General features: G+C 38.7%; 2 long non-coding RNA genes across 2 annotated transcripts; both read left to right on the forward strand.

Moving 5' to 3' along the window:
* The first annotated feature begins 263 nt into the window (after positions 1-263).
* Positions 264-25,942, forward strand: LOC148214965 (uncharacterized). The gene is made up of 4 exons (XR_015796893.1): positions 264-406; positions 15,934-16,091; positions 24,137-24,209; positions 25,441-25,942. It is a non-coding gene; the product is annotated as an uncharacterized LOC148214965 (long non-coding RNA).
* Positions 25,943-26,990: 1,048 nt separating this feature from the next.
* Positions 26,991-51,857, forward strand: LOC148214966 (uncharacterized). The gene is made up of 3 exons (XR_015796894.1): positions 26,991-27,824; positions 29,365-29,425; positions 48,859-51,857. It is a non-coding gene; the product is annotated as an uncharacterized LOC148214966 (long non-coding RNA).
* The last annotated feature ends 20,232 nt before the right edge of the window (positions 51,858-72,089 follow it).

Here is a 72,089-nt window from a genome sequence, read left to right on the forward strand (position 1 = left end):
AAATGAATACACATTATTGTTATAAAAATGTTCTCAATAATCAGCTTCATAATTCTGGCAGTGAAGTGAAAATCCTTCAGGGATTTATATTTTTTCTTTCTTTCAGACAATATTTGGGCTGCATAGGGGGAACTAGAAGTAACATCATTCTAATAAAGAGGAAGCACATTGCTACAGAGGAAGTAGGGATGGAAGCAGAAGGAACTAGATAATGTAGAAGAAAGATTTCTACCCATGAGAATTTGATGAGCAGGAACAAAGTACTGCACTATCTGTTAGTTATTGTTCCTCCCACCTGCACAAATATTTTACTTTCATGTTTGGAAATCTTGAAAGGAAGGCCTTTGGATTCTATTGATTTTTACTAAGAGGTTAGAAGTCTCCTGGTGACCATGACTGAATACAGGTAGGAAACTGAAATAGGTCTTGTTCTGCAGGGCTAACTCCAGAGGTGATGACAGTAAACAGTAAACTTTACTGTTTACTGTATTTCTCTATTGTTTTTGCAGAAAACTAATGAAACTTTTCAGTGGTTACAAAAAATGACAAAAAGATTCAGGTAATCAGCTGTCTTATGGAGCCTTTGAAAAATTGTTAAAATCTGTTTGTATATTTTCTGGATGAAATTGCTTGCATGCACCCTGATTTGGACAGTGTTCATTTTGACAGCGCTAGGACACCAGCTGCTTGGTTACTGAAATTTTGTATAAATGTCAGTTTATGTACAACGTAAGGATGTGAAACAAGCTGTTTGGGAGACCTATCTGTGATCCTTGTCATGCCAAAATTTTGGAATCTGCCATAAGTGGGTTCGATGGACAGATTTTAAAAATGTAGAATGCTTTCTTGAGGGAAGGAGAAGGTTAACACCTATTACCTTTAAAAGGCAGTGGCAAGATCTGTGTCAGACAGAAAAAGTTATTGTGGATAACTAAGGCCCAGAATCAAACATTCCAAGCATCTACAAAGTGGCAGAGAGGATGCTACTGTCTTAACTTCTAGGATTCTTGAGTAGAACTGATAATTCAAACCCTATCTGCAGCCCCTTGGGTTTCAAAAAAATTCAGCTGATAGAGCTATAGGGAGTCTAGTTTGCTTTTTCGACTGGCCAATTGATTAGCAGACCAGCAGAAAATGAATCCCCAGATGGCAAGGTCTGGTGGCTTCCACTGTTAATATGAACAGGCAACCAAGGATCTGGAGTGGGAGAGAGGATGAAGAGAGGGGAGATGTGGGCAGATTTGGGTCTACATCTAAAAGAGTGTGTACATTTATGGTTCAGATGCCCAAGTTGGCAACCTATGCAGCTTTGGGGGCCAAAAGGTTGCCCATCCACGACTTAAATCTATTTCAAACTGATTTCTGGACCAATTATCAGTTTTGGTTGCCTAGATCAATGACTTACACTAGATAATGGATCAGAAAAATGTAACCCATTGATTTTAGAGCCAGTGTCACCATGGTTGATGATACTGCTTTGAATAAACTTCTGGAGTGGTTTTAGCTGCCCGGTTTACAGTCAACTTCTCTTCCTCCTAACAGAAAGGGTTGTCACTAGTACTAGGAGACCTTTTTTCTTTTCTCATGGCATTTGACTTTTGAGATACCGTAGCATTCTGTCCTGCCCTCATAATTCCTTAATGTCATCACAGAACCATGGAGGAAGTCAAAATCGAACTGTGATACTGCTATTTGAACCCTAGGTGGCACTGTATTGAAACAGAGGCATTCAGCCATGCTGCTGGTATGTTCTCTGCAATAGAGTGTTGCAGTTGTTGGACATCCATTGGGGACTGGCTTTTTTTCTCAAGTTAATGAATGTGCTCTCAGAAATCAAAGCTTATGCCTTTAAGATTTGTTCATCATGGCCATTGTCAGCCTCAGAAAGATTCTTCTTGCTGTAGATCCTCAGAATTCCTTGAAGAGGCATAGAGGAGGAAGAGGAAGAAGGGAAGGAGGGGCAAGCAAGAGAAAAATCCTCAAGCCCGTGCAAAAGTGCAGGTGGGGAGGTATTCCAAGGGGCCATCTAATGCCCCTCAGTACAACTTCTTTAGTGGGGTGCTGAAGGAGCAGCGTGTTGGGTAATGTGGATTTGTTTCTTTATAACATGATTCTTGGCAAGATTTGAGGAATTGTTTTTCTGCATGTTATCTCTGGCAATTATATTTCTGGCTGGGAAATAATTTTCTTTGACTTTAGTTGGGTGCTGTCAAGTGTGAATTACTTCCTCTATGGTTTAGTTTCTTGGCTTAATCTAACCATATGTAGGATTAGAATACTATGGACAACCTTGCTGGGTTGGTCTGAAAGCAAAATGTAATAGGAATGCTCCTAACTTGGATTAAAAAAAAAAAAACCTCTACATTTCCCCCCCCCCCTTTTGATTTGGATCATTTCTGTCTTTCTCAGTATTTCTAATTTATTTGCTCCCAATACCCAGCAATGGTAATGGAATACAAATAACCTGCCCTGTGCTAGAAGACTGGAGTAAAGTGTCTGGTGGGCCTTTCAAAGGTGGCAAACGTAAGACTTTATGCAGCAAAATGGACCAGATTCATGCCCCCCCCCAACTCTTGTGCAGCACGCTTAGAGGTAGTCAGCACCCTGGGAATATGAAATGGAAGTAGAAAAGGATTTAGGAATGGAAGCAGTCACTGTAAATAGAAGAGAAACACCTTTTAGACCACCCAGTATTTCAAATACTGGCCTTAGTTAAACCCTCTGAGCTATTATTTTGGACAACTTGCATGTAACTGACCCTTGCCTTACCTCTGCTTCAAAGAGGGTCAGTTAGGATAAGGGGTATTTGGGGGGGGAGGGCAACCTTCTTTAGAGGTGAATAGTTTAGGGTCAGTTGTAGGATAACCTCTGGCAAAAGGTTATTCTAGGCTTAGTGTTTCATATGAACTAGTCTTCAGCCATCCAGCTTTAGAAAATGCCCCTATATTTGCCATAAATCATGGGGGAAATTTGCATGGGGCTCCAGTTTGCTTAAAAATACTGTCAAGGCTCCTCAGTCTTTAAGACGATGTCTCACAGCCAGGTGAATTTCAAGCAGAGGTTTTATACAATTGCAATAATGGCTGAGCAAGGAAACATTTGGAAGATGAAAGTGTATGCAGTGGAAACATTACATGAGCAGAGCATGGCCATATGAGGAAATGTAAAGGCCTTAGTTACAAGCTCTGTGATGGAAAGGATCTGAAGCTTGGATCCCAAGACAGGCCTATTTATTTATCTATTTTAACTCTGACATTCTTGTTAAAGAAGGCAAAAATGCAAAACTGATACAGTACAGCTCTTTTTCAAAGTGGGGGGCTGGCTGTGGTTGCATAATAGCAGTGTCCTATCATCTCCTTCCAAACGTGTGGGTGCCTCTTAGGTTTCCTCAAATACTTCATGGACTGTTTTCAAAGATTTCTATAAAATCAAGCCAGCAGTGTCTGTATCCTCTACCACATCAGTGAAAAATTACACCATGTTTCAAAGTCATGTAAAATCCACTTTATGGGAAGCATTTATATTTGACAAAGTATAAATTTAGCAGACTGGTCCCCTGAGGTAAGCATACTACTGGTGAAACTCTGCAAACGTCATAAGATTACACCAGGAATTCATTTGTCCTACTGGCAAGCGGAGAGCATTTGGCTGATGCTATCCTCACATGCACCAGAGAGTGGACTCAGATGGCTATTTATTCTCCAGTGTGTGGAATCATCTACCTTTAAACATGTGGTTGAAATGTGAAAGCTTGCTTTTATTCATGTCTCATCAAACCATCAACCATTATAGAGATATCATTGCTGAAGCTCAGTCTTGGCTTGGTATGCTTATTCACATCATAGTTTGCTGCATGGTCTTTTATGATAAACTGTGGTTTGATCATGAAATACACTACGTAGCACATATGGAGAAGAGGGGGACTACAAGCATGGTTTGGAGAAATGGAGAATGTGATATCTAAGTGCAATCAACCTGTGGGAATGCTTCGTAGACTTCATCAGTGGAACATACAATGACTGGTTCTGCATATAGGTAGTACTATCATGTGATTTCTTAATAAACAGCTACCGCACAGAAAATAATTAATGGCTACCATCCCCTGTCACTATAGGATGTAAAAACTAACTTGAATCCCTCGAAAGAAAGATTAAGTACCATCTGTAATGGAATGGAATTATGAAGGCCAGGCTCAGGGAGATAAGCATTTTCTTAGCTCGCCGCAGGAGCGTGGGAACTACAAGAAGATGAGACTGGCACCTCCCTGAGGAATTCACAGTGTTGTGGCTGGCTGACTTGGGACCTGGGGTTTCAGTCTGGGAAGATTGATGTCAGGCCTAGCCCAAGGAACTCCACGAGGCAATGCAAAATCAGTTCAGCTATGTTTATTAGCTACAACCTCTAGCAAGACTCTTCCCAGACTGAAACCCCAGGTCCCAAGTCAGCCAGCCACAACAGTGTGAATTCTTCAGGGAGGTGCCAGTCTCATCCTCTTGTAGTTCCCACGCTCCTGCGCGAGCTAAGAAAATGCTTATCTCTCTGAGCCTGGCCTTCATAATTCCATTCCATCACACATCCCTTTCATCAGGAAGGTGTGGAGATAAATGTTCACAACACAGAAGATCTGAGTATAATATTCTTGAGGAGTAGCAGGATAAAATGGAACCAAATGCCAAGAGCTGGTACGTAGCAGAAGAAAAGAACAGCCATCAACATCTTTCTCACAGTGATGTGCTTCCTACAAGGGGGGAAATGTCTGTCAGTTTTAATATCCCAGGTCTCAATATTCAGCAGCTGCTTCTACACTATACTACCACATGCATAAAGAAAAACCACAACAGGTGGCCTCCTGATATTGGCATTTCCTGCTCTAATGATTCAAGAAGAGTCTATTCCTTCTTCAATCTACCTTACAATCAATGTTGCTGCCATGTACCCAGACCTCTACATTTAGCAAATTATCTTCATCAAGATACTGTGCAAGGTTTACACAATGATCTATGTACACTGTCCCATATTTCCCATTTCTCTACACCTTTTTCCCGTACTGCTAAGTTAAATCAATGGCCAAATCATTTGAGACGTATATTCCAGTGTGAACCCCTTTCCGATGTGTGTGTTTTATGAAGCAGTTGGGCTGTTCCGTAACTGTGTAATGAAGTTTCTGTTACATGTTTGTAGTCTGTCCGTTTTACCAGCTGTGTGTATGTGTGTGTGCGCACATTGACTGGAATGTGTGGTGAAATGTAAATGCATTTATGGATATTAACTCAATACTCAGAACCCTCTTTCTGGAAGGACTGTAGTTGTACTGTATCTTGCCTGATCCACTAGTCTAGTGGAAATGTAGGATATAAGGTATTCATTATTGCCAGAAGGGCATGAGAAGAAGACATAGGCAAGATCTTCTTGGTTCCTTGTTAACCTTAGCCAAAGTCTCAGTCCATCTATCAGTAAAGGAAGAACACATTAGGTTGCTGTTGGAAAAGTGTTAAGAGCCATTTACAGTTTGCTATCTTAATCGGTTATCAAAGAAAATTAACTCGGAACTCTTGTGCTTGATGCTATGTCGGCTCTGTAGTCCTGTCAGAGTTATCTTTTTTGGGTGTATGAGATCATCCAGAGCTGAAATAGGACCAGTTTTATCTAGACTACATAAAACAAGGACAAAAAATAATAGCCCCTAGTGCACTGAAACTCCAGTTTTATTCTGTTGTTTTCGATACTTGGAATGACTTGGTGGGGTTTAGTCTTTAATTGTTAGTGAATCTGCATCATATGAACCAATCATACATATTATGAGTGTTCAGGAGAGGGGTGAATTGTTTCAGAGTTTGCATTGTCAATTGGAAGGAAAGCAAAAATGCTTTCAATTATATATGTTAAATCTACCCTTTCTGGAACAACTTTTATGTTCCACAAGCTTCATACTTTTCTCAGCTTCATGAGCCTCAGATAGATCTATAATTTCTCATCCTTGCCAGACAGTTGCCTATGATGAATGAAAACAAATTTAATCAATTTTTGGTTCCTTAAAATTATTATGCATTATAACAGGAATTGATATTTTTATATCACATGTTTCCCTAACATACATTTGATAAACTAGGCATCTGATTTATTTTTATTCACATTTCTAAAAAGATATTTAGATATGATTAGTTGAGAATTAGTTTAGTTGCTGATTATTTTTAATTGGATTTTAACTGCTTTATAGCATTGTATGTACAGGGGCCTGTGTTTGTTTGTTTGTTTGTTTGTTTCTTTCTTTCTTTCTTTCTTTCTTTCTTTCTTTCTTTCTTTCTTTCTTTCTTTCTTTCTTTCTTTCTTTCTTTTTCTTTGTTATGCTAAGTGCTTTGAGTGTCCTAGAAGTGCAAAGAGAAGTATGTAACAAAATAATCAATAAAATAAAGCATTGCACCAAAATAAAAGTACTACATTGTAATGCAGTAGTACATGTAATCCGTAAAGGGCACACAATGTATTCAACATAATAGATACCCTTCAAGCTGATGGGCTGTTACAACAACCACAGCTAAGAAATCTCCAATATGTCTCTTTATGTATTTATTATTAATAATAATTAAATTATGCCAGGCATTATTCATAATTAAAAATATCTGGGTAGTTACAGAGTTACTAAATATACTCAAACACATAAAATAATAAAATCATTTTAATAAAATGAAAAAAAAGCACAGAAAAGATATAAATCGGATAAAAACCAATCTTCTCAATATTTTGCAGGTGCTTAAAATTAAATAATTTCTCTTATGAATGGATAGGATAGAGAATTTCCTGAACATTTTTAAAGGGCAGCATGGCTTACATGAAACACATGAAATTCTTTTTATTTTCTGGCAAATACATTTTGCATTCAAATGACATCAGTTAAAACATTTAGATGGTTCAACATTACTATTTCTATATCAACCAGAGCAAGAAGAATAGTTTTTAAACATAGCAGGAAATTTTTTTTTTAAAAAGAGAAGAAATGGATTTTCTTCTTTTATTTTCCTAAAATCCATTAAATTTCATTTTTTCCCCAGTTATCTCATTCTTTTCCGACATATACTGTAAGCATCTGTAAACGAAATCTGTAAAGTATACTCAGTGGGGAAAGAGTTTTATGAACAGCTGATGTGAGGCTTAAAAAGAGGCAACATATTAAATGGTGCTGGAAGAGGGGGAAAATGCCTGCATTCCAGGACAAGAACATCTGGTTTATTGCACCAAAAACTACTGTAATTATATCAGTGCTGTCTGCTGGAAGAACTGCCCTAGGTTAGGCTGTGTTTGTGGGTTTTCATAATGCATACAGTTCTGAAGAAGCAGGAGGAGGCATTGGTAGCATATCTTGGCATATTAGACCATAACTGAACAAAATTATGACTTGGGGCAAAAGGAACTGAAAAATCTAAAAAACCCAAAAGGACAGTCTTCCTGGCAATTAATTTTTTCAGATGTTTAGGCCAAACTTATTGCCATTGGTCTATACACTTCAGTGCAATATTTATTCTTTGCTGCATTTCAGCTTTGGCAATATTTTCTTTATTATAAATAATCCTATATTTACTGAAGATGCACTTTTCCCCCTTGATAATAGATGCTAGTTTTATTTCACTAATAAGTCTGTCTTTGTAATGCTAATATTTATGCTTTAGAGAGGACAGAAATGAAGAGATATTGATTACGATTCAGAGAACTGCTTTAAATTAAAATCAAGTAATAAGAGCAGAATCTAGGTCTTATACTTTCTGCTAGAGAGGGGGAAAGTACTGTTGTAGAATCTGTGCCACAAACAACATGTTTCTTAATGTTTTGGCTCTGAAGATATGCCCCCACCATATTTTTGATAGTACATTTGCATTGTTAATGTTGATTACATTTAAATTAATCTAAATAAAAATTAGTTTATGTCCTGGCCTCGTTTACTTTTTGGAATGCAGTTTCTGACTTAGGACACAAAATCCAGGTCTGGTCATTAGTTAAGAAAAGGTTATACACTCTCACTGTAGATTACCTCAATATGATCCTTCATGGACAAAGTTCCAATTAACGCCAAGCACACTCAGACAATCATGATACACACATCAAAGTTACCAGAGGTGTCAACCACCATAAATGGCTATTCTGTGATTTTTCAACACAAGAAGGCTTCTCTTCAGAGAGAAAAGCTTCTTAGCTGTTTGATCTAGTTGCTTGACTTTTCTTGTCCAGTTGATAGCCTACCAGAAGTGGGAAGAGACATGTTAATTATAGGCAATACCTCTATTGTTTTTTCTTCTATGGAGCACAAAATATATTCTGTAAAGAATAGTATTTAAGGGTTGATTTTAGTTGTTTTAGATACTGATAACTCCCGTTCTAAGATGTGAATTGGGACCTGAAGGTCTATCCTGCTATATTTGTATCTGGTGATGATAAGATTTTTGCCATTGCCTTCTTCTAGGATGGTTTCTTAACTTCTTAGCCCAGTCTATAACTGTATCTCCAAGTCAAGTTTAGTTGAAATTCATGATGACTGTTATATGAAGGCTGTCTGTAATAAACTTCTTATTGACATGATCTGCAGCTCTAAGCAGCAAAGCATGTATGCACTAACTTCAAAAATGCAGAAGTGTGTTGTAGCAGTATATAGTATACTTCTGAATAATAATCACATACCATAGTAACACAACTTTAAACATTCTTTTTAAAAATAAAATGCTGCAGCAATGAAACAACTTGTATATTTGCATTACGTACTTCATTTTAATAATTCCTCTTGAACCAGACTCTCCCTGATGATGTTGTTGATGATGATGAACATAGCAGCTGACAGAACTGGTCGATTATCACATCTGGTTCAACTGCTTTGTTTAACTGAGGTTAGCTGAAAAAGAAACAATTTTCTTTCATCCTGGAAATAAGTTTGGGCTTTTAATATGGAACTGAAATATGATAAACCTTTGAGAAAGCCTAAGACATTCTTCTCAGTTTTTAGTTTTCTATCTTTTGTTTCTCTTTTTAGAGTGTTTCATTTATAACCTCTAGACAGCAAAAAAAAAAAAAATTGCTTGTGGCTGACTGACTTCCTCCCTTGGTACTCATAAGTCATCACTGATTGGTCTCACTGCCTTTCATCTATATGAAGCTCAAATCAGACTCACTCTCAGAATATGTTCATTTCCAGTTTGGGAGGCCCAGTTTGCAATAGGTAGATAAAGCTATTTACTAATGCTGGTTATACTGTAACCAAGATCTCTAAGAGGACCCAGTTACCTATCTGTATATTATTTCAGCTCTTTCTCTTGAGATTTTGCATTGCTCATTCATTTTTAGAGGGACATATTTGTAGATAATTTGAAAAGGAACATTGATTTCTTTACAGACGTATAGGAAACACAGACGGAAGCAATTGACTCTGGTGGAAGGCACATACTCTGAAATATAGTCTTACATTTTACATCTTGCTTCTCCTGGGATATATACTTGGAGCAGTCACTGAATTGTTTCAATTCCTTACAGCAAGTAAGACAGCTTAAATCTCTGTCAGAAAAATCATTATGCCACTATATATTTTAGGGAACCACAGGGATTTTGTATTAACCTTTGGAAATTAAGGAGCATAGGAAGCTGTTTTCTATTGCATCTCTCCCAATATTGTTAAGAAGCAGAGGTTTTTCCAGCATTACCTGGAGATTCCAGGAATTGAATCTGAGACCTCCTGATGCAAAGCAGAAACTGTAGCATTAAGCCCTGACACCATCAGACTTTCCATGTTGTCGATCCTTAATCACATTTTGAGGTCTCTTTCACTGTTCACTTTTGGTAGTGGTACTTCCTGAAAACTTCTTTTCATATTAAATTCTCTGCTGAAGACTTTACGTAGGGTTATTTTGGAATGCCATAGCATTTCAGAGGATTTTAAAAACCAGAAAGAGCTGTCCATAAATATATACTCCACATACGTGGAATTCCGACCAAGGTTGTTGAGTCTTGCCATTGCTCCAGTTGAAATGCAGTAGCATTTGGAGAAGCATGGGACACTTTTCTGCCACCGTTTTCACTCCCCAAACCATCAGAAGCTGTTTAAAGAAGATCCAGAATAGTCTTCACTTCTTCAGCCCTTGAAATGCTGAGAATGAAGATTAAAAATCACTATCTCAAGCAGTTGCAAGTCTGCACCAATAAAAATCTCCTCCCCGACATCCCTACTTCACGGAAAAGAGAAAAAAGAAGAAAGTAGCATTCTGTTTATCAATTGCTCTTGCCAATTTCAAGGGGGAGGTGTGAAAAAGTCAAACTAGCACTTCCATTATTGGACCTGAAATTCAGGAACTAGAAATAAAAATTTCCTCCAGGGGGGAAATAGAACCACAATGTTTGTACATGCAGTGAAACAAAAAGCCCTAGCTTTGCATTCATTTCAACTGTACTACAGCTGAGCTGGAAATAAGTCGGCTCAATTTTCCAACACGGCAAACATGGATACCCAGAGGTATCTCTTGTTCTGCTAAAATGATTCCACGTGGAATATGTAATTGTAAACTACACTGAGATTTATTTTAATGGGTAGTGTGGAGAAATATATTAAAATAAATAATAAGAGGTGGATTGAACAGACAAACGCTAGTGTTCTAGATATTTCACTAATGCACGATTGACTACTGGGTGGTGCCTTTGATGCACGCTGAGCAATTTGCACATAATAAACCAGTTTTTACCATGGGCAACAAGAACAGAAAAAGACAGCTGCCAGCTGGATGAAGGTGAAACACCTTGGAATGCAGAGCCTGTCTCCGGGATCTCATGCACCATGCCAGAATGCTGGTTTGCCTCCACGCACGCTCTGCATTTATTCATTAATAAAGCAAACATCAATGACATAATAAGTTTTCAGTGCTCTCATATCCAAAGGAAACTAAGCCTAAATTCTTGTTTCTGGAACAAAGTGGGCCTATGTAGCACTATATCCCACACCATTTGTGAATCCCTTTCCCATGCATGTTAATAGGGAAGTACTACTACCAAGAAGTGATTATGCCCCCAATGAGCTTGTGAAAGAGCTCTCTCATCGTTAGTGAATTCTTCACTTCAGAGAACTTTTAGCAAGGTCTCTGTCAGCCCATTGAGGTAGACAAGATCAGGAAACAGAGGATGCATGAACTACTGGAACTCTACTTTATTGTTGTAGAGTGTAATAACAGAATCTTGAAAGCCTGACGCAGATTCTCTTCCTTCTTATATTGAAGAAAATCAAGGCAGGGCAATCTTGAGTTTTTTCATCACCCCTTCCTGTCTATCTGGGCTAAGTTAATACTTACATATTGGTAATTGAATTACTTCTTCAAGGTCATCTCCATACTCCTCTAAGGTCTCCTCCAATGGTTCTTCTGCTACTAAAGCTGCCATTGCCCCAAGATGCCTCCTTTACAAAAAGTCCCTCTTTACAGAGTGATTAGTTTGTCTCCCTCTAGCAGAAACCTCAGAGCTGGTTTCCTATCTTAATGCTGAATATTTGTTTTTTTTAATATTTGGAGGGGGTAAAAATACTGTATGTATGGGTATCAGCAGTACTAATAATGAGCACAACCACATATTTCCATATGTTGTATGCCTATATGAGCCTTGTGTTCTGCAGAGAAGGTCTTGCTGATTTCATCAAAACCTGTTGGAATGGAGGAGGATGTTCTTTGTCCTGGTACCCATTTCTCTCTCTCTTAGGAGAGAGATTAGGTGAGTTCTCAGAGTACTGAGTTCCACCATGAGTTGAAGAACTTTTTTGTTGTTCCAGACAGGCAAATGAAGTAATGCACATGCTATAAAGAACATAGAGAAACAGAAAAATGACGTACAGAATTAAGTAGTAGGACATTGAAACAAAGAAAAATAGTAACTTTTAATCCTAGTATTTTGAAAAACATTATTATCAGACAAACTATGCAACTGATTTATATAGGGGAAGTAATCAACAGCATGTTTAGAGTCACGAACTCATTTATGTTCTGCCTATTTTAAATAAATAATTTTGGGAGGACTGAAAGAAATGAAGGCTGCTGAAATGTTGAATTTCCAGCATTTTTTTTTTTTGCTTCCAGCTGATAGAAAAATCACTGGCATGAACCATGCCATTTACCAAGCTATATTAACAGTGCAGTTCAAATAAGCACAGCAGATCCATAGAGTTACAAGATTTTAAATAGATAAGTTCTGTAATCAGTTGGCACTCTTCTGTTGCCCGCAGATTGCATTCATAATATTGTAACAGTTTACAGTACTGTTAACTGGACTTTTGCAAGTATTAAATGTGTAAAAGTCTATTTTAATAAATGAGAAATGTCTTCTTCCTTTGATTTCTTAGAAAAACATGTATAGTATGAGAAAGTTTAGGACAGTTTCTCCTAGTGACATGTGATACATCTAAAACAAACCCCTAAGATGTTGGAAATGACATAACTATCTCTCATTTCTTTTGTGGTTCACCACAGAAAATGTTGAATTATGGGTGTAGTGTTAGATATAGATTAAATATTTTGGTAATTTCCATAACTCCAGATATTTCATTTTATTTTGTTGTTTTCAGCATAGATGCAAATACTGATTCTATATAATCACTGTTACAGAATTTCTATTTTCTTTTCTCCTGCCCTGATGGACTTCTATACAGACTTCAGCTGGGAAGATAATGGATTGGTGTTGCAATGCTTTTTAGGCATTGTATTTAAGGATGCATTAGAGTTAAGAAAAGAAATACAAACAGGCCCCAGACTTTGGAAGAGGTTTAAGAACTAGCTGAACAATATATCTGAAACATGTAAATTATACAGAATGTGTAAAAATTCCTTACATATGTGCAAGGTGTGTGCTTCAAATTATCAGTGGAGCATGACATCTCTAAGTCAAATCATGTTACCAACACATACAATTTAGGGAATCATCTGTGAAATATTAGCTGAAGAGCCATAGAATGCAGCAGACCATCCTGTCCACTCCTGTCAGCCTTGCGAGGTAGTTCAGATAAGAAGCACACTCAGAAGTACTAGTTCTAACTTTATTATAAGGTTACATTAATAGAATCTTGCAAGTCTGAAAGTACATCTTTTCCTCCCCCCGCCTTGCCTTTATAGTCCTAGGGAGGGTGCCTTCTGAGACATTTGCCATGTCCCCATTCCTTCTGCGGACTCAGCTGCCACTTGTCTAACCATAATCTAGTCTGCAGCTCTTCCACCTGTTTCCCAGGGTCATTCCCACATACCATTACAACTCCTGGAGATCCTTCACCACAAGTCTTCCAAATACGGTGACAAACAGATTTGGTGTTACATAAGGGATATGGTCAGGGCTGGCTGTTTTAGGAGCAGTTGAGGCATTCTGTAGATCTGTCTAAATCCCCTTTGGTCATTTAGCACATCCCCCAAACAACCATTGTGATTCATTCTGAGGAAAAAGCACACATTCTGTAATGGTTTGTTGAGAACGTCCTTGAGAGACAGGAGGAGGAGCAGCAAACTAGGCCATGGTCAAATAAGAAGCAGCTTAAGGTAGCATTAGGACTCGTGGCTGGTGTTTCTTGTCTGGACTACCACAGAGGGCTGACATCAATCTTGCAAGCTGCCTCTTCTCTGATCATTGCCTAGACTGTGTCTCCTCCTCCTCCTCCTCCATTACACATTCTCACCCAAAAGAAAGCCCACTTCCAGATCAGTAAAAGAAGAAAAGGTGTATGGTGGTATTAGCAATTTATTTTATTTTCCTTTCAGGAGGGTTTTTTTTCCTTTACATCTAAGACTGTTGATAACTTAGAGTATGGCATGGATTAAGTGACTTTTTTACATTCTTCAATTTGTCAGCTGGAAGAAATACTGATTGGCTTTATTGGTCTCTGAATATTCTCTGGATTAATGATGTCAACAGAAGTGAATACAGCTGCAGGTTAGCTTCAGACTGTGCTGTGAGAAATTGGTGGCTGGAAATTATGATATATGGAAGTATCCTTAAAGATGCCAGAGGCAAAGTGGGAAAATAAGGCCACAGAATTATTGACGAGACTGCTGGAAATTTTTATTCTAGAGCTCTAAACCTGGGACTGTCTCTTCAGAGGATGGAGCAAAGTTTTCCAAAAAGATGGACTGTCACAGCTGTGGAGGTCCCCAGACACACATCTGTACTCTGTCCACGTGCCTACTTGTCATGGCACACAGGCTCAACAAATGAAGCATCTCCCAGCTGTTGATGCAGGAGCAGGTATCTGATCAGTCCCCTCTGGCTCAAAGATTAACACATGGTATTGTGGAGGTGTGACTGCTGCCCTCCTCTGTAATTAGACAACCAGCCAACCATACTGGAAATCAGAATGAGCTAATTGTAACATCCATAATTCCTATGCATTCTTCTATATAGCTGTGACATCCTATTCCCCCCAGCCAGCTGATGGGGGGAATCTCAATTAACCTTGAGCTCTACAGTAGATTGAAAAGCAGTATGGAGCAGTCTTGAACAAAATGCCAGTCTATTGGTGGATTGTATGCCCATGCTTCTGAATTACGGGTGCAAGAGGCTCTCTGGCAAGTCAAAACCCCTCACCGCCCCCCACAAACCAAAACAGGGGAAACCACCTGGAGGCAGCTTGTTTAAGTCAAGCTTCTAAAACTCACACTACAATTGCAGTGCTTTGCTCCCCATCCTAATCTTTTCTCTAGGGTAGTGTTTCTCAATCTTGGGAACTTTAAGATGTGTGGACATCAACTCCCAGAATTCCCCACCCAGCTGGCGGGGAATTCTGGGAGTTGACATCCACACATCTTAAAGTTCCCAAGGTTGAGATACACTGCTCTAGGGTCTCCCAACTGTCAGCAGAGCTTCTCCAGAGGGTTTCAGTGGGGAAGAACAGTGAGGCATTAAGCTAGGTAAAGGGCATCTTTTTTTTGTTGTTTTAACCTAACATGAAAGCCTGAATGACTGATAAAAACAAATTCTTTAACAAATAGCTTTGAAGTTATGGTTTCAACATTCTCCTACAGTGCCTGGAATGCAAATATTGCACAAGACTATGGCACGCAGAAAATGAAACTGCTCAGAAACAAAAGTGAAACTTTGTAGCATTCAGAAGTACAACTACAGGGTGGGAAAAGTAAATTAAATATTTGATTTACATGGAAAATAATGTTGGCAAATAACCTGTTCATGTTGACAGAAAATTGTATAAGTTAAATGTTTATAAGATATTTATAGATATAAAATATTAAATTGGTCATTGGCATTGAAAATACTGTGTATATGTGTATGTATGTGTGTGTGTACATATATATTTATAAGATATATATAGATATAGATATAGATATCACATACACACACATGTGTGCATGTATACTTTTAAATGATGAGATAAACCTTTATTGAGTGAATGCATCCCGAACTAGATGATTTGAAGCTGAAAATATCTCTCCTGTTTCACATACTACCTCCTGTTAACATTCTGGGTGCTCTCTCTAACTGCTTGGGGAGGAAGTCAGTGCTAGTACCATATATCTTTACTGGAGGGTAGAAACATAGTAGCATCTGCCTTGTTAGAGATGTTCAAATGAGCACCTGTTACCCATTAAAGAGGGGAATGGAGTTCTGTTCTCTGAGCCCTGTTCTTTACCTTCTCCAATGTTTATGCTACCATGTGCGCTACCTGTAGTATATTCATTTATCTGTAGTGTATTTATGCTAGCCATGTGCCATACTGTAGTGTATTTGATAAGCCCGAAAAAGGGCTTTTTTGTCAGCCCTTCGAGGTAGGTAGCAGAAATCCTGACAGAGTTTCTCTCTACCACATCTTACACCAAGCAAAATCAAGGCTGGGTTATTCTGAGTTTCCTTCTCATGCTTTCTTCTTTCCCAGGAGTGAGTAACAATTTCTGAAACTGCTCCCTTAAAGGTTCATTCATCTCTTCCCCTTTGCAGGGCCGGGGCTACATTTCATCACACATTCACATGTAGCAGGCCTTCCGTTATCAAGGTCCTCTCTTGACTGTGGAACTCTATTCGTCTAGGACTTCTTCTTATTGAACGAGACTGGCAGAAAGCATAGCCATTGTCCACATTAGTGGTGGGGCTGAACAGTAAGTAGCTCTTCTCTCTTTTCACACTGGCGTGGGAGCAGGGTGGTTTAATTTTCCTAGCATACTATGAGATCTAACATATAGTTTTCTATGAAGTTAGAAATGGCACATGGGGGTGTTTTAAGAAAAAAGTATTCAATAGATCAAGACTTCCCAGCTGTGGCATGCAGGGTACTGCCTGGGGATCATAATGAAAGCAATACAATAGATTGAACAAATATATATGTATTTACAATATGTATATGTATATATATATAGTATATATGTATACTATACAATAATACTATATTATACATTCATATACAGTAAATACAAATATATATGTATTTACAATACAAATATATATGTATATATATATGTATGTATGTATGTGTATGTGTGTGTATGTATGTATGTATATATATATATATATATATATATATATATATATATATATATATATATATATAGTATAAAGTTAGCTCAAGGTTTTCTCCTCTTTCTCCATTAGAAATAATTTTTCAACAGGCTATAGACAATATGGAAGAAAATGATGGCTTTCTTCAACTTTGAGAGAAAAATTATAATAATACTAAAGAAAAGAAAACTATTAAGTAATTTAACATTTACTATGTAAGCCCATAAATGATAGATATTTAGTCAAATGTGATTTTCCAAAAAAGATTTGATGAAATAAACTGATTTAGGAAGACATGGGTCATAATTTATCTATCTTATGAAGAGGTACAGATAGTCCTCACTTACTGACAGTAATTGGGACCAGGAACTCTGTCACTAAGTGATGCAGTCATAAGGTGCAACATCCTGTCACCATGCTGACTTACGACGGCACTTCTGGCAGTCCCAGTTGCCATTGTTAGGTGAATCTCAGTGTCCCGTGGTCATGCAATTGCCATTTGTGACCTCCTACTGGTTTCCCCATTGACTTTGCTTGTCGGAAGCCAACTATGTAGGCTGCAAATGGTGATCACATGATTGTGGGATGCTGCAACATGATAATTGCAAGCCAGTTGCCAAGTGCCCGTATTGCAATCACGTGACTGTAGGGATGCTGCAACAGCCAAAACTATGAGGACCCATTGTAAATCCCCCTCATTCAGCACTGTCATAACTTCGAATAATCGCTGGACAAGTGGATGTTAAGCGAGGACTACCTGTACTTCATTTATATATGATTCTACACAGAAGCTATCAGATTGGACCAAGTCCCTGGAGAGCTGAGCTTTACCTACAGTAGCTAAACTAGATGCCACATTTCAGTGTATCAGTTTTAGATAACTGTCACGGATCAAATACCTTTAAATTGTGCAGCAAAGTGGAGATAGAAGATATTCTGAATGGTGCATCCATACATGCTTAGATTTGCTGTTTTTCTTAGATGACTTTCCCTCATTCAAAGACTGCCAGAATTCTACTACATGCTAAACCATGATGTTTATTTTTTGTTTTGACTTAGCATGTTATATGAAGCCAGCTATTGCAGTTAATAAACCATGGTTTTTGGCTTAGCATAATGTGTAAATCCAGTATTTGTGGATTATTAAACAAACCATGGTAAAACAAGCCATGGCTTGGCTTGATGTCTGAGCCAGGTCCTAGCATATCTGCTCAGTGTAGTTGCCATTTCTTAGTGCTGGGCTCTTTTAATAGCTCTTTAAAGAAACTCAACTGCTAAAACATTTCTCAGACTACCATATCATTTTCATATCATTCTAGATTCATTTCTGGAATAATGTGTTTCCACACCATTTTCTGTGCACAGCATTTGAGCTGATTGATGTTTAGCTCTGCTACAGGATATCTAAAATCACAAAAGAACAATCTCTTTGTATACAAGTACAAATCTCTATAGAACTTATGGACGGTCCATTTTCTCCTTTCACAGCACCTCTAGCTTCACCTTTCTTCCCACTGTTTGGGCTTCAGCACCCAACAGAATATCACATTCTGCTTATAGTTTCTTAAAGGAGAGAGATAGTTTGACACCTTCACAAGTTTCCTTCATAGCAACTGCTCAGATTTTATGTGTGTATATGAACAAGACAACATACATGCACACCATGCTGCTTATTTCATTATAAACCTCAGCTAGGATTTTATCTGAACTGCTTTTGCTCTTTGTAGAGTTTTGCGGCTCATGGTGTGTGAAGAGTAGTCTAGACAAATGGAACAGGAATATAATTGTTTGAGTTTTGTTTGTTTCCCCCTTCTCTTTGATAAATGACAAGCTGGCTTTGTTCCTTAACAGTAAGTGGACAGCCATACAAATTGAAGACACATAAGCAAACAAACAAATAAATAAATACCATAGCAACAGGAAACCAACACATCTCCTCCTCAGCCTATGAAAAAGAGACAGTGAAGTTGTCCTTAGCTGTACCAGTTTCAAAGTACCATTTCCCCCTTATTCCACCAGTTCCCAAGGTGTATAAGAGCTGTGAGCTTTGTTACCCATGGCCTTGGAGGGATGTCAGGTGACTGCCATGACATGAATTAGGCAAGTCAACAGTGGGGAATGGCCCTCTTAAATGAAAAGGCAACGGTTGCCAAACATTTTCAGAAACTGAATTCCTGTTAGTAGGTTAACCTGGTTGTCTAGTCAAACAAAACTGTTTCTTTCTTACTAGCACTGACTTCCTGCTTGTTCTTCTTGCAATCCAGTTCCTTACAGACCTCAGACATTACGGAATATCTCACCTTGTGGGCATGGAACTACCCACGCCCATTAGTGGTCTTAAAAAAAGGCAGCTTCTGTTTAAACATTACAAAGTATGCTTTCCTATTGCTAAGGAAATTAATCTCTGTCAGAAAAGAGCATATTCAAAATAGTCTAAACTTGTTCTTTTGCACTATCTCTTCAGGCCAATCTGGGTTAATACATGTGCAATTATATGAAATTTAATATGCAAAAAAAACAAACAAACCCAGAATTCAGGATAATCCCAGACCCTGAACAGGATTGTCTTCCTAACAGAACAACTCATTAAGCAATCATTTGTACAACAAGCACTAAATGTGGAAATTCTATGCACTGAAGGAATATGAAAATGCAGACTGCATTTGAACACAGGGTTCAACCTTCTCAGATCTCATTTTCCAAACTATTTCTTGCAAACTGACAAAGCAGATAAGGAAGATGAATATGAATGGAATGTTGAAGGAGCTTGAAGGAGAATTCCCCATTATGCTGAAATGGTTGTTTGCTAAGCCCTTTCTCTGTAAACGTTTATTACAGCACATAGCTCTTGAGTCAGTCTCTGCAGCATGGGTCAAAGCACTGCCAGAGCAAAAGTCAATAATAGGGGCATTTGGAAACTGCTGAGTTTTCTTTATGGCATTGTAGATAATATCCCTGGGATATCATGCTTTGGAATAGGAACACTTCTACCTAGTTGATTGAACATTCAGTGAATGCAACCTGCATGTGCCTTCAGATGGTTACTGCAAATGGGTCCATGACCAATGTCTAGTTCTTGCACATGTTGGAATACTGGTGGTCTGGTTGGAGTGTGAGGGGAGAGCCTACCAAAATATTCTACTTTCAAATCTGTACTTAAGGTCTTTCCATACTAGCGCTGGGTCCCCATGATGTGAACTTCCTTGGAGGGAAGTCAGGTGGCTGCCAGTGTTCTGAAATGGGCAATAGAGGCAGGACAGAGATTGGGAATGGGACAGCAGATTTCATGCCCGTATTGCTTTCTGCTGATTCAAGGATGGTGAACAACAAGGGTTGTGAACGGCCCGGAGTTTACTTTAAGATGGGCAGCCATATACAGTACATGTTTTAAACAAATAAACATTTTAACACAGTAGCGGGGAAAGGTCTTACAGCCACCAAGTCTGTTTTTAAAGGCTTCTGGATTGTTAGCTGAAGACAGTGGTGGTGCTCTTGGCAATGGATGCACCACTATTGACTCTAGAACCAGAATTCTGTAGTCAGAAAAGTTTAGAAGATGACGACTTACAGTCTGCACTGTGCAGAAGAATTAAATTTAACATGGATGATTTTTTCAGTGCATTTTGTTCATGTCATCCAGCCCACTTGACAATGGCAGCTATCATTATATCTCATATTACTAGTTAGTTCTTGCAACTTAGAGGCGTTCTTTATCTCATGACAACCAGTCCAGAAGAACTCAAAGGATAGGACTGGATCTCCTTGCAGCTTCTTGTAACTATGTGCACATTCCTGCCATATTCTCTTGAAGAATCATCCCTGCAGGGATTTTTTTTTTTCAACAGCCAGTTGAAGTTAAGCACTGTGGCAGGCTCATTGGACATACCTAAAGTGACGCAGCATATAGTATTATCTAATTAAATAATGGCTAACAACTTTTCCAGCGTGGGTGATGTTTCAGCACTCCTGAAACCTCCTCCTATCACTGCCAGGCAGAACAATTACATTGTATCTCAAAGGGAGATCTCTCTTAGACAGCACCTCATAAAATCAACATGTAGGATGCTGTTCTGCAATAGAGGCCAACTCTGATTCCTGTCTTGGCAGGTATGGTATTCCTATCTTGGCAAGACAAGCCTTCAAGAACTTGCTTGTTGAAGGAACAAAAGCATTTATTAGTTAAAATATTCTCTTCTCCAGGCTCGTTGCTTGCCTTAAGCTCAGGATTTCAAAGAATTTCCCAGCTCAGCTTGGTATGGTTGCATCATGCCTCATGACACCTAGTAATCCAATGGGATGTACATCATTTCTATCCAGCTTCAACCCCAATTATATTGATTTCCTCCCCCCTCCCCCAAATCCCAGCACCTGAGTTTATCAGCTTCTATATAAGCATTGAAAAAGAAGTAAATGAAGATTTGCCTGGAAGGGAAGATAGTTCCATTGAAGGTGATAGTAAGAGGAGCCAATTCTGATGTGATATTTTTTTCCACAGAAGGCTGTGATTATTTTGCAATTAATCTTGTGGTGGAATGCACAAGGAAGAAGAACATTTGCCTGAAACTGTAAATCCATATGAATTTTACCAGAGAGCTTAATAAGCTGGAGCCAACATGAACCAATTGCTTTTCTCCCAGTTCCTTCCTGCAAAATCCACATGGATTTTCAATTCTGACGTCATGTTTTCCACGTGTAGTTCTCTATAGGAATCAGTCCAAAAGCACCACAATCAGTCCTCCATGTCGGTGGAGTCAGTGATCTCACTTAAAAGAGGCCCCCAATCTTTCTTTCTGTCTCTGTTTTTATGGTAGATGGTTTGACTGAATCCGGCAGACAGACTGGAGGGGTGGGGGTGGGGGGTTGAAAGCAATATGCTCCAGGAAACCTATAATATCCATGCTCATTGATATATGGTTTGAAAATTATGACGACCATGCTTAGAATAAAAAATGAGGTAAGAGTTATTTATATGATTGACATTCTGCTTCAGTGTTTTCACACAAAGGCCCCTCTTTCTCCGTGATATGCAGACTCCACATTCCCCACACATTCTTGCAGCCTACACCACATCCCTGAACAATAGAGACCCTTCTTTCATTTTCCTGCCTAGTTTCTGTGAACAGGACTCTGTTGACAACAGAGTCTGTTCTCACTCCTGAAGAATTCCAAAAATTGAACAATCTAAGGACGGCCTGTGACTTTCAGGAGGCATCCTTAGAAGCATTTTAAGAGTATAGCTAACTGTGTCCCTTTCTCTCTTGTGGTGATTGCGCTAAGGAAATCCTACAAAAATGCAGTGGCTCTACAAATCAGGCTGTGCACCCGAGAGGGCTGTTCTTGACATGGCACCACTAGTGACAGCAATAAAATGTAAACACACAAGATGCTCCCATTCTTTTGCTGCCACAAATACATTCCTTTCCCTTTTCACCCTGGTTATGTGGGTGGGATGAATTTTATTTCCCATGGAAACTAGTACATTTGCCTCAGCCAGGTGGCAGCACCTAACTGACCATGTCTGACCTTGGAGGGTCAGGCCTGGTTGCATCTGGATGGGGAACCACCTGGAAATTCCCAGGCTGTAGGCTAGACTGAAAAGTTGGAAAATATTCTGGAAGAAGGCAATGGCAAACTGCTTCTATTCTGTTGCCAAGAAAACTGCATAGATACACCTGGGAGCAAAACTGAAAGTAGACTCTAATCTTCCTTCCTTCCTTCCTTCCTTCCTTCCTTCCTTCCTTCCTTCCTTCCTTCCTTCCTTCCTTCCTTCCTTCCTTCCTTCCTTCCTTCCTTCCCCAGATATAGTTCCACAATTTGCATTCTAAAAGAAATTTGGAAGAACTCAAACAAAGCTGTCATATAAAATGGAGACACATGGGAACAAGAGGCAACATATTCTGTCTTTATCTCACACCCTCCAGTACTGCCATGGAATACTAGTCTATTGGCCTATAATGCAATTTCCATGCAGGCCTGATTTCCTTTTTTTAATGCAGGTTAAGTGCATAAAGGTTAAGGTATTGAATTGACTCTGAGGACACCCAGGTTCTGGTCTGCCCTCAGCCGTGGGAGCTCATTGGGTGACTTTGGACCAGCCTCTCTCTCTCAGCTGAATCTACAGTACCTCACAGAATTGTTTTGTGGAAAAATTGGAGGAGGGAATTCTTTATATATTACCTTGAGCTCCTGAAGGAAAGAAGGCTAACAAACAAACACATAAATAAATTGGCAATAAATGAAAAACAGACATTTCCAGATGATGGTGATAGCAACTATACTGATTTGGTGTAAATAGTTTTGGCTGCATATCAGGAATAAAGTAGCCTACCTCAGCCTGACAATCAACACATATTTTGAGATATGGCTGGGAATTCAGAGAGTTAATAATACAACATCTAGCTGGATAAGCTTGTCTTAGTTAGAGGGAAGTAGCTGACTCAGGCAATAGGTTTGGGCTGTCAGTTTGCTATTGCAATAAAAAACTGGCCCTCCATTCAGTGGACATCCTCCTTTGCACTCCAACCCCCAGCCATGGACAAAATCTGTTGCATCCAAAGCAGCCCAGAAAATTAGCAAAATTTACAGTATTTGCATATCTATATAACTGACATTTTGCTTCATTTGTTTGCCGAAATAACATAAATTGATGCATGTGATGTAAAATGTCAAGCATGCAATTACACAATTTCAGTTGCCTTAAGGCAGTCCAACCACCAATGACAAAAATGTAGCTATCAGAATCCTTTGGGAAGCCTAAGATCTGCAAACCCTTAAGAAGGATCCCTTCCCTCAAGACAGAGCGTGTCACATTTAATGTGTTACTCTTGTGTGCATGGGAGGAGGGGGTGAAATGGGGAAGTAGGAATGGAATAGATGGGATATTTGATATGAATTCAGTAATGGCTAGAATTGTGATTGTAGTTAGGCTTATTATTTTTTAAGTTAATATGAGATTTTTATCATGGACATTTTAATGTTGGATGTTATACATATGGGTAATTTATGTTGAATATGTTCACTATAGACATTTCATGTTATATTCCTTACCATGCATATTTTATATATGCCGCTATTATGAAATAGCAGGTCTGTGGCTTGTGGATCTTCCTGGACTTATGGCTTCTGCTGAAGGGGCACATGGAGGCAGCCCAGGAGTGCCATTATGCAGGTGAAGTTGATATGCCAACCTCACAAGAAGTGGATTCATGGACCTTGCAACAGTGACTCATGCCCTTATCACTGTATGTCTAGATTACCACAGTGTGCTCTACATGGGGTTGCCTTTACGGGTTACTTGGAAGCTCCACATGATACAGAATGCTGCAACCTGTTTACTGGCAGGTATTAATTGTCAAGAGCACATTGTGCTTGTAGTTAAGGCTCTCTATTGGTTACCAACAGTCTTTCAAGTAAGTTTCAAATGCTGCTTTTGAGCTATAAACCCTATGTGGCTTAGCACCAAGGTGTCTTCGGACCTACCTTCTTCAGCCAGAATCAACCTGTCTGGTATGGTTAATCAGGGAGAGGCTTCTGGTTGCCCCACACTTTCATGACATCAAGGGGGCTGAAATGAGGATATGGTGTTTCTCTGTAATGGCACTAACTTTATGGAATAACCTTCATTTAGACATTACGTTGTATCCTACAGTACAGGCCTTCCAGAAAGCACTGAAGACAGAACTGTTCTAGAGGAACTTTGGTGATAAACCATGCAAACAAAGGTAAGTCTCCATTCTGTTGCATTACTTGACACCATTACTGCCATCTCTCAATGGAAGATTTTGCTTTGAATGTGAATTTTAGATGTGATGGTACATATGGTTACAAACACTTGAGAACTTATAGAACAGAGGTCAGCTAAATCCCAGACCATCCCGAATGTGCAAATGTTTTTATTAATGACCAAAGTCAGGTCTCTGTGGTGGCCCCAACACTTTGGATCTCTTTAACCTCAGAGGTCCCTAAAGCTCCCTCCCTCATGGTTTATAGAATATCTTTAAATACTGTTTTGTTTTACCAGACAGTCAACTGTACCTAAATTTTATTGGCATCCCTCTTGAGTGAGAGTTGATTTACTGCCACTCTTTTTATCATTTTGATTTATTTCTATTGTTGCTTCTATAATGGTAATGTGTCATAACCTGCCCAGAGTCTTTTGAGTTGGGCAGAGTATACAAATGGTGAAATAAATAAATAAAAATTCAAAGCAGTTTTAACTCTTCCATCCGTATTTCCTCAAACATTAGTATGACATTTTAAAGATACTTGGGGGATATTCAGGTAATTTCCCACAGAGAGAAGACTAGATCATGCAGAGAGGTTTCCTCAGTTTTGTGAAAGTACTCACAAAAGGAGCCTGCCCCGATTTGAAATGTTCACCTCTCTCAATGTCCACCTTGTTTATTTAAAGAAGCCTTCAGGACATTTTTTTGCAAAGCAGAACTAGGAAGGAGTGTAGTTGCAGTTGAAAGCAGCAATCCAACACCTCTCCCCTAGCAACATAGAGTAAAACAATAGACAAACAGCGATATGATGTCACTGGCTAGAGCAGCCACCCAGTCTTCAGAGTAGGGCTACCATATATGGACTGAAAAACTCTGGTTTGCCACTAGGTGGCAGCAAAGGCTTAGCGTTCTTGCCATTTCTTTGCAGCCCTCTAGGCATTGTTGGATTTCCCCAGCTCCTGTGAGAAATTTGCCTTGGGGCCCAGAAAGCACTGCTCATACCTGTTACTCACCTGACTACACCTGATCTGAGCTAAAAGGCCTAACCCCTTCCAATTTTCTAAGAGTTTTGTAAAAGGGCTTTTGTTGTTTTATCTTATTAAAGGCTGTGAGATATTTGTTTTGCTTTGTTGTGCTTATTTTATGGTCAAGATGTGTTTTTTCTATTACACCTCTTTCCATCATTCTTCAACTTTCCTTGGCTGCCCAACTTTCTGATTTGAAAAAGCCTTATAGGTGGAGTTTCATCATGACAAGAAGCCAGGGAGTCTGCTGGCCAGTGGAGAGATTATTGTACGAGGAAAGACACAGCTTTCAAACACATCTGTTGGCCATGTTATTTCTAAGGTACATGAAAGACACATAACCACTAGTGAAAACTTCACTTTTTGTTCATCAAAGTGCAAGACAACTGTAAAAAGAAAAAGAAAAAAAAAGTGGGGGGCGGGAGAGAGAATAAGTATTTGGTGGAGTACTCTCAATAGACATGGGTGCAGCGTCTGTTCACCCAACTGGGGACTTTGCATACTTTACTGAGAGATTCAATGAACCTGTTAAAATTAGGAGCAGGGACAAGGGGTCCCTCCAATGTGTACCATGGACATGTCAAAGAATTTTCCCCTTAATAACCCTCACACTTTGCAAGGGGGTGAAAATTGGGATTGAGATACCCAACACAGTGTTCTTTGTAGCCCTTCTAAAAGTCACAGTTAATGGTTTAATAGATGGAATGTGCACGCTGAACTTTCAAGGGATGTCTTTTTTTTTTTTTAATCCCAACTTTGTCTTGGCACTTTCCTTTTCTGGGTGTTTCCAAATCTAGGCTGAAATGTAACATCAGTCAAGCTGCTGACGCAGTTTTTTTAAAAAATAAAACAATTGGAAAATGACAATCAAAGGAAGGTGAAAGATCTAGTCACAGGGTTTCCTTTTTCAGATGAATAGTTTATAAAAAAGGCTACAGAGATTATCTATGGTAAATAGATAACACTTGGGGCAGAATGTATGATTCCTGTTCAGTGTCTGAAATAGTTGCAGATTATGATCTCATACTAAAAACAGTAGAGCTAACATATATGAGCTGCAAGAATCCAGATGTCCACTAGATGGTGGCAAGAATTTGGTGATTTTTGTATCTATTTGTTGCCTTCTACTAATTGTCCAGACCTTTGCAGCCTAAATATGGTAACCTAGAAAGCAGAATGGCTGAATGGACAATAGAAAATGAGGTAAGAAATGGAAACCTGAAGGTTGAACTGCATCTCACATTAGGGGTTGGCAACAAGGTGCCCATGGACATCAAAAAAACCAACAGCATCACTAGTTGGTATCTTTAAATAGTTTTAAAAACCCCAAATCTCATATGATAGCTAGATCTCACAACACCTTTGTGTTCTGTCCTGAGATCTAATGAGATTTTGGCAAGTTATAGTTTAGAAAATGCCACTTTTAAAATAAAAAAAATAAAAATATTGTGCTCACCTCCTTATTCTGGTTTTTATTTTATCCATACTGGATGTAGAAATTTTATTCTTCCTTCTCCAACCATGGTCCTCTAGCATTCTTCCTGCATGTGTTAAAAATGTTGATGCCAATAATTTTTAAAAAGGATAGTTTCAGTAATTGTATATGCATGGAAAAGACAATTTGGATATTATGCGACTGAGAAAGAATTATCCATCTTCTCTAGTGTGCTGCACACTCCTTCTAACTGAACTTACACTCTGCGGTTACTTAGAATTTTTAAAGCCTTATCAGCAACATACTTTTTTAAAACAATCAGGTTTGCAACCTGGAGTCATTCCCTGGATCCAATACAGCTCACAAGTAACTGAGCTTTAATTAGGAATGTCTTCAAATTCTATCAGCTATCTGACAAAGCTGGTTTCAGGCATCCATTCCCTAATTCCTTCCAGGTTAGTTTACTGTGATGTCCTCTTCATGGGTTTCCCTTGAAGATGACTTAGAATGCAGTTAGACTTTATTTCACCTGCCTTAATTCGTTTGTTTCCAGGCTCAGTTCAACTCAGTTAATTGGTGGGATATGGAGTACTTTTAGAATTTTCTTCTCCTGTTGGAAACTTACCAGCTTATTGGGATATTATTGCCAAGAACATGACATGGACGTGACCATGAAATCACCAGACCCTGAACTTGTTGCAAGGAAGGCTTTATCATGTTTAGCAATGGCCCAACTTCAGCTCACTATCTGGCAGACAGCAAGGATCCTTTAATTTTAGTAAGATCTTTTCTAAATGTTATTTTAATGATGTATGTATTCTGGTGCTATCGTGACACTTCAGTAATAATTGCTGTGTATCTTTTGCTGGATTACAGTTAGTACTCCTACTCATGGAGTTTTGTTTACTCTTTTATCTGCTGTGAGTTTCATTAGACAAAGGTGAGAAATAAATAAATCAACAAATAAATAAATAAGAGTTGCATGTACAGTGGCTGGGATTCACCTTGATGAAGAACTTCACACCATCTTATCCACCAGTGAAGGCTTCTGCTCACTCATAGGACCTGTGAGAACGTCACTTCCACTTGAACTGCTAGAAGAAGCCTCAGAAGGAAGGCAAAGGAAAGTAACGTGCTGCTTCACTCGAAGAGGTAAGGAGACTATAGAGCTTTGTGGGGTTTCACCGGAGCTTATATCACAGCAAAACAACACTTTGAAAGTCAGCCCAGCTCGCTCACTCACTCGTGCGCTCGCTCTCTCTCTCTCCCCCCACCCCAGTGGTACAGGTCCCTATAACATTTACTTCCAATCTAGAACTCACTCTTTACAGAAATATGAAGCTAATATTAGCTGCAGTTGTTCTTTACAATTTAGTCCTACAGTATATTCAGAAATCCATGAATACACCTGTATAGTTCAATGCAGTTTGCTTCATTGGGTACAAAACTGCAACCCTAATGTGCGAGTGATTAGCAAAATACATTCTAGTTTGGCCTTGCAACAGCCCTGTAAGGTTGATCATTAATAGTAAATATTGTCATTGGGGACCTATCAGAATGACTCACTCATAGACATCTGATAAGTTTATGTTGAGCTGATAGCTGCCACTGAGTTGGGTTTAACTCCTGGTAACTGCATGGATAAATTCTGGCCCTCTCAATCTGTCCCATGCATTAATCCATGTTCTTCTGGGCACATTAATGGCAGCATACTATAGCTATCCTGTACTTCACCTAATTCATCTTGGCTTTCATAATCAGTCTGTCTGTCTGCCTTGCCAAGCATGATCTACCATTTCTATTCATGATGGATTTCCCAGTGATTGTAATTAAATTATTTCCAATCCGCCACTGGTTCCAAATGATGCACAAGACAAAGGACTTGCGAGATAGTACAACAGCTGTCAGACTCTCCAATAGCCTTCTGAAAAGTGGCCATACTCAGTGTTGTCCTCATCTAACCCATTTGGTTAGTACTTTGTCTTTGTAGTCTACAAGGATAGCAAAATGGTTTCAGTTCATCTGAAGTAATTAATATGGGTTCCAAATGTGTTTACAGATAGTCCTTGTTTAGTGACTGCCTTGTTTAGTGACTATTCGCACTTACAACAGTGATGAAAAAGTAACTTTGTGACCAATCCTCACATTTATGACCTTTGCAGGTCTGCAAAGCAAAGGAAAGCTGAATTAAGATCATAAGCACAGTCGCAGTTTCACTCAGCGACTGCTTCGCTTAACAACTAACTTGCTGGTCCCAGTTGTGGTTGCTAAACTAGGACTATCCATATTCCCTGTTGAGGACACAGCTACTTTTGCAGGGAATGAAATATTTCTCATATTAAATGCTGAAGTTTTCTTGGGACCTAATGAATTATTTGAAATCCTAGGCTTTGGATATTGCTTAGCTTCATTCTGCTCGTATTAGGCTTAGCCATTGATGCAGGTTTACAATTTGTTTCTGATAGTATTTTTAATAAAAGGCTATAATTACTTTACCTCAATGTGGGGAAATCATGTAGCTTAAAAAAAAAAAAAATTATGGGGATGGATGGATTTAGATCCAGTCTTTCCTCCAGGAGTCCAGGAGCCTGCCCAATTTCCATGTCTGAGGGTGGACTTGAACAGGGGATTCCCTAGTCCTAGTAGAAGTCCTTTCTCATTACTCCTTTCTCATTATTTCTTCCTGAAATAGACCAACTGTTAGGACATTGGAAACCTCTTTTTGCTGCTGAGCAGAAGAGACTATATCTAAAGTAAGTAAGGCTACAATAAGATTGCACTTATTAATTCAGAAAAATGATGAGGATACAATTTTCATCTTTTCCAGTTCTAAGTTGTTGTGTTTGCTATTTTTAGCACACAATACTGCCCTGCAGTTTCAAAAATCCACCAGTATGCATTCCCCACTCACTGTTGTTACTTTTATGGAAACAAGTAACAGGCACCTCATCGCTCCTCTTCAAACACAACTCAGTGAATTTCAGTGTTTTGGAAATGGGTAGCAACATGCTTTGTTATAATTTTAAATTATGACCTGATTCCAGAAAAGGAACCCTCTTTTAGTTTCGTCTGCATGGGAAAGGATTGTTTTCCCACTACATTTTTAGGGTGGTACACAAAACTAAATGAAGAAGACCATCTGTGAACTGCAGTGACTCCCTTTCTTGTGTCTAAGTTGGCCCGCATTTCTAAATATTGCACACTCTGAACAGATGCACAGATGGTATCTGTCTAACTTTAAAAAATACCTATGTTGTTCTTGCAGAAGGCCCTTTTGCTGGAAAGGCCATATAAACCGAATGGGCTCAGAATCTGCAGCTTGCCGAGGCAAACGCTATGCCTGTTACAGAAAGAAGGCAACAATATGTTATTGTCTTTTCACAATTCCACTCTAAACAATTTATAAAATGTATTCTTATGCGTGCTGTATAATTGCATACTTCATATGAATGCATCATCAGCCAGCTGTTGTACTGGCTGTCCCCTTAATAGAAACTGTGTAGTTTCCCACTGTAGCAATTGCTATTCTTAACATACACTGGCCCTTCACTGGCTAAAAATACTAGTGTCCAATTACTTGTGGGAAAATTACACTGCGGAATTTCTATTAAAAAGTGGAACACTGGGCCCTTACACGATTTCTCATATTGTAGATGCCACTCACATCTAGCTTCTTTCTTCTCTTGCAGAAGTTACAAGTATTTCAGTGAAAAGGGTGGTGCATGCTTCAGAAAGGATGGTGCAGACTATCCTAATTCATTTTAATACTTAATATGATTGATGAGATCAACAGGAATACTATTTTAAAATGAATCAGAGTAATATAACAAATAATTTTATTATGGATTAAAGGCTGTGGAGTTATGATAAATTATAGTTTAAGGTAGCAAATGATATACCTGGGTTTAGGCCTTTGTCTAGGGTGTCTTTTCTGAAAGACAAAAATGACTATCTGTCATGTTTTTAACAAATAGTTGTCTTTGTATGAATCAAGCTAGATGTAGTATCTCATCCAAAAGCTGTGTAAGATTAAAACTCAGAGAGAAAAATTCATACTAACAGTCCCTTATCTCTTCTTTCAACTTCATTTTGACTAATTGTTGTAAGCCTTCTGAACAATGCTTCTAGTATTGATTGAAACAGGGGAAGGATGAGTATTATGGAGAAGAAAGGATATTGATTTTACAAATTTGGTAAAGGACTAATGGTCAATAGCACATATATCTTATAGATATAAATGAAAAAGAAATATAGCTAAATATAGTTTATGCTAACCCCATTTATTTTACCTCTCCATATTTTTCTTCCCTTGCAAACCATGTCTTTGCAATGTATCACTTCATACTTTGCCTTTTGCTCTTTAATCTTTTCACCTCTGTTTTTGAGGATCTAATCAACTCCATCCAGCCATGACTTTCTCAATCTTTCCTTTCCTCTTGTCCCATTCACTTTTGCTTTATTTGTTTTCCAATTCTATTCTGATTCTGATTTTCATTCTCATCATTCCCATTCCCATTCTCATTCTTTCTGTATGACCAAACCATTACAATGTACTTCTTTTGTGCTGGTCACTAACTTTTGTATTCAAATCACTTTCATTCATCACCCATTTATACTTGACACTATCTCCTCTTGTTTACCACACACACTTCTTCAGTAACCACCTCTCAATGCATCCAATTTACTTTTATGTTATTCCTGACATACCCATCTCTCATTCCATAGAACAAAGTGGCCAGAAGCATGCTTGCTCTTATACACATACAATTTTGCTTCATTCTTCACAAGAGACCACATACCACCCGCTACTTTTGAACATGAGACAGGCATTTGCATGTCTCAAAATTTCTTCCTCTGTTACTCCATCCTTAGTAAACATTCTATCATCATACAAACATTGATCTACTTGCTAATTTTTCATCATTTATGTACGTATAACTTGTATTTATATATAATTGTAACTGTGCACTCCATTTTCTTTTCATTACAACTATCTTGGCCTTTGATACTTTAATTTTCTTATTCCAACTCTTCATTGCATCATATAATTTGTCGAAAATTCACTGCAAATCATCCAGGTTCTTAGCCAACAACATGACATTGAATGCAGAAAAAAGAATACATACATTTATGTGCCTGACAAATGGACCTCTAATGTTACCAGAAACTTTCAACATCCATTTATCCACAATCTATATTAAGCATCCAAGGGGACATGAAGCATCCTTGTCTTTTTTTTTTTTATCTGCGCTCAGTCGTTACCAACTCTGCAGTGACTGCTTGGACGAGTCCTTGCAGTTTTCAAGGCAATTGTTTCAGAAGTGGTTTGCCAGAGCCTCCTTCCTAGGGCAGAGCCCAGCTGGCGAGCACAGGAGGTGGGGTTTCCGTTGCTTCGTGCCCTTTTCGGGTTTACTTACCTTGTCTTACTTCCTGCTTAATATTGTACCATAAATGGAACAAGTATTCCATTTATTCTTGCACATTTTACAACCAGCAGATATCGCTGTTATCACATTCAGCAATCAACCATTAGCTCCATAATTGCACAAAACATTCCACAATTTAAACACATTAACATGTACTTCTTCTAAATAAAGAGATCAGTAAACTTCCTTTCTCACATTCATACATTTTTCAGTGGTCTGAAGAGTGAAAATATGCATACCCCACCATTGACATAAAGATGCACTATACTTTCTAAATTTTGCTCACTGTGACTTCTTGTACCCTTTCAATCAGAATTCTGCCAAACATCTTCTCAGACACACCTATCAAACTAATCTCCTGCAGTTTTTGCATTCCATTGTGTTACCTTTCTTCTGTATAGGGGAAAAGAATGTTATTTTTCCAGTTGTCAGGAACAGATACAATCTTCACACATATATTAAGTAAACCTCAGAGCCTCTTCCTAATCAAACCACATCCATATATGAACATTTCTTGTTATACCATCTACACCTGCAGCCTTACAATTTTGAAAGGTGTTGTCATCATTATGCAATATTCTTTGCTACTATCCTTTTCTCTGTATGCACAATATATAACATTTTCCATCCTTACTTTATGTATAAGCATTATGTTATATGCAGTTTTTCCCCCTCACCCACCTTGTCTTTCATTTCTTCGTTCTACCAAGAAATTTTTTCATACATCCCACTAGAGTATCTCCATAAACTTCTGTGACACTCTGTAATACAATTCTTTCACTCTGTTCCAAGTACCTTCCACATCTTCTTTCCGTATATCCATTTTCCATTCATTCAGTTGGGAGAGTAATCTGTGTTCTAGTAATTTTTCAATTACGACTCATAGTTTCCCTTACTGCAGTAGTTCTACTTTGATTCTAGTTTCTTTCACTTATTTCTGTTTCTTCCATGTCCGTCTTTTTTCAAAATCCACTCCTGAAAATTTCCATATTCAGGACTTCACATCACATTTGTATCATATTAATTTTCTCAGTCTTTCATCATAAATGGTCAAATCAATTATGCTTTTAGATTTATATTCACTCCTTTGATACGTTTACATATGAATTGATTCATGCTTAACCACACATTCAGAACAAACAGACCTTTTTCTAAGAGATACCAGGAAAAGAATTGTGCAACATTGTGAATGAAGGGAACCCTAGGCAAAGTGTAAAGTTCATTTTCTTTTTTTTTTTGGTTTTTTGTTGTTGTTGTTGTTTTACTTAATTAATTAAAAAATGCCTAAAACAATGAAGCTTACATTTCTACTTCCATTCATGAGCTCATCAACTTCACTCTACAAGATCAAAGCAATGTCATTGACACAGGTAATATTGAAACCAATGCAATTCTATGTTCCCCTGGTACATATTGGAGCTGTTGTATTATTGTTTTGTTTTATTATTTCTTACATTGTTTCTATTTTGGTTTTAATTTTATCTGATTGTTGGCTGCCCAGAATCCTTTGGATTGGGGTGGATTATCAATATTGTGAAATCAAACAATCAATCAATAGATGGACTATCCCAGAAATCTATTATGACTAGTAATATCAAATATTGCTGAGAGGTGCAGCAAAAGCTGGACTTCCTCTGATGATTTTTGCAATTGACCAGGCTTGTAAAAACCTAGATTGTCAGGTAACCTGGTCTGAAGTTTTTTGGGGCCATATATGTCAAGAGCAAAACTGTGAATCTAGTTTGGTAGCTAATTGGCTGCTACCATTAAAAGGCTGATCTTCATTGGGGAATTATGTAACTTCCTGGCTGCATTTTCTAGTCTACCAGTTGTATATAACTGATGTTGCTCTGATGTCCAAATAGCACATTTGAATGTGGCTGGAAATATGTTTTATAACCAGCATATGGTTCACACTGAAAATAGTAGCCTTTTGTTTCTTTCTTCTTAGCATCTGTATACATCTGCTGCAATCAGAAAAATATGCAATTCTGATTTAACATTGCAGGCAATCTGCTCCCCAAAAGTCATCATATTTGATAGTTCTGGCTTAAAATTGGTCAACACCAGTATTCTGCTTCTCTTCACATAGTCAAGAATGAATTGTAAGGTAACTTTAGTATACTTCAGAATGAAGTTCAATGAATATTTTAGGAAGCATTTTTTTCCTTCAGATCTGTTCAAATTTCAGGATTCAATCTATTAGGATGAGCATTATGGGTCACAAAATCGGTGAAAGACAAGGACGGAACAGAGAATTAGAAAAATGTAGGTTTCATCATTTTTGTTTCCACCATCATTCATTAGCTCCTCAAAACTCACCTGTGAAGTAATGCAATATGATATCCTACCCATTTTAAAAAATACATCATTATCATAATAAGAACTATTTTAATAAATACCGGTTCCTGTTTCTGATAGTTTGATTTATTTAGAAGATTATATAGTTGCCCAATTTGCGTAATTGTAACTCTGGGGAGTGTTCATTAAGCAACAATCGAAACAAAAACCACTAATTATAGGTAACTAAAATACAAAACCCAAAAGAACAATATACCAAACAGCACAGAACAAGGTCTATCAAATACCCATCCCACTTCCTAGAAGACAGGCTCATGGAAGAAAAAAGCAAGTTATTAAAGCTTTCCAGAAGGCTAACCAGGTCAGCGTAGGAGGATTGTTCCAAAGAACAAGTGCTGCCTCTAAAATGGCACATCTCTTAGATCCAGTCACATGACTTTGGTTCAGGAAGGGGAGTCGCAGCACGCACTGGCTCCCGGTAGGCTTCCAGGTGCGAATCAAGATGCTGTTTATCACCCACCTGGCACAGGTCCAAATATTTCTATCTCATAAGCTGATGGAAGACCAAACTATAAAACATAAAACAACAACATCCATCTAACAGGGGCTGAAGCATCACCCTGCCCAAAGCCAGGAGAATAGCCAGCTTCCTGAATGTCTTCAGGATGGGACATAACGAAAAATAGATCACTAATAGAGATAGTTTAGTATAGTTATCTCAATTCACATTTTGTAGCCATGCTCCCCAACTGCAATTCTCATCTGTACTGTTATGTTCTATTGTACCTAAGTCCATGTTCAAATATGGCCACAACTTTCCCATTTATGCAACTGAGAAGCTTATGCTGCTAAAATGTTTTAATGGTATAATACCTGACATGCCTATTCAAAAATTAATCCCACTGAATTTTGCGCAGCTTACACCCTCATGTAATGCAAGAGTAGGGCTGATTGAATACATCGGGACATCTCTTCAAAATAAATATGCATAGAATTATTAGAGTATGTAAAAGTACCTTGTAGTTTGAGCATTGCCAAGAGGAAAACAAGAACAATCTAGTGATAAGATGGCATAAATATTCTGGTCTGTCTGAAGATACATGAGTTTATATATATTTATATCTATAATGTGTGTGTGTGTGTGTGTGTGTGTGTGTGTATAAAATATAAAAGGGAAGTGATATTACTACATTGTTGTTTAGTCCTTCCTAGCAAGTTAACATTGTGCTAACATCTTGCCTGATTCCAATTTACCCAACTTTTTCTTCCTCTGTGCAGAAAACAGCTGTTCGCTCGGGGGAATGTTTTTTCAGCTTCTCCTATCACTGTGAGGTGGCTGGTGCTGGGCTCATTGGTTTGCTTGGGTTGCTATGTGTCTCCCCATGAATCTGCAAGCTCCCTGGCTGCCCACACCTCCTGGTCTGAAATAAACAAATGAACAAATCAATCAATCAATCAATCAATCAAGTAAGTGCCTCAAAATGTCTTCCCTTGGGAATGAACTGAGAGGAAGGTTGCAAATGACTGCAGTATTGATTACACAATGAAAGAGAAGAGTCATGCTCAGACACCTCTCAGACATCTTGTAACTAAGATGATGTAAGAACCCCACATTCCATTCCTAAGAATTTCTTTGGGGAAAAAAAGTCAAAAGCACTCTTTTTTTCAGGAAATTGATTTAGAATGGCTGAAACAACCGGGGAAAAGTGGCACAAGTCGATAAAATTATTTTTCCACCTTGAAAAAAGAGAGATTAAACTGAGACCAACCGCTTACCTTTTGACTCTCTCACTTCACCTCACAGTATGACAGGAAGGATCACATAGCAAGGGGTATTTAGTGGCTTGTCAAGGACAAATAACCTTCAATATTTTTTTAATCAACTAGTATCCAAGAAAGATAATGGAGTTATCTAGCTCTGAACTTCACCAGTATTTTTATGGTATTAAACTCTAACTCTCCCCCCCTCCCCCCGGTATCTGGTATCTGATATCTGATAAATAAATCATATAGTTTGTACAAAGGGTTATTTTTATTCTGGGAAGCAAAAGAAATAAACATTCAACAATAAAAGACATTACTATACAGGAGATGAAAAGAAACAAGACTATTACCAATTTGACACTAAAAATAAAACATTCTGGAAAAAAAGTGAAGGTAGAAAAATGTCCAGTTGGATGAATTACTAATGTGCTTCACTGAAACATGGTTCACAAAGAATTCAAACTAAAGGGAAGTCTATATAATAATGTCCCAAAATTCATATTTCATTTGCCTATTCTTTCAGGAGAAAAAAGATTGAATTCCTTTCCATACCAAGCAGAAGATCCAGACTGAAATGTTATGAAATATGTAGCCTGATAGCAAAAGGCTAAATACCATTAAGCTGTTCCATGATAAACAATTGTGACCAACATTCCCCAGGAGTGAATGGATGCTCTTTCCTTTGCGTAACTGACACAAAAGGAGAGCTGCAGGGCATTTTTTCAGGACATTCTGTCACTTGCAAAGTAGTCCATGATAGCTTCTGCCCCAATTTTTCCTTCCGCTGAGAGATCCTTCCAGAATAATGGAAGATATAGCTATAGAGGAAGGGCAGAATTAGTAACAATTTCCTCCTTCTTCTTTATGCTAGGCAGAACTCTGCTTGGGGTCACTGCTACCGTCATATTCTATAGCTAACTCCCAAATTTCAGCATTTTACTACTTTCCTGTCCAGCTATGTAGAAGTACCTAATCAATTTCTGACTGATCTCAGAAAGCTAAGCAGAGTCTAACCTGGTAAGGACTTGGATGAGAGATGATTAGGAAACCCTAGGGCTATTGCTAGGCTGAGAAGTAAAAAAGAAAAAAAAAACCCACTTAAGAATGCAATAGGAAATCACTTCTGTACTGTTTTCAGTGCTAACAACTACCAGGAGTTAAGCTCATCATGTAGGAGACTACCTTTTTACCGTTTATTTACTTAAAATGTTATTTATGTAGACAAAAATTGTGCTTTTCCCTTTTTCCTTTTGCTTCAAGCATTATTAAGGTATGGGCAAAACAAAACAAAAAACAAACAAGCAAAAAACCCCCATCACATTTGATTTGTCAAACCAGAACCAGTCCAAAGACTTATACAATCAGTACAATCCGATGCACATTTTTTCTGAAATGAGCATCAGTGAGGTGAATGGAACTTGCTCCCAAATAATATATACAGAATTTTATTTGCTCCTAAATAAAGGTGCACGGTATTTCCCCTATTTTCATTCACATATATTTTCTGTTTTAGATATAAAATTTTAACACACAATCATATACAAGTCTGTATACTATTTTAACATCTTTTAAATAATCAGCTATGTTAATATAGCAAAATTAATATAGTTTTGATTCTAGAATAAAGAATCAAAGAACCTTTATATCATTAAAAGAATCAACATATTATTTTTAAAAGACTCAGCCACTTCCCAGTTGGACAATTGAAACACTCCCTACATGGGACTACCTTTGAAGACCAACTGGAAGCTGCAATTAGTCCAGAATGCAGTAGTGTGGGTATTTATTTAACAAATTTATATGGCTTCCCATCTTAACAAATAACTCCAAGCAGCTACTTATGGGTGCACCACAATATATCCATATGACACCATTGCTTTGTGAGCTGCCCTGGTTCTGTTTTCCTGTTTTTTCCCCCCTCTGTTTTATGTACAAAAAAAATAAAAACAAAAAATAATAACTATTAGCCATCCAGAATCACTTTCAATATTTCTGATAACATATAACTATGACTGCATTCCTGGAAACATTTATTTGGAAGAAAGTACCATTGAATGCAACAGAACTTATTCCCAAGAAAACATCTCTATTCTCATTCATTCATTTATTCATTCATCCATTCCATCTATGTATATACTACTGAATCTAGCAGGGACCCCTGGCTGTTTCCAATGATTAAATTGAGAATTAAAACATCCACAGTAAGCAATAATCAGAAAAGTTAAAATATCCGCCATATTAGCAGTAGCAATATAAAAATCAAAATAACTCCTCCTCCTCCTCCTCCTCCTCCTCCTCCTCCTCCTCCTCCTCCTCCTCCTCCTCCTCCTCATCATCATCATCATCATCATCATCATCACAGAAGGCAGCTTTACTTGGAAAAGCTCATATTCTGCAACAATACCTTTAACACCATTAAACAACAACATCTGCCTATCTCAGGTCCTTGGGAAGGACTTGATAGGTAGATAAAAATGCCAAATCCAGTCTAAACATCTGGCTGACTATATGACCAACCATAATAATAATAAGACTAGAGATCTCTACAAGAAAATTGGAGATATGAAAGGAACGTTTAGTGCAAAGATGGGCATGATAAAGGACAAAAAAGGCAGGGACCTAACAGAAGCAGAAGAGATTAAGAAGAGGTGGCAAGAATACACAGAAGAACTATACAAGAAAGATCTTAATGTCCCTGATGTCCACGCTGGTGTGATCACTGACCTTGAGCCAGACATCCTAGAGAGTGAAGTCAAGTGGGCCTTAGGAAGCATTGCTAACAACAAAGCTAGTGGAGATGACAGTATTCCAGCTGAGTTATTTAAAATACTAAAAGATGATGGTGTTAAAGTGCTGCACTCAATATGCCAGCAAGTTTGGAAAACGCAACAGTGGCCACGGGATTGGAAAAGGTCAGTTTACGTTCCAATTCCAAAGAAGGGCAACGCCAAAGAATGCTCAAACTATCGCACAATTGCACTCATTTCACATGCTAGCAAGGTTATGCTCAAAATCCTACAAGCTAGGCTTCAGCAATACATGAACCGAGAACTACCGGATGTACAAGCTGGGTTTCGAAGAGGCAGAGGAACTAGAGATCAAATCGCCAACATTCGCTGGATCATGGAGAAAGCACGAGAGTTCCAGAAAAATATCTACTTCTGCTTCATTGACTATGCAAAAGCCTTTGATTGTGTGGATCACAACAAACTGTGGCAAATTCTTAAAGAGATGGGAATACCAGACCACCTTACCTATCTCCTGAGAAATCTGTATGCGGGCCAAGAAGCAACAGTTAGAACCGGTCATGGAACAACCGATTGGTTCAAAATAGGGAAAGGTGTACGACAAGGCTGTATACTGTCACCCTGCTTATTTAACCTATATGCAGAGTACATCATGAGAAATGCCAGGCTGGAAGAATCACAAGCCGGAATTAAGATTGCAGGGAGAATCATCAACAACCTCAGATATGCGGACGATACCACCCTAATGGCAGAAAGTGAAGAAGAACTAAAGAGCCTCTTGATGAGGGTGAAAGAGGAGAGTGCAAAAGCTGGCTTGAAACTCAACATTAAAAAAACTAAGATCATGGCATCTGGACCCATCAATTCCTGGCAAATAGAAGGGGTAGAAATGGAAGCAGTAACAGACTTCATTTATTTGGGCTCCAAGATCACCGCAGATGGAGACTGCAGCCATGAAATTAAAAGACGCTTGCTCCTTGGGAGGAAAGCTATGGCAAGCCTAGATAGCATATTAAAAAGCAGAGACGTCACCTTGCCGACAAAGATCCGCATAGTCAAAGCTATGGTTTTTCCAGTAGTAATGTATGGCTGTGAGAGCTGGACCATAAAGAAGGCCGAGCGCCGAAGAATTGATGCCTTTGAACTGTGGTGCTGGAGAAGACTCTTGAGAGTCCCCTGGACTGCTAGGAGGTCAAACCAGTCAATCTTAAAGGAAATCAACCCTGATTGCTCATTGGAAGGATTGATAATGAAGCTCAAGCTCAGATATTTTGGTCACCTAATGCGAAGAGAGATCTCTTTGGAGAAGACCCTGATGCTGGGAAAGATTGAAGGCAAAAGGAGAAGAGGACGGCAGAGGATGAGATGGTTAGATAGCATCACTGAAGCAATGAGCATGAAATTGAGCAAACTCAGGGAGGCAGTGAAGAACAGGAAGGCCTGGCGCAATATGGTTCATGGGGTCACGAAGAGTCGGACACGACTTAACGACTGAACAACAACAATAATAATAAAGCATTCTTTAACCAAAACAGCAAATATTAAAAATTGATGACAATGTACTAACTACAAAACACCCTTTGGGAGAGCTCCATTTTGAGTTTCCCTGAACCCCAAACCTTCACAGGCTGTCCAGAAAGATACCATGATTGACCATGTATACTGAAGGCCACTAAGAGGTAGAATAGGACCAAGAGGGGTGCACTACCCCCATCCAGGTCCACCAGTATGACCAATACTTTTTCCATCCCATGCTCATGCCTGAATCCTGACTAAAAGAAATTCAAATAAGTTGCTTCTTCTAGGGCACTCTGTAGACACTCTAGGGCACTCTTCCACATTCCTCAACAATCTTCCACCATTTTTTATCCTTGTCCATGGAATTCAAAGTGTTTCTTCTGCCGCTTCATCTCCCAGAGCTTATCAATAATCCAATGGAACCTCCAGAATCAGTGTATAGAGATGGTAGACCATCCAAATTGGTCCATTTGCCCCCTAAAGGTCCTGGGTGGCAATTAACCTCATCTGGACCAAGAAATGATCCAGCCCCAGCAAAGAGCAAGATGTAATGCATTCTATATCTGGACCTTCACCAAGTGTTCTGAGATGAAAATGAGGTTGAATACATAACCAACTTCATGTGTTGGGCCTGAGATTACAAGCCCAACTTTTACAGTTCTCCTACTGAACAGCAATCGTGGTGTACCTAATTGCAAAAACTTGTGTCAACTTGGTTGAAAACACATGTTGTACATTATTGTTATTGGTATGAATCTGCTGAAGGCAGAGATTTCTTCACCTATTCCCCCTTTACTGCAATTTCCTGCACCTTGACCATTGGATTAATCATTCCTGAGAGTCAGGGAGACCTGGGACATTTCAGACATGCTATAGAGAGGTGTCATAAAAGGAGGGAATTGGCAGAAATCAGAAAGAGCATCCTTGTTATGGTGGCTTTCCAGCTGAATAGGGATCAAAGGAGGGCATTAGTTTGAACAGGCTTTGCATATTTGGCAACCTCCAATCATTGTGGACTGCAGTTCCTTTCATCTCAGTCACCACAGCCAACAGCCATGCTGGATGGTGATAAAACAATGCAGCTAGAGAAAGGCAGATTGGGCAAGGTTGATATAGGCAGAGCATTAATTACCGAAAGAAAGTTTAAATGAATTGACTTTTATTTATGGACAAAAGAGAAAACCTTGAGCTAAAAGTAAACAAAGGAAGAATGTGGTTCACTTCTGATCATCACTTTACATGTGACAGTCACAACCTTGGAGATAGACATTAGAATTGGCAGGATTCCATTGTGGAAGCCAAGTACTCAGAACCTGTGAATAATCTTTGGTTGCAAAAATTCTACCTTGCTGATTCATAGGTCAGAGACACCACCCTCGGTTGTTGATGGACTAGCGTCCGCAAGTCTGACAAACAATTTTCCTGCCATTTGGGACAATGGTCAATCACATGTTTGAACTCTCTGGTTAAAAAAAAAAAAAAGTTTAAGCTTGCAAATTCCAAGCAATACCACACGGACCTGCCTTATTCACCAAGTGTCATCCCCCTAACTGTGGATTTAGTGCACAAACTTTGCTGTATTGTAGAACCACTCTTATGTCCCTTTATAGTAGTAAGATCAGAAAATTCATTCCAAGACTTTACTTGGCTTGAACATTGCACTAGTGCCATAAAAAGAAGATTATTGCCTTTTCTGCCAGTTATCCTAGGTGTCTTCTTTACCAGAAGGTCAGCAGCTTCTTAAAGCTTGAATAATTGTATATTTTTCCTCCCTGAAAGCTGTTCTCTGTGATGCAAGACATTTCTCTTATCTGAAATGCCTTGTTATTCAAACTAACGACAGGTCTCATGTCATTGTAATCTTGTGTAATAAATAGCATTGCTGGATGATCTCAGTTGCCCTCAGGTCATTGCAGACAGCAAATTTGTAATATGCTTAAAGGGATAATGAGAAAACATTTCAAATTATGAGATGGAAAGCAATAAATTGGCTATTTGGGAAGGTATGAAGCCTAATGCACTGAGTGACCAAATGCCCATAAAAAATTCATTTGGAAATCCACTGTATTGTTTAATATGCAGCGTAGTTTTAATGAACAGGCAGCCATTCTAAAAACTATATGAAAAAAAAAATGAAATCATAAACTTGTGTATTTTCAAAAACAACTAGTTGGCCTGATCTCATTTTCTTCTCTGCTCTTCCATAATCCAGTTAGGAAATGTTCTGCAGTCAATTCTTTTCAATTCTTGATTGCATTTTTTGGTCTTTCCAATAATGGAAAGTCACATGCAATGCTTATTCCTATTACCTGAGAAATTGTAATACCTTGCTTAGCCTTCTGAAAGTTGTTTGAATATTCCCATTTCAGTTATTATGCGTTACCCTAACCTCTATACTCCTGTCCAATTCCTTGACAATTTTGAAAAGCACAGACAGGGACAAAGACTTCAAAATACAGTTATCTGTGATTAATATACTTTGTTTATATTGAATTATAAATTTACTTATTTTAAAATTATTGTTAGCTTCCTTAAGTGTCATTTTTGGCAATAAGGTAAGTTATAAAACAAGCAAGCAGTAAATAAGATCATATTTTGAAACATGATTAGAATAAGACATTCCAGAACCTTCCCATGAGCCTGGATCACCTTTCAATAGTACCAACATTTCTTGAAATGCCCAGTCTAGTATTTTTATTAAAATACAGCCATTTTTTAGTACATAAAGCCATTTATGGAATAACTTCCCAAGAGAGGTTTACCATACATTCTTTTGAGAGTTTAAAACTGAAATGCTATAAATCCCATAGTTATTTATTTTGTGATGCACTACATTTAATGGGGCATATACGTAAGCACGCATGTATTGCATTCTACTGAAAGATTATTTCATTCCAGATGAGTTTTTGATTGATTTTTCCCCCACTGCTAAAAATATTGTTTTTAAGATACCATTTCCTACTGTTAGCAGTGATTATTTTTTAATTTTTAGATTAGTTTTATTATATAAAGTCCTCAATGTCTAAATTAGCAAACAAACTTACATCCCCCATGATATTCTTGAAACAATGCACAGAAACTGTATCACTGTTCCTCGGATCAGACTGTATCTTTGTGTATGCTGACATGTATATATGTATTCCCATCATGTGTGATGTATTATCATTTAAAAAATATTTTTATCTAGCCTTTCCTAGGGACATTTGGTGGTGGTGGTGGTGAAATCAAGATATTGGCCCATGATGAGCCAGTAGATTCCTGGCTGAATTTGTATAAGAGTCTGAACACACATTTAAGTCTGGTTCTTCTTCTCTATGCAGATATTTACTTAGCAAAAGACAGATAAAAACAAATGAAATTAACAGGAAAAATAGAATAGGCCCAAAGTTAGCAATGGAGCAATGATGAAGGCATTCAAATACCTTGGAGAATATTTCTTGCATTCCATTTATGGGCCCGTTGCACATTTCCCTATATTTAATTTAGCCTTGTAGTTTAGGAAATCAGAAGGCCCATGATGTTCTGAGAGAGGCAAAGAGAGAGAGAGAGAGAGAGAGAAAAGAGCAAAAGAATATACTAGGAAATATTAGTCTTGGCCACCACTTTACTGTAGCTCAGCAGCTGTGGCAGCTGTCGTCATTTTCTGCACTAGCCAGCAAGGTTTCTCTGAATTGGTTTCAACAGCCTCAAGATATGTGCCAACAATTGGTTTGACCAACTGCTGATTTTAAAAAAGAGAAACCTTATAAACTTCTCTCTTAGTCTCCATTGAAGTATTAAGATTTTGATTTGTCTGAAGATTGTGGGTGGGCATGCATGTACACATATATGCGTATGAATGTGTGTATCTTTGTGTATGCTGACATGTATATATGTATTCCCATCATGTGTGATGTATTATCATTTAAAAAATATTTTTATCTAGCCTTTCCTAGGGACATTTGGTGGTGGTGGTGGTGAAATCAAAAAATTCTAGATTGTGTCCATGACCAGATGATTGAAACCTTGTCCCTTTTTTTACATGTGGCTGCAGTCCTAACATTTTGATCCCCCTGCAAATGCCCCTGGCTCACACTTCAACCTAAAATCCTCCTGCTTTGTGTAATATCTGGCATCCTGTTGATGTTAAAGTAAGACAGCTGCTAACGTGAATAAAGAGATAACCAAATATGAGCAACTCCTAGCCTTTCTTCCTCTGACAATTTTGCTTCTCTTAAGGAAGGCAAAGTATTGGCTTTTGTTAAGAATTAGAGACAGTAAGGGGGAAAAATGGTGCCCTTTTAAAAAGGGTTACCTGGTTGCATGTAAGTAGTTTCCATTTTAGCACAAGAATGTACAATATATGAAGCCCTAGACTTCATCCACCTGATAGACATTTTGTTGATCATCTGAAAAAAATCTCTGTTAATGATATAACTACCTGTAGAGTCAGATATTGTGGGTTTGAAAAATGAACTAGACATGATGGTGTGTGTTTGTATATATCATTAAAGCATGCATGCATGTGTTCTCTGTATCTTCCCCCACAAATATTTTTTGTCTTCATACTGCTTCTTCTAAAACATACTTCTCAAAGGTGCTCTGAGTCTTCATTTATTTTTTCTAAAATGTATTATGTGTACTCTTCCAAACATAGTTTTCCTAAGGTGGCTTACAAATGCTGTGATCAACTATCCTTCCTTGCTACCCTACCAAGTGCTAGTCTGCAGTGTATTTCTTGACTGCTGGTTCCTTTACTGCTGAATTTGATCCTAGTGATTGATTATGTGCCATCAAGTTGGTCTTGACTCTTAATGACCACATAGATAGATCTTCTCCAGGATGTTCTGTCCCGAACCTGGCCCTTCAGGTTTCCAAGGGGGAAGCCATCACCGCTGTAATAAAGTCCATCCATCTTTTTGCTAGTCATCCTCTTCTTATCTTTCCTTCCACCTTTCCTGGCATTATAGAATTCTCCAGAGAGCTAGGTCTTCACATAATATGTCCAGAATCAGATAATTTGAGCCTGGTCATTTATGCTTTGAGTGAGAATTCTAGATTGGTGTGTTCTATGATCCATTTGTTTGTTTTCTTACCTGTCCATGGAATTCTCAGGAATCTTGTCCATCACTTAAGTACAAAAGTGTCAATATTCTTTCTATCTTGCTCTTTCAAAGTTCAACTTTCATTTCCATACAAAGTCATAGAAAAAAGCATTACCACTCAATTGTTATCATTGTGGGTACAGATGTGTCACAGCATCTGAATATCTTTTTCAAGGCCTTCCTTGTTTCCCTACCAAGTCCTAGTCTGTGGTGTATATTTCTTTACTGCTAGTTCTTTTACTGTTGATAGTTGAACCTAAAAGGCAGAAGCTATCTAGTACTACAGTATTTTCCTTGTTTGTTCTAAGGCTGGTTGCTGAACCTGTTGTCATTAATGTGATCTTCTTTATATTTAATATTAGTCCCATTTTTTTCACTGTGCTCCTTGACTTTCATTACTAGAACTTGCAGATCATTTGCATTTTCTGCTATCAGAGTAGGCTCATCAGCATAGTAGAGGTTTCTTCAGTTTTAAAACAATGCAATACTCATCTTCTTCCAATCCAGTTTCCCTCAATATACAGGGTCAGGTCCCATAGACAATTTATTATATAAATTACATTAAATGTTGAAATTGATTGCCATTTTCTTCTAAATACTTCATTATTTGTTTGATGTATGATCTATGAACAGGAACATTTGTTCGGAAGAAAAAATTAATCAAACATATTGTGATTGGCCTATGGGGCCTGACCTTTGGTATACCCTGTATATTCAGGCTATAGTTAAATATATAAGGAGAGAGTATATAGTTTTGTTTTACTCCTTTGCTGACCTCGAGCCAGTTTGTTTTGCCATGTTCCATCTGGACTGTTGCCAGGTTTTCTGTCCTGTGTATAGCTTTCTCATGAGGACAGTGAGATGTTCTGGGATTCCCATTTTTCTAAGCACATTCCCCAGCTTGACAAGGTTGACTCAACTGAAGGCCTCTCTATAATCAATGAATCACATATTGACTTCTTTTTGGTATTTTTTGGTTTTCTCAATTATCCAATGTGCATCAGCAATGATGTCTCATGTTCCTTGGCCTTTTCTAAAGCCAGCTTGAACATCTGGCATCTTTCTTTCATTCAGGGCTCTAATCTGCATTGGGTGATCCTAAGAATTATTTTGCCAGCATGTGAAATTAAGGATATTGTATGATAGTTTGTACACTCTGTTATGTCACTTTGGTAGGTTGCCAGCCTTATCAGGTAGACCAGATCAGGAAACTGACTCCATAAGAAGACTAGAATGATACTTTATTGAGATAGGCTATAGTTACAAAATCTTGCAATTCTGGTTGCATTTTTTCTCCCCTTCTTGATTATGAAAGCAGTACCATTCCTTCTTTGTTTTTTGTGCCCTGAGTAGTAAACAATATGATCTTCTGACTGAAAGTGTCCAATTCCAATCCATTTCAATTCACTGATGCCTAAGATGACAACGTATAGTTGATTCATTTCATCTTTTACTGTACCGAGCTTTTCCACATTCATGCTTCTTATATTCCCACTATAATTCTGTCTTTTCAGCTTTGGACTTTCTTTTCCTGCATGGTAATGTCAGTGACCAGCCAACCCAAAGATTTTAACCTAGCCAGGTCACAAGCACCATTAATACTTCATAAGATTCTCATTCTTTCTCAATAGCATGTTGAGTGCCAACCAACCTAAGAGGCCCATCATCCAGCACTATATCATCAAACTCTTTGTATTGTCTACCATGTGGTTTTCTTGGTAAAACACAGGAGTGGTTTACCATTGCCTTCTCCCACACAGTATGAAATGACATCTGTGCATTGACACTAAGGTGATCTTCCTCCTGCAGGGCCTTCCTATATCTCTGCTGCCCACTATAGGCATCTTCTTGCTTCACATGAGTAGCTGGGATGACTTTCATGTTTTAAGTTACTCTGCTGGGAGTATATACTCTTGACATGCACTTCCAGTATTCTTCGCTCATCCTTCCTAGAAACTCCATTCCCCACCATGATTAGGCAGCACAGTAGGACTTGAGACGATGATAGTAGTGGTTGCCAAGAGAAATTCTGAAATAGTGATGTGAGAAGGAGGGGTGAAATATTCAGGGTATCCCATCTCATCTCCCTCACATAGACACTGGACAGGAATTCGGCACAACAAAACCCTTGTTGGCTATTTGACGCTGCCTCTTTACAGTGGCCAACAGAAAACTACGTTTAGGATGTGAGAGCAACTCTTAAATGTCTGAATGATCCAGAACTCTCAGGTTTAAGTATTATCAGATAAGGAGAAAACTTCTCCCTATCCTCTTTTTTGACACAATGTTACAGAGCTCTATCACACTGTCCCTTAGTTCATTATAAGCCAATCCCCCTATATTATTTTTTCTCTAAATATTTTCAGATATATAAGGGTCTTGAACAGATTGCGAAGAAAGAAAAAATAATGGCCCAGAAATTGAGATAATTTACAGAAACAGAATATCCATTGAGAACTTCTAAATCTAGACCTGAGGGGTGGATAATTTATGAGTAATTTTAATGAATGTTAACGAACAAGCTAAAAACAGATATATTGCTGGATATGACCCAGGCATTTGGATCTAGTTTTGTGGAGTCCCCTTTGGATTGTTTTTATTATTGTGCTTGGTTGCCATTTTGTATTTATATAATCTAATTATTATATTTATTTATTTTATTTATTTATATATCACATTTATATAGCTGCCCATGTCACAGAAAGCGGCTCTGGGTGTCATAAAACAATTGAATAAAATGACAAGTAGATTAAAAACAATCATTATGAAAAATAAAAAAGTGATTATTAAAATGCATCATCAAAATGTTTAAAAAATTTAAATTTTAAAACATGCAAACCCATGTACAAACATACAAATATATTTTTATTTATTTATTTATTTATTTATTTATTTATTTATTTATTTATTCTGGTTTATTCTTTGTTTTTCTGTTGCATGCAACCCAGAGTCATGCTGTTTGAGTTGGTCAGCTTTACAAACCTGGCAAATAAATAAATAAATAAAAGTTATGACGGGATTGCAGTCTGAACCTTTCCCCAGTGTCCATGCATATGATTTCAAAGCTGATTGTGTCTAGAGGAACCACATGGGCTCCAGAGAGAGGCTTAAAAGAAGCAAAGTCACTGGCCAAATCCTGATCTTCCCCTGAGTACATTGGTACATCCTGTATTGTCCTGTGAAAAGGGCTGTTGTCTGCTCCTGAATGTAACCTTGCTGCTGGCAAGCATGGCTGCTTCAACTTTCTCCACCAGGTTGGCAAAGATCCCTTTGTGTATGTCTAAGCCAAATTAAGTTCAGGAGTTGTATATACCCCTGGTTTTGATCAGCTGTCATTTTATCCTAGGTTTCTATCACGGAGTCTGGATAAAGATGTGAATGAACCACAGTCAGCTCACAAACCTCTACTTCCAAACAGCTTTTAAGAAAACTGGCACAGTGACTTAACAGGCTGACTTGTTGCTCCTGCTGGACTCAAAGATTGTTGTTTCATTCCTGGCACCTCCAATGTGATTGAGAATTCTGACTACAATAACTCAGCAGAAGCCTTCCATGTGCTGCTGGGCTAGAAACAGAGGGATTACTCCTTGCAACAGTTGTTCCCTCGGGGTATATGGCATTGGAGGGAGGAAAACATAGACTGAATTACTAGCTACCATACACAATTGAGCATTCACACATGGTAATATTGTTGGCAGATAAAGCATTGGTCCATAAGCATTCTGGCACCACACTATCTGTCCAGAAGATGTACAGTGAAATTTTCAGGACACATAATAGCACTGAAGAAGATTATAAAAGTATGCTGATCAATAGAGATCTGTACAGTGATCATTTTAATCTGTGAAAAACTTTCAGTTAACTTAGCATGCACATTCAGTTGAATGTATGTGTGCCTATATGCATGTTGTGAATTATCCACGTGCATCAGAACCGTAATAATAACAATAACCACAAAGAACTGTGCTGATTTTTTTCCTTCTCAGTATTATTTTAGTTATCTTGGCAGTCTAAGAATGCTTGCATTTCTTGTCCAATTATTTGTAACAATGTCAATCCAAGGCTCAAGCATTCTTATGCACAGCATCTGAGGCTTTGAAAAAGTGCTTGCTAAGTAATGTAGTCCCAAGCTGAGGTCTCCATATGCAAGCCACAGCCATTCATAAGATGCCATATGAAGTAACTTTCCATTTCCTGTGAGTCTGCAACAAGAGGTATGTCCCAGATCTGGCTGAATCCAGACCCAAAGCTGATTGATTCAGATAGATTTGGAAGATATCCATAACCAAGCAAAGTTCCTTCTAAATCCATATTTGATTCCTCCAGAAGCTTAATTAGTTATTTCAAATTCAGAGGGTCACATAAATATACCAACTGTACTGGTAGACTTTGTTATCCATATTTCATCTGTGGTTGATAAATCTGATTGATAAATTTCCACCAGAAATCATTACCATAGTAAATTATTTCATATATCCCTGGTTTTCATCACATAATTCTGATCTGTCTTCCATTTTGCATGTGGAAGGATGCATTCAACCTCCACCCATCCCAATTTCCCAAAAGTCACAGCAATCTGCTGTGTTCTGACCTTATAGTGTCATCCTCTTTTTGAACATTACTCCCTCCGCAGGGAAAATGAGGAAGCATACAGCAGAGAGCTCTGTGGAGGGAAGTGGCAAATGTTTGTGCAAAGTGTTGCTCTTGAGCTAGAACTTAAAAGCTGCTGGATATGTCGACTCAGAACAGCACAGCATCCATTCACAGTATTATGGCATCAGTGAATCCACTGACCACTCCATAAAGAGAAGGCGAGCCAGTATCAGTGTGAGTGTGGTGTGCAGCATGTCTCAGAGTCTCACAGTAGTCTTCCATCCCATAATCCCCACTTGAAACAGATGGAAAAGGTCCTCAGTCTGTGGATAGAGGACTACTGTATATCAATAGGAACATGTCACTGAGTAGAACAGTAATCATGAAAAAATGCAGCAACTCTAGGCAATTTGTGATGGAAGGCACTGACCATGGTTTCCAGGCCAGCAGTGGCTAGTTGCACAGATTCAAGCACTGCTTCCGCTTCCAGGATGATTGAGTTTAGACAGTGCAGGCTGGAGCATGTCTTCAGTGCTGATGAGACAGGCCTATCCTGGGAGTGGATGCAATCACGTTCCTTCATCAACAAACAAGAAGAAAGTGCTCCAGGTTTCAAGGCAGCCAAGGATTACCTTATTCTTCTAATGTGTGGCAATGCTGCAGGGAAATGTGTGATCAATCCCCACAGAACCCGCATGCCTTATACATCTTCCCATATTCTGGAGAGCATGAAGAACTGCAGTGTTGTGTTTTTCTGTGACTGGGTCAACGACTGCTTTCTACAGTACATGAGGTGCAGAATATCTCACCTTAAAGAGCCTAACCTTCAGAGCCCTCTTGCTGATCTTGCAGTTCATACACCCAAAATACTGCTTGATGCAACCAATGGGTGAGATCTCCCAGAAACATTCAAGTCCTACCACACTTGCTGATCTTCAGGATCATTCTGGGTCTTATGGAAAACAAGTTTTCTCTGTCAGTCAGCGATTGCTGGAAGAGCTACAGCATCATGAACACAAAGGACGTAGTAGCAGGAACAGAAATGGTATTTTGTGTGCTTAATGTGCATAGGCTATATATTAAAAAGTACTAACAGATTACAGATGTAGGGACACTTGTAAAAAGGCACTTTCATAGTGCATGTCGTTGGGAGGGCAAACGAAGCTTGCATGTAGGGCTGCATGTAGTCCTTTCCCACATGGCATGAAAACCATTGTGTTACTATAGCTCACAAGAGCTTTAAGGATTGCTAGCAATGAATGAACTGTCACTAGTGTTAAATGATAATCTAAGCAGACTCCTGATTTTTTTAAAAAATGCCTTTTCTATTTTTCTTTATGTGAAAATAATTGCAAAGCAGAGCAAAATCCCAGACTGAATGAACCATCTGAGAGTTCTCAGAGATAGCTTTTAAGCTGTTCCCAAAATGAACATTACTCTACTGTATATGTGATTCTCTATAGTTATTTCTCCATAATGTTGTGTAAGCTTTTAGGGAAGCTAAATTCTTTTCCACTTAAAAAGGTTGATAAATATACATTAACTTTGTCCCCAGCTGTTCCAGCAACTGAACAATGTATTTAATGGACCTTGACTGAAAGAACCCGCCTTTAAAATTATGAATCCATCTCTCACATTTATATATACCATTTGTAAAATAAAAATTAAGTATACCCACTGTTAACCTAGTTCTCTTAAACAATAGGTGCAAATCATATTAATGATTTCAAAAAGTCACCAAGCTTCAGCACCTTTTGTCCTCTATACATTAACTATCCAGTAATAAACAGTAACTGCTTGTTTTCTACTGTTTTATCCTAATCCAGCGGGACAGATATTTATCATCACCTCTGAGCTGGGAGATCCATTCTGACAGATCGACATCCTTATTTATGTAACAATTTCATAGACAGCAGCCTCTAATGAGTGGAGTGACACAGAAGTCTGTTAGATGGGAAGGCAAAACTAAACTGAAAAGGGCATAAGGGGTTAATGGGCCTTTTCCATTCTAGCACTAGATGTATAATTATTTCTAATAAGGCATGAGTGTATTGATTAGATTCATGTGCAACTCCGTAGGTACATTCAACCCGGCATGTACGTAGGCAGCAATTGTACATGTGTTACATTTCTTCAGTTAATGTTCCTAATACGAATACCCTTCTTTCTTTAGCCAGAAGTAAAGTCTTGTTCATCACCATTTGCTCTATCTTTTATGTCTGAGTGAGCTGCGATTTCGTTAGTGTTATAGTACATTTTGTTAGACCTTTCTATTTTGCTTCATAAAAGCAAATAACATAGATAAATGAAGAGATTGCATGAGTCAGCATTTCAGCCCTTTTAGTATTATTTTTTTAATTGGAAGATATTAATAGAGATGAGATAATTGCTGCTAAACCTGAAAAGTATACTATTCCAGGTGCACTGGGACTGGGATTAACAGAAGTCCTAGTTGGCAAAGCCAGCCATTTTGTTGGCTGCTAATTATAGGAACTGTAGTTCCAGTATCATAGGAGGGCATCTCCACTTTGGTCTCTCCCTCCTCAGAACAGACATAAATGGCATCCTGTTCACAGGACCAGCTCTACCATGGGGTAGAATGAGGCAGTTGTCTTAAGGCTGGAGACAGATTTTCCTCTCTTTGACAGAGTTGTGAGTGCTATATAGCCTTTCCTTCATTCCTTACAGTAGTGGCTGGCCTTAGGTACAATGAAAGACCCCATCCCAGTGCAGCTAGCTCTGGTAAGAGAAATGGAGGAGCAACTCTGCCCCAGACAGTAAGAAAAGTTGGCTGGCCAAGACAACTATCATGGGGAAAATGAGATACTGACCCATTTTATTTTGGATCTGACTGTGAGGAGAAACAGATAAGGAGTCTATTGCTGCAGGTTATTGTGATTCAGCTAATGGGACAGCAAAAACCTGGTTCTTGGGGCTTCAAATCCTGGCATAATGAACATAGTCTTATAAGTCAAAAATATATGGATCAGTTAAAGGACTTTCTGGCTTCAACTACAAAGTTTTAAGTGAAGGTTACATTGAACTCTTAAGTTCACTACTTAATTAATTAACATTTGTGTATGCATGTACAAGTGACATTGCAGTTCATTGCTGATGATGAAGTGGAAGCCACTAATACCCTCTGTGACATCAGGGATGCAGCATGACCATGCGAACTGGTCATCAGGGTGGAAAAGATGAAAGTACTGACTACTGATTGCTCACCAGCAGTCATACAGCTAAATGGAGCGCAATTATAACAAGTACAAGAACTAAAATCCTTAGCTTCATAGTACAGAAAAACAAGGTGGCCTCAACAGCTGAACTGGCACTGAAACTACCTCAGCTTTTGTTTCACTCATTTGGTGCTTATGGTGGAAGCCTTACATAACTATATACACCTAAATGTGAATGTTTTGGTCTCTAATACCAGTGCTCATATATAGAGCCAAATCATAGATGCTTCTATGGTCAGAGATTCAAATATGGAAATCTTCCAAACATGCTGTCTCTATAGGATCCTTAGCATCACATTGATGGACCACATAAGACATGAAACCATCAGGAATGATGCAGCCAATGAACAATGGCCAATGAAATCCAAAACCAGCTGCTATAGATCCCATTCAAGAAGGTCATATCTATTAGAGAGGCTATCCAGAAGAGTAAGGGTGGGGTGGGATTGGTTACTTATGGCAAATAACAGCTTGTTTTTTAGATATCTGTCACCTTTGAGCTGTTTGATAGGCTTGAGTGAAATCTGGGAAGCAGAACATGTATGTGTAACTTTGCCATAAGATCAGGTAATAATGAAGCCAATTTAATGAATTGCCCTGGTATTATACTGCTCATCCTGTCTTTTGTATTGGTTGAAAAAGTCAGTCAATATTGTTTAGGTTTATATCCAGAACTCTGATTTACAGACCAAACTTCAAATTGTCCCTGTAAGTGGTGCAAAATGCAGCAGCTAGCTTGCTAACTATTGCACATGCTTACCCTGAAAGATCTGTATTCAGTGCAAATTGCTTTCTAGGCTTAATGCAAGATATTGACGTTAACCTTTAAAGATCCAAACAGCTTAGGGCCTGGTTATCTGAGGGTCTGCCTCTCTCTCATTATGGATCTACAGGATCTAAGATTGGCAGGTGAAATCTTTAGCACACATCAATTAGGCAGAGAAGAATCTTCTCCATGTTGTTTTAAAAAAGCACACACTCCTATTGAAGTTGCAATTGATTCCCTCCCCCTCTCCATTTAGAAAGATCATCAGAATCTTATCCATTTAACATTTGAACTGTAGAACTTTTAAATTATAACATCACTGTTTTAGGTTTTACATTTCTAATCGTTTTACTACATTAATTCTGCTCTTAACTGAGGTATTCTGTATTTTGTTTTTCTTTATGGTTAACCATCTGAGCATCATTGTTCTAGGTGGAAGGTGGGATACAAATGATAATAATTCACATGTTAAGGTAAGGAACATATGTAAAGAGTTTTGAAATAAGAAGTGGAGAGCAATTGGAAGAGTGGAAAGAACTGAAGGGCATTTCTAAATCTCTCTCTACTGCTGCCACCACCATCAGGATTTTAAAAAATATTGGGACAGAACTTCATACCTCAACTTCCGCACATCAGTTTTGCATCAGTGTGTTTTATGTTATTGCTGATGATGTTTCATAATTGCCATACAAAACTTTTTTCCCCTTAATGTTTAGGATGAAGTAGAATGGAGACTTATCCAGGTCCTCTTTGTTCACTTTATATAAGATGTTACTGAAGCTATTAAGCATCAAACAAAGCCTTCTACATCAGATGAATTATGTAGTAAAGGGGAAGAACTGGGTTTGGTGCACCAAACATTCTGTTTCTTGTATGCAGGAATAACCATGGTTTCTTCTTGGTCATCAATAGAGCCACAATCTCTCAGAAGTTTTTACTAAGAAACGGGGAGTATTGTATATGTGTAGCAGCAATTATTGTGATCAAAGTCATGGATATGGATGAAATTTCACAGTAACATTTCCTCCACTATGTTACATTGAGAACAGGATTGCACTGTAGACAAGACTAAATGAATGCTTAAATGCAATTTAACCAGGTTGTGACTCAGAACCTAAATATCTTCACATGTGAAACATCATTCAGTTAAAACAGAGTGCTTGAATTTCATTAAAAGGATGGAATATACAGATTTAGCAAAAGTCAGGTCCCATAGACGATTTATTATATAAATTACATTAAATGTTCAAATTGGTTGCCATTCTCTTCTAAACACTTCCTTATTTGTTTGATGCCTGAGCTTTGAACACTCCTAAGTACAGTAACATTTTCTCTGAAAAAGAAATATTAATAAAATTAATATAACATATTGTGATTGGTCTCAATAGAGGCGAATATGTGCAGCTCAGGGTTGAACTGTAGAGTCCTTGGTGTTCTCTGAGCTGGGTTCTTTTCTTGCAAATGTTTCATTACCCATCTAGGTAACATCTTCAGTTCTAGAATGGGATGGGGTTTGCTCTCTATTTATATACTGTGGCATGCCCTGCCAGTGGTGGTGGGGATGGGGGTTTTGTTTTATTCCTCTGGTAGTTCCCTGATTAGGGTATTGTTCACTGCTTGATTGTGTGCCTGGTGGTAATCTGCTTATCTGGGTGATGATTGCTGGTGAGGAGATGTTCTGGTCTTTTGTTTTCTTTTCTATTGTTTCTTTTGAATAGTGTGTAGATGCTGTTTATCTCTATGTGTCTGCTGATTCCTGCCTGATTGGTCTATTGGGCCTGACTTTTGCTATACCCTGTATATCCTTAATGTTTTCCACCTGATTTGGATAGGGCTGTTGCATTTCATTCATAGAAAGCTAGATGCCTTCACTCTTTGCTTTGATGTTCTCATGCTAAATCAGTAGTATGCTTAAGTAATAATTATGATGATATGTCTTTAAGTACTGAGAAAAATCATATGCATACAGTATATCTTGAGCCCTGGGAAAATATTAAGTGAGAAAAAGACATTGAAACATCATAGATCGGATTCATGCTCTTGGTACAGAAAACGTACACTCAGCAACAAAAAGTAAGATGAGTGTAACTTGTATCAAACATCTTTAACATAGGAAAATAAGTCTACAAGGCATGTTGAAAGAAATAAGACACCTTTTAAAATTGATTAAATGATCATAATTCTTGAACTTTTACTGAGATCCTAGGATGATCAGTTTCTAATGACAAAGCAATGTAGCTAAGTTATTTTATAATAGCTTGGGGTATACATGTTCTAACTTGCTTGCAGTTGTGCTAGGAAATAAACTCTTTGGATCACAAAAATTCACCATCAAATCTATTTTTATTTTCCAAGTTATAAGGACACATAAGAGACAGTATAAAGTAACTAACTGTGCAGACTTATCCTTTTTTGTTCCACCTATGATGTCAGCCTAAGCCTTTTTCCTTAGCGGGCCAATCTTTCATTCAGGCCATAGAAGTCCCTGAGAAAGTTTGGTTCATTTCTTTATTTTTTTTTCCTCCTTTCCAAAACTGTCGAGTGAGCTCCTAAAAAGTTATTGAAAGGGCATTTACGCGGCCTGACACATTCCATTTATTTCAATATGGTGACAATGAAAGAAGATCTAGTTAAAGATATTGCTAAAGCCTTATGGGATACTTAAAAAGATTTTTTTTTTAAAAAAAATGAAATGCATTACAATATAATCCTTTTTTTTTTTTTTTTTTTTTGGTAAGAAGGGTGTTCTGTATTCGCCAAAAAAGCTGCTGACTTAATCATTAGTTATGATGAGAAGAGATTTAGTGGTCTCTTTCTTTACACTGTCAGTGAGAACAATGTTGCTGAAAAGGCCTGTGCTTCCCCTTATAAATCACTATAAGCTCCATGAAAAATTTTCAACTACCCTGGGGTTTAAGTGAACCAATACTTGGTGGTGTAGACTCCCAATTGAAGCTTACTATGCAAAGCTTTATAAGATTTTTTTTTTTTTTTAGGAGATGCTACATTATATTGCAGAGCTCCTGAGCAAAAATTCCATTGTGTGGAGCACATTATGAATAACTAGGATTTGACGTACAAATAGCAGCACTCCTTAGCCTTCCATTCTAGTTGGTGGGAATTGTGTGTGTGGGTGGGGGTGTGGATCTGTAAGATATACAAACAGTTTCTATCTAAAATGTGCTGCGGCAGACAAATGGACCTCCATGTGTATCTGCTGCCCTTTCCATGTTAAATTTCAGATTGAAATATACAAATTCCATTGATGATGAGAAGCAGATGTAAAAAAAAAAAAAAGGCTGATAACAAACTTGTCCTTTAGAAAAAATGGTGCTCAGTCATAAAAACGAAAACCATAGATCAAGCAAGCAGCGTCCATTTATGATATTTTTATCAGCATTTTCATTCATGAATGATTTCAGCACAAGCTGGAAGTACTTAACCCCATGGGATTATCAAATATATTATTTAACTACATAGCTATTTGGTTTTATTCATGAATAGGCTTGTTTGGTTTATAGCATCTGTTTTGGAATGACAGAACCTTGTTCATTAAACTGACAGCCCAAGTATGTTACTCTCTAATTTGTATTATCCTAAAAATGAGTTGTGGCCTTATATTATGAAATTTAAAACTCTTAGGACATTTTCTTCAGCCAATATACATACCTGTTAACATGTATGAGTCTCATCAGTACTCATATTCTGGCATTACTTTGCTTCTTTTTGGAGCTAATCATTATTTCTTCGTGGGTTGTATCCCATTCTACCATGATCTTACTAGTAGATCAGATCTGTTCTGTTCTGTTCTGCTCTGCTCTGTTCTGTTCTACCTGATTCTCTTCCTACTCTATACCTGCAAATCTGCTTTGGAGGGCTGAAGGAGTCTCCGGAGTCTTCAGAGTAGATGATAGAAAAAGAGCAAGGGAAACTTGAATTGAGAAGAGGATTTTCAGATACTTCCAAATTTAATATTTCTTGGGCGTGGGGGGGAGAGAAGCTTCAGCATTTGTACTGAATCAATGCCAAATAATTTTGTTTCTTTCTGACACCAGATGTATCTGTATAAGTCTGCTTTCATTATTTATGAATAAAAGATGAAATCCCAGTTGTAAGAGCATGTTTGTGTGTGTTGTATGTGTGGTCATATATGCATTTTTCTTGCTTTGTTGGGTAAAGTCTGTGTGTGTGTGTGTGTGTGTGTGTGCACACGCCCATGTGTGTGTGCCTTCAAGTCAGTGTTGACTCCTGGCAACTGCCTGGACTACTCCCTGCAGTTTTCTTGGCACGGTTTTTCAGAAGTGGTTTGCCACTGCCTCCTTCCTAGGGCTGAGAAAAAGTGACTGGCCAAGGTCACCCAGCTGGCTTTGTGCCTAAGGCAGAGCTAGAACTCACAGTCTCCTGGTTTCTAGCCTGGTGCCTTAACCACTATACCAAACTGGCGGTCAGGTTTATCAAAGTCCGGTATAATGTATTTTTAAAATATGGAAATGAAGTAGTTGGGGAAAAGCACTCCAACCTTGGTGGAGGAAGAAAAATCTGCGGTGCAGCTTCTGCCAAACCCCAGGTCCTGCTGGGCATCCTTCTTTTACATTTTTCATCTGACTGATCTCAGTGGAATGGAATTTGGGACTCCAGTTCTAGAACATTCGTATTTTCCCCAATGGCATGATTTAGCTGATATTGGCAAGCCAGAGAGGTCTCCTTCTGTACCCATTTTTGTTTCCTAAGAGGGTTATACATTATGTTGAATCAACTGTCCCAAAGCTGAACTTGAATTTCCCCCATTCAACCCGGTAGAAGTTGCTGCAGGATGATTTGACTAGGGCTGGAGTTATTTTGAGGATTTAAGGGTAAAATTGGACACAAGCACAGTGCAGGTCTAATGCAAAGTAAAGCTTCTTGGAACCTCCTTGAGGCCATTTTATCTTGTTAATTAAAGCCCATAGATGTCTTTAAAAAAAAACAATTATGCAAACGAAAATAAGACAAACCTTTCTTAAACAAGTCCAGCTCTCTGTTCCTCAATTTACATAACAAGGGAAAGACTGCTGTGTAATTCCATCAGCTGAATGTCTTGGGGGGAGGGGAATCCTCCAGCTGTATTTGACTTAGTCATTAGTTCAAACATCCCATTTATGTAACATCATTCCCTAGATCAACTGTAAAAGAGACACTGTTGATTTTGGCTGCAGGCTTTGGGGTGGACAGAGACTGCCACTTGCTCTAAGCAGCTGCCTCCTTGCTCTTCCCTCTGACTTCATTGTCATGGACAGAAGCATGAATTCATAATGGATCTGCAGCATGTTCATCCGTACATCAAAACAGGCAAATGACTCATCTGATAACATCACTGTTTTTGAAAGCTATTCAGGGAGGAGAGAAGGGTTTCCCAAGAGAGCTGGTTTAATTGATGCAGGAAATGGGCGGGGAGAGGATACCTCCTATACTGTATCCTCAGCTGAAAATCTGTCTGGAAAAAAAAAAGAAGGGGAAAAAAAAAAGATCAGCTCTGAACAATGGTGGAACTGGAATGCTTGGTGTGAGCAAAGCAAGGGCTGCTGCAGCGGAAGACGAATAGCAATGCTGCAATCCTACCCCCTAGAAGAGCAGCTGTGTAGCAAGGCATACGAAAATCATTAGCTCCAAATGCAAACTCCATATGGAGGTGTGTCTCTTCAGAGGGAACCAGTCTGTCAGAAGAGAGGGCCAATCCTGCCAGGAAGCCCACAAGAAGAATAGACTTCCATTCACATGCCCCTCAAAGTGGCCTGGAGCTCCCCAACAGCCAACAGATCTAGCTGACATTTGTAACACAACCCTCCATGCATTATCAAATGCTCTTTTAAAGCAATCCAAGCTAGTGAGACGATCTCCATATGTTGTGGCAAGAGATTTCATAAAGTAATTATCTGTTTGGCGGAGTGGAATTTCCTTTCATCTTGTCCTGAATTCTAGTGCTGAGAAAGGGGAAGAAAAACAAGTCTTTGTCATATTCCTGCTCCCACCTCAAATTATAGAGAAGGTTTCCCAAGCCCCTGATCATTTTCATGGCCTTTTTATCTCTTTTTTTTCCAACTCCAAAATATTCTCTGTGATACAGGACTAGAGCTGAACATTCCTTTCTACAGAAACTGGACTTGAAGGAATAATGAAGGACTTGTGAGGTGGGAAAAGGTAATCCTGCTAGGTCCCCAGCTGGGTGCCTGTGGCAACCACTGTTCCACCAGATACCTTCCATGGTATCTGATAAGCTCCAGGCATTACTTGTTTTTATTTTTATAGATTCTTTTGATCTAAGGAAGAAAAATGGTAGTAACTCTGCAAAACAAAGTTCCGAGCACTAGAATCATCTTTACATATCTGCTTTACCTCTGGTTTCTACGGAGCCTCAAAAGCATTCTTAGAAAATACATTTAAAAATAGTAGATAGCCACCATATCCAAAGTGTGTGTTTTGGAAATGTGCCCACCTGCCACCCAAAGCGAAAGCTAAGTTCTGAGTAGTGTTGGGGGATGGCAAGAGCAACCTGATCTATTCGCCTACTAGTAAATGAATGTTTTACGATCAGCCACCCCATCATGGCTGACGCTTTAGACAAGCAAGCCTCCTCAGGACAGCCATTTTATACACATACCCATGGAATGCGTCACATTCCCAAATGTAGCCACTAGCCCCAAAACGGTGATGACCTCTCTCTTATATAATTTTCTCCAGAATAAGAGATCTGAAACTGATGGAAGACTTCAATGTATGCTTTTACCAATGATGGAATAATTCAGATTGATTCAATGTTGTAGCTCATACCACTTGCATTTACCAACCTTGTATATTCATCAGCAACTTGTATGCCAGGAACAATCAAAAGGGATGGAAAAGAAGATTACTGGTGAGGTCCTCTAGAATAGCAGTTCTCTTCCTGTCTTAATAGATTTAAACTTGGTAATTTTGACTAAGTGAACTTCATATGACATGTGTTTAAAATTTTTACATAATATACAGGTAGTCTCTGGGTTAAGAAGGCCAGGTTACAGATGACCCATAGTTAAGAACAGAGATTATTGTAGCAAAATTCGAGTTAAATATACAATGGTTCAAGTTAATTACACAATGCTACTTATATAGTATTATACAATAATACTGTTCTGGCTTATATATAAAATTGACTTAAGGACAGACTTTGGGAACAGAACTAATTCTTGAACTGGGAGCTACCTGTACTATCTAAGGATATTTTAGCTTGTTTTCATTTTCTCCATCACATTAGATTCTCCTCTTCATGTGGCTATTGATAATGATGCTGGTACCCACAAGTTAATTGGCTCATCGCCAAATGCAAGCTATCATTGATCAAGACCGTAAAACAAAATCTAATATAATAATGTTCCACATTTCCATCTGAAAAGTGTGAGGGAAGAGGAGGAAGTAGACTGGAGAAACCCAAAAATTGTACCTCACAGATACAGGAAATAGCATAATGAAAACAATATGCTTTCCTTTGACTTAGAGCTTTGCTTTGGAACCACGCAAATACCTTTGTGACACAAGAAGTCATTTCTCCAATCTTAATCCAATCTGAATGCTGAGCAACCAATCTGCCTGAGGCATTGGAAAGGGAAGCACAACACTGCAGAAGTCATAAGCTACCGGGACAGTTACTTGAACTGTGAGGCTTTCTAGATTAGAAGGAAGGATAGATTTTTCCCAGCCTAATATTTTCTGGGCTGAATTTAAAAGTACCATTGCATGAATGGGCAGGGCTTAAATGTGCACAAAACAGCCACTCCTGCTCCCGGTTTTTGTCAGCGACTTCTAGCTGATTTTGCCCCTCTCCCTCCCCACCAAACTTTTCTTGAGGTTGAGAGTTCCTCTGTAACACAGAAGCTTTGGAATAATACTTTTCTAAAGGGAACAAGGAAAAAGAGAGTGTGCCACAGGAATGCTCTTAGTAATTTAGTTCAGTAATTTCTACAGAATGGGATACACCCTTAAAGCATTTGACAGAGTGGAATGCAACTTTCCTAACAGTTTTTATTGGAAATAAGATTTGGATATAATGTACAAGTTTAATTTATTATTAGTATTATGATTGGTCACACAATCAGCCAGATGTTTTGACTGGATTTGGCATTTTTATCTACCTACTGAGTCCTTCCCAAGCACCTGGGATAGGCAGATGTTGTTGTTTGATGGTGTTAAAGGTATCGTCGCAGGATATAAGCTGTTCCAAGTAAAGCTGCCTTTTGCAATTGACTGATGGTGATTTTGTCAATGCCGATGGTGTTCAAGTGGTGCTCCAGGTGTCTTGGGATTGCCCCCAAGGTGCCTATAACTATTGGTACTATCTTTGCTTTCTTTTGCCACAGTTGTTCTACTTCTATTTGCAGGTCTTTATATTTTCTGATTTTCTCCGGTTCTTTCTCACCTATTCTGCTGTTTCCAGGTATTGCAATGTCCACTATCCAGACTTTTTTGCCTTTCTTATCAACAATTAGTCTGGGGTATGGTATGGCAGGTGCTTGTCTGTTTGAATTCTAAAGTCCCAAAGCATTTTAGCTTCTTCATTTTCTATTACTATTTGTCGTCCCACCAGTTCTTGCTTGCAGGCAAATGGTATTTCTTGCAGATATTCCAATGCACCAGTGTGGCTACTTTGTCATGCTGTTGTTTGTAGTCAATCTGTGCAATCTTCTTGCAGCAGCTGACTAGGTGGCTCACTGTTTCTTCAGCTTCTTTGCAGAGGCGGCATTTGCTGTCTGTTGCTGTCTTCTCAATTTTGGCTTTGTATGCATTTGTTCTTAAGGCTTGTGGTCTTGTGCAGCCAGAATGAGCCCCTCTGTCTCTTTCTTCAACTTTCCTGCTCTTAGCCGTTGCCAGGTCTTGTTGTTGTCTGTTTTGCCTGCTAGTTTTTTTTGTGTACTGGCCATTTAATACTTTGCCTTGCCATGTCTCTTTTCTCTTCTTCATTTGGTCTTTCTTATAGGCCAGTTTGGTTTCTTTGATATTCAGTAAGCCTTCATGGTGTACTAGCTTCAGTGCATCTTCTTCACTGTCCTTCAGATAGTCTTCCAGTGCCCTTTTTTCTTCTTCAACTGTCTGCTGTACTTGTAACATTCCACGCCCACCTATGCTCCTTGGTAAGTAGAGTCTGCCAACATTGCTGCATGGATGAAGGGCATGATTCATTGTCATTATTTTTCTGGCCTTCCTATCCAGGCTTTTCGTTCTGCTTAAGACCAGTCCACCCAGCTGTATATCTAATGACTGGAATTGCCCAGGTGTTAATTGCCTTGATGGTATTTCTGCCACTGAGTTTGGACTTTAAAATCTTCTTCACTCTTCTGATGTATTCACTACTAACCTTCTTCTTGACTTCAGAGTGCTTGATGTTGTCAGCCTGAAGAATGCCCAGATATTTGTAGTGTTCTTCTTCATCCAGACTCTTGATGTTATTTCCAGTGGGCATCTTAATTCCTTCAGTTTTCACTATTTTCCCCCTGTTGATGGTAAGAGTGGCACATTTGTCCAGTCCAAACTCCATTGCAATGTCTTGGCTGCATATTTGGACAAGTCTGAGCAGCAATTCCATTTCAGATGCTGTTTTTCCATGCAGCTTCAGATTGTCCATTTAAAGAAGGTGGGATGACCTGGCAGATGTTTTTCATGTTTGATAGCCATGTCCTGACTTGTTCAATATTGTAGTCAGAGGAATCCCTGCAATGACAAACAGTAGCGGTGATAGTGAGTCTTCTTGAAAGATTCCTCTCTTGATGTTAACCTCTCTCAGTCTATTGCCATTGACCAGCAACTGTGTCCTCCAATGTGCCACTGATCTTTGCACAAAGCTTCTGATGTTTCTATTGACTCCTGTTATTTCTAGGCACTTGATTATCCAGTTGTGTGGCAGGGAGTCAAATGCCTTTTTGTAGTCAATCCAAGCTACATTCAAAATGGTCTTCCTTCTCTTGCAGTTTTCCAAAATCATCTTGTCAATTAGGAGCTGATCTTTTGTCCCTCTGCTGTTTGGGTGGTTTCCTTTCTGCTCAGGTGGAAAGAGCTTGTTTTCAACTAGGTGCTGTGGCATCAGCTACCACACCGGATAGCAATTTGAAAGTTGTTGGCAAGCAGGTAATTGGCCTGTAGTTGCCAGGTGCTGTCCCTTTTGCTGGATCTTTCATTATCAGGTAGGTTTTGCCAGATGTTAATCAATCTTCAATTTCAACTCCTTGCAGTATCTTGTTAAACTGCTTGGCAATGAGTGGGTGCAGAGTAGTCAGATGTTTCAACCAAAACCATGCAGTTCATCTTCAACTGATGCTGACCAATTCTTGATCTTCCTTGTCCTTTTCTCTACCATTTTTGCTGTTATTACAAGTTCTTTCATTTCAGCTTCTTTTTTATTCCTATCTACCTCCTTTATCCAAGCTGCATTCTTGTTGTATTTCTTTGAGTTGTCCCATAGTTGCGCCCAGAACTGCACTGTTTCTTCTTTGTCAGGTGTTGATTGATTCATTGCAGTCTCTCCATTGATGGATTGGTAGAAACGTTTCTGATTCATCTGAAATTGGAGATTCTCCCTGTAGTGTGCTATTTGAGCTTCATATCTGCTGATCTTTTTGGCTATGGCTGTTATTGGCTGCTTTATTATTTCCAGTGCTTCCTTGATCTTCCTTGTTTCTAGGTCATATTTCTTGATCAGGTATTCTTTGGTCTTTTTGTTCTTCAGCTTCTTTTCTTTCATCAGTTCTAGCTCGCTTGCATCTGATCTTAGCATGCTGATCTTATTTTCCAACTTGATCTTCCATTTTGGTGGTGGCCTGTTTGGCTTTTTTTCTTGTTTGTTGATTTTGCATCCAAGGTATTCAGTTATAACTGCAGCTGTGCTGTACATCAGTTGGTTTCCTTCTTGCAGTGAGCTGGTGCTTGTATTTAACTTTATTACAGTCAATTAGACCAGTACGGTGCTTGTATTTGATATTACAGTATTGTTCTGTTATTTCTGATGCTGGATGTTGTTCTTTCCAGAACTGGTGCATTCTCTTCAGATATCCTCTTCTTGTTGGATTTGATTTGTAATAGCAAATCATTATTTCTTTGTTTTCAGTCTTTGTATATTTGCGACAGCTTTTCTTCCAGTAGTTCTGCAGCTGCTGGCCCTGGTTGCTCAGCCAACAGTCCTGAGTCCTGCAAGTAGCCCACTTGCAACCAGATGTCCAGGAACTAGAACATCTAGCATGGTCCTTGTTGACTCAGGCGACGACTGAGCCGGTATGGGTATTTGTAAATTATGTCTCACCATATTGTTTATGGGAGAGACACTCTTTGTCTGGCCCCTCTGATGAGACCTGTCCAGTATGGTTGAACCTCTGGCATAGGTCTCATCCTCCTCGGAGCATGCAAGCCTCACAACCACATCAAGGTAGTGCCTCACTGGGGGATTTATTTATTTATTTAGCATATTTATATACCACCCATCTTACAGAAACGTGACTCTGGGCTGCGTACTGTAAAACTGAAAAACATTAATTACAAAAATACTCTAAAATTAAAACATAAATATTATTGTTATTATAAAAAACTAAAAAGGGTAGGGAGAGCATAGATGTTACACACAATGTAGCATCTCATTAGATCCTGAATTCCATGAGATCCTCAAGCCTGTTGACATAACCAAGTTTTAAGGGATTCCAGAGGGACATCAAGGAGGGGACCACTCTCACCTCAGGAAGGATGATGTTTCACATGCCAGGTGCCACAGCAGAAAAGGCCTGTCTCCTGGGTCCCACCAAATGTAGTTCCTTTGCAGACAGGACCCAGAGCATGCCTCTTCTGTCAGACCTGATGGGACAGGCAGAAGTAATCGGGAAGAAATAGGCCCTCAAATAAACTGGCCCCATGCCATGAAGGACTTTAAAGGTCAAAAACAGCACCTTGAATTGGACCTGGAAGCAGACTGGCAGCCAATGCAGCTCACAGAGCAGAGGTATAACGTGTGCTGTTCTAGGGGCACACGTAACTGCCCGCACCACTGCATTTTGCATCAGCTGAAGCTTCTGGATACTCTTCAAGGGCAGCCCCACATAAAGCACATTACAGCAGTCCACCTGGGAGGTGACCAGGGCATGAGTGACCGTGAGCAGAGCCTCCCAATCCAAGAACGGGTGCAACTAACACATAATTCGAAGCTATGCAAAGGCCCTCCTAGCCACAATTGGCACCCACTCAGTATAATCAGATATAGTCACTGGTACAAGCTGTAATCAACATCAGTGGAGTGAATTCCAAGTTCTTTTAAATAAACAAAGGGCCCTCCTTTATCTGTATGATTAGATAGAGAAAGAGATAGAATTATAGATGTATTAATACAAAGTAGGCAGGGAAATGAGAATATTGATCGATTGATTGATTATGGGCCATCAGGTTAGTATTTACTCTTAATGACTACATAGATAGACCTTTTCCAGGATGATCTGTCTCCAATTTGATCCTTCTGGTGTTCCCATCACTGTTGTAATTGAGTCCATTCACTTGCTGCTGATTTTCTTCTCTTTCTTTTCACGTTTCCCAGCATTATGGATTTATCAAGGGAGCGAGGTCTGTTATGTGTTCCAAATATAATCATTTGAGCCTTGTGCATCAAGCGATTGGTTTGTTAAAGATCTCAGTATAAAAACAAAAAATCAGGCTTGCAGATGATTTGCTTATTTTTCATCAAAATCTAAAACTGCAACTTGGTAGGATTAGAAGTCAATTGTGATAAACTGTATGCTAGGTTAATCAACATTGATAACAAAGAGCAAACAATTCCAAGACTTTGCTGGACTTCATATTAATCCAGATGGATTTTAGACATTAAGAAGGTAGTCACTATAGAGTCATTGATCCAATTAAAGAAACACAACTTTTGTTATGACAGATTTTTCTTTATCACTATTTGTCAGAATAGCCAGAATAATGATTTGTTAAGAATGACAATTTTTCTTATTCTTCTTTCCTCTTGCTTATTCATTTGCTTTGCATATAATTTCTTTAGTTATACATAATTCTAAAAAATGTAACATAAGACTAACCATACGTACAAGTAAAATTATGACGGAGGCTTACACATGAAATATTACTTGGATGCCTTCTAACGAAAACAATTCATATGACTTGGAACTGCGAAATTCCAAGTTAGCACTGAGTTAGCATTAAACACTACCTTCTTCCCTGATAATAAATTCTACCCCCAATCTTTCCATGTTTTTTCCATTACTTGTTCACCCAGGTTCTAACCAAGTGGATAACCATGTGGATAAATATGAACAGTTATACATAGTGGGAAGAAGGCAGAGGCGGAGGTGGAGGCGGAGGCGAAGGAGGAGGAGGAGGAGGAGGAGGAGGAGGAGGAGGAGGAGGAGGAGGAGGAGGAGATTATTCATCTGCCACCTGACTCTCAACAATTCTGGGTGGTTACAGATACAAAATGTTAAAAACAAGAAAAAAAAATAACAATAGACAAAAACAAAGAGTGAAGATGGGAAGAGTGACAAAAAAATGATCAGCGAACAAAAGAAATAAAGCCACATAGTCCAAAGGGCAGCTTCACTCGCTTTTGCCAAAGGTCTGGCTGAAAAGCCAGGTCTTCAAGGCCCTTTGAAACATCAGCAGGATGGGTCCATCCAGATCTCAAGGGAAACCTTATTCTAGAGAATAGGCACTGCTACAGAGTAGGCATGCTTCTGGGGTCTTGATAGATGACATTGTTTAATTGAAGGAACCTGAAGCATGCCAACCCTGACAGATCAAATCAGCTGGGCAGATACTGTAGGAGATGGGCGATCCCTTAAGTAGCCAGTCCCTATGCCAAGTAGGGCTTTATAGGTAAGGGCCAGCTGGTAAACACCCAGGAGCAAACTGGCAACCAGTGCAGCTCACAAAGCAGAAGTATTACATGGGCATGCCAAGGCATGCCCATCAATGCTGGTGCCACTGCATTCTGGACCAGCTGAACCTTCTGGGTGGTCTTCAAGGATAACCCCAAGTAGAGGACATTGCAGTAGTCAAGCTGTGAGGTGACCAGGGATTGAGTGAGGATAAGAATCTATACCTGTTGAATGTTAGAGTTATGGAAATCTTTGAAGGGAGGCTTCATCCAAGCAAAGCCTCCTTCAAAATGACTGTGCGAAGTGAAACTGCCTCACATCTGACCTGTGAGTACCTGCTCCACTTTGGAATGGTGGTTCTTCACCCAATCTCTATTTGTTGCTAAGTGTCTGGCTGCAGATCCCACTGAACTTTTTCATTTTGTTTTCAGCCGCCACAGCAGCTTCATTTTTATCCTTACTCTGATCATCCTTCTGCTTTATCAAAATTCTTTATCCTTTTGTTTTTATGTTTTTCTTATATTATTTCAATTCTTCTTCACAACTCCTTCACGGGGTCCATGAAGACACTTTGTCCTTCTGCTGCAGGCCTCTGACTCTGGCCTTACAACCCTAAAGGTCCCAATTCTCAAATGCCAGTATTGCAGGAGAAAACTTTTCTCCTCAGACAGGCATAAATGATATGGGGAAGATCATGTACAGGTAGTCCTCAGCTTACAATCACAATTTGGACCAGAATTTCCATCACTAAATGATGCGGTTGTAAAGCGCGATGTCACGTGACCACATCACTTAGTAATGGCAATCTGGGCAGTCCTGGTTGCCATCGTAACCCCAAGATGTGCAGGTCATTAAGTGGGAAGAGGCAGGAATCCCAGGTGCAGGGGACCAAAAGGACATAGATGGGGGGGAGATAGGCTGGGGGGAGTAAGGCTCTACTACAGTCCCAGGTCCCCATGCCAGGTGGCAAAACCAAGTTTTCAGGGCCTTGCAATATACTAATACATTGCAAGGCCCTTATAAATGTACTTCTACTCCTTTATAACACAATTGTTCTTATGCAACTGTCAATTTCACTAGTTCTTTATTATGTTGCTTTTTATTTTTCCTCTTTTTTTTTTCTTTAAAAAGGACAAAGGAAGCCAAATCCTTAAGTCTCTGGTGCCACTGCATGGGGGTAGAAACAGAGAATGCCTGATCATCTGTGTGCAAAACTCACTGTTCTGGGGACAGGATATCCTGGGGAATACCAAATGCTCTACTTTACTTCCAGACTACATCAATCCAGCCGTTCCAGAGGTGGTTTTGGGCCAGACCACCATAGACCATTTCCTGTTCTGAAAGATTTACTCCTGGAGAATAATCATCTCCAGAATGTCCATATCCAAAATAAAAATAAAATGTTCTGGTACCAGATTATATTCATTTCATACCCCTTTCAAGTAGCTCAAAGAACTATATATGATTCACTTATATTTAATTTTTGCAATAGCATCTGAGATCAGTGATACTATGAGATAGCATCTGTCCTAATGTCCATCTTGCCACTATCACTTTCATGGCAACATGACGACACGGAGGCAGATAGGGCTGTTTTCAGTAGCCCTGCTCCAGTGTCATGTAAATTATGTTGCTCTTTGGAAGGAATCAACATTCAAGCATGAATTGGGACTGGACCTTTGTATATCAAACTGTACGTTCAGAGGCTTCTAGAGGAGCTTGAACCCTGGAAGTGTATGCACAATTCTCTCCCACTACAGACATAGCACTTCATATGTGAATGGCAGGAGCTGGATGACTCATTGGTGAGGGGCTATTTGGCATAGGTTTGCATATTGTCATATAAACTTTAACTAATGACTTAATGAGAGCCAGTGTGGCGTAGTGGTTAAGGCATCAGGCTGGAAACTGGAAGACGGTGAGTTCTAGCCCTGCCTTAGCCACAAAGCCAGCTACAGTAGGTGACCTTGGGCCAGTCACTTTCTCTCAGCCCTAGGAAGGAGGCAGAAGGATTTCAGACTTCTGAAACCATGTGAAGAAAACTGCAGGGACTTGTCCAAGCAGTCACCAAAAGTCAAAGACTGACTTGAAGGCACCAAAAAAAAAAAAAAAAAGACTTAACAGGGCTAATACATTTCACCAGTTCTTGGAAAGACAATAGCGTCCCATCATGATCCTCAGCAATAGAATTAGCGTGCACGGATCTATCCTTGTCTTGATTAGAGTCAATAAATACATTTCTACTTAAATTGGCTCAAATTCGGGGGCATCAGGCTCATATGAGGTCATGGGCATCCACAGGCCATAGGGTTGTGCCGCAAGCAATGCCCTTTTGAACAAGCATGGAATTAGCTCCTGACTGGTTCACTTTTCAGCCTGAGAATGCTTTTCATGCAGCTTGTTTAGAGATACATCTCAGATACATTTGTAGGTGTGAACACCTTCAAGCTTTGGAAATGGATAGGTATTGGAATGTTGGGCTGGAATCCATCTGTGGCTCATTATGAGCACATGATGAAGCATAAATGAAACAATCTGGACATACAAGGCTAGGAGCTCATTCCTCTTTCAGTTAAGATCCTATTAACTGAAATAGGATTTGAATCAGGCACTGGAATACCAGGACAATTCTGGCAAGTCTTCAAATGAATATATAAATACACACGTACGTACTTATGCCATGTCCAGATCTTTAACCCTGATTCCTACAGCAGGCTGTGTTCCCAGATGCCAAAAAAAGATGATAGCAAGGGAGGAAGTTTATTTTGTTGAGGAAATCCCTTAATGCTGTTGAAAATATGCTTGGAATGGTTAATTAGCATACAGAGGTTTTGAAGGAAATGATATCTTGAAACTGGGCCATCATCTTTTTGCCAGGTTTTCCTTCGATTTATCTCTTATCTTCAGGAAACTCTCACAGCTTCTGAATTTGCTTTTGGCTGGAGTGAGCAAAGAGACAATGACTCACTTTTGGGCAAAGGTACAAATGGTCTTTGGTTTCTGACTTTCCACATTAGTGCCTAGTGTACGTTCTATTTAATACTTTAGACCATCCCTACGATATCCAGAAGGGATCTCCCACTAATGCAAAATGAAAGTTCTTTTTTCAAAATAACAAACACTGAATTGGCACAACAGATAATCCCCCAGGGATACATATACTTGGGTAGTACCATGCACATTTGCTGGGTTTCTGATGACTCAGGTATGAAACATGTGTAGTATTAATGAAAGTACTGTATTGTAAGCTGGTAAGGAACTCTTGAAAAGATACAGAAGCAACCAATACTCTCTGAAGCTGTTTTCTGACCAAAAACATTCAAGGCTGCTATGACTCGTTCTGAGAAACTATTTTTGTGTGTGGTCAGACGCTTGAGATTCTTTGCTCTGTAGCTGTCAACAGGGCTTGGAAAAAGAAGAACTTATAAGTTGCAAAAGAGGATTGCAAGCTGCATGGGAGGCGATGGATCAGCTACAGTAACACCTTTTTTGTGGCAATGCACTCAAGCAAATGTTCAGCTTTGATGCAGGTTTAGAGTCAATAGTGCCATCTCATACATATCTACTTGAAGATAAGTTTCAGCAAGTTCCTAGAATTTTATACCATGCTAACATCTCTTGCTTGAAGAGTTTGCCTTCCTTTTTTTAAAAAAAGTATGAATCTTGCATTCAGGTTTGTCAAATAAATCTCCTAAGTGTTATTTGCTCTTCTGAGTAGGCACCTCTAGGACTGCACTGTAAAGATTCTAGCTAAAAAAAAAAAAAAGTTCTTTGCCTGAAATGGAGCAAGAATAGGTTGATTTGGCCTCAGGGGAAGAATAAAGAAAAGAGGGACGGAAACATTCTCAGCATCTTTTGAGGCATTGAAAATGAAGAAAAATAGGAGGAAAAATTCATAAAACTGGCAAAAGCTACAATCATCATCCTTATTAATACAGCATATTTAATGAGGAAACAAATTTAATTAGAACCATTGCTAGCTTTTGTCTTTGCAATACTTTTTGTACCATTATTGTCTAATATTGCAGGTAGATGACTGGAAAATCCTTATTTACTTATAATCATGCAAGGTATCTATGGCAGACAGAAGTAGAAGAGTGAAGATAAAGAAGCAGTT

Source organism: Python bivittatus, unplaced genomic scaffold, assembly GCF_059951505.1.
Source record: "Python bivittatus isolate LINGU-HERP-01145 unplaced genomic scaffold, Pbiv_v1 ctg000480_np1212, whole genome shotgun sequence".
Classification (NCBI taxonomy): domain Eukaryota; kingdom Metazoa; phylum Chordata; class Lepidosauria; order Squamata; family Pythonidae; genus Python; species Python bivittatus.